This window comes from Neopelma chrysocephalum, unplaced genomic scaffold (assembly GCF_003984885.1).
Source record: "Neopelma chrysocephalum unplaced genomic scaffold, ASM398488v2 Primary Assembly neopelma1_119, whole genome shotgun sequence".
NCBI lineage: Eukaryota > Metazoa > Chordata > Aves > Passeriformes > Pipridae > Neopelma > Neopelma chrysocephalum.
Genome location: NW_020897781.1, coordinates 4,475,130 through 4,544,428, shown reverse-complemented (window position 1 = coordinate 4,544,428; position 69,299 = coordinate 4,475,130). Strand labels below are relative to the sequence as shown.

The window sequence follows — 69,299 nt, the reverse complement described above, 5'->3', positions numbered from 1 at the left end:
CACAGAAATGCCTGTGAAATCTGACTTACAAGACTTAACATTCTGTGTCACTTAACACTCAAATGCTGTCCCTGGTTTTGCAGTACAGCATCCACTGTCAGCATGGAATAAAAGGGGTTTATTTCCATTGAAAAATTACAAAATATCTATGTTGAATCAACGACTTTCCCTTTATGCTGTAGGATCTTCTCAGATGCAGAGTTTTGACATCAGGAATTTTTGAAACCAAGTTTCAGGTGGATAAAGTAAATTTTCAGTAAGTATCCTTATTTTTTCTTTCTATTTTGGGGGTTTTTTATTTTGTTAGTACAATGCAGACAAATACCAGGGTAAATTGGAGGAGAGCCTACAGAGTCATTGAGACTTCTGTATTTCTCAAGTCGATATTTAGTAGAAAGCGAGTATGTTTTGATTTTTTGATTTAGTAGTCTGGCTTGAAAAGGAAAGGCAAATTGGTGTGCAATTTTCTGCTTTTATTTTAAATTGCAAAGAACAAAAGGGTTTAAATTCATTACCTCTGTGTGCATATGTTGGTGGACTGTTTACCTGTTCAGGTTCTCATCATCCTTGGTTCCTTTTAGCTTCTATGACACAGAAGTCCTAAAATTTCTTACCTTTTCTACTTGCGTTCAGGGAGAGAAAACAAAAATAAAGACACAAACAAACAAAAAATCCCAACACAAAGTGTGTCCTGACTGGATTTATGTTTTTTTTCCCCAGTATGTTTGATGTTGGAGGGCAACGAGATGAACGCCGGAAATGGATCCAGTGTTTTAATGGTAGGATCAGAATTTCTGTTTGCTTTATAAAACAGTTCTCTGCAAGGTTGTAACGCCCAGTCTGCATTTTCTCACTCTGGGAAAGCCACCATCTTTTCAGTGTAGCTTGATAAGGAGTTAACCTCAACAGTTGTATGGGTTGGAATTTTTTTTGACATGTACACTTCTGTAACTGCATAGAACATCTTCAGGGAGAGGGAGAGGAGTTAAAGTTTGATAACTTAAGCTTGTCTATTTTCTTTGGCTTCCCTCTCTTCATTTAATTAGGTTTTTGTGATGGTTGCTTTGTGCATTTTTTGCCAGCTATGTGAGTGTAAATTCCAACTATATTCTGTCTTCCATATGAAGGTTTACATATGTATGTACCTGTGCAAAATACAGAACTACAGGATCATTATTATATGCATAAAATCAGAATATCATATTTTGGCATATAATTGCAGCCACATGGCTATGTCATGGTGCTTCTTTCTAAATCAGCACTGACCCAGTACTGCAGAGTGAGACTGTAGGGAAGATCTGTCTGGTTAGACCTGGTCTCACATATGGTAAGATCTGGAGTCTCTCAACACCAGTGTCCCCATCAGTTTAGTTCAGGTGACAGTGTTTTGAACTCCCACACAGCTGAAATTAGGTAGTTTTGTGTCTGGCCTGAAGTGTGACAGGTACCTTCACTGCAGCTGGTTTTTACTCTGTATCTCTGTTTAGATGTGAAACCTTTCTCCCCATGTTTCCTTGAAGCTAGAGGTGGTGAATTTTTTTTCTCCTTTGTTGTTTGGACAAAATATTGATGAAATTATGCAAAAGTCCATCTTTTTGTAGAAAAGTTACATTGAGATCTTAAAGAACAAATAAAGTAGAATGCAACTTGGAATTCATGGTATATTGCTGCAGTTACTATCAGAGTATCACCTGAATACTGTGTGTATGTGTGGAGCTACTGTGCACTATTTTGTCCCGTGCTATTAATAACAGATTTGTTTGGGTTTTACCTCTTCTCCTTCCTTTTCCTGTTACCTCATGGTCTGACTCATCTCTTCTGCTGCTGATGCCTGAGGTAGATGAGCCTGGAAGTCAGTCATTGTGAAGAGTCTGGAGCAGCACAGCCACACAGAAACACAGAGATGGGATTCTGTGATCCTGGGAATACCTCCCAGGAAAGAGAGGGACCTCCAAGTATAGCACACTATAGGGGACTGGAGCAATTAACCATGAATTCAGCTGTCATTATTACTGTTCACACAGATCACCAGTGCTGTTTGTCCTGAAAGCTCTGAGTTGTTTCTGATTTTCTTTACGCATTTTAAATCTTCTCGAAATTCTCCTCTTGGATTTCTTCAGTTTGTCTCTCTTGCTTCAGTTCCTTCCTTTTTTACATTTTCTGTCATTCTTTCAGCTTCTGTTCTGGGGCCTGCCTTGCCTGCCTTTCATGGTCTTTTCACTTTCTTTTTTGATTTCTGGTACTTAGAAAGCTGCCAGCAGCAGTATCCCAGCCTGTCCTCCACATGGAGCTGGAAGTCTGGCAGCTTCTTATAGAACTTTGGGATTCCTGGATGTTTCTCCTGAAGTTTGGTATTAACCAAAGGATATTTCTTGGTTTAGATGTGACTGCTATCATATTTGTGGTGGCGAGCAGTAGCTACAACATGGTTATACGAGAGGACAATCAGACCAATCGGCTCCAAGAAGCACTAAACCTCTTCAAGAGTATCTGGAACAACAGGTCTGTGAATTGAAATTTTTGTTGCTCATATCACTTAAATTGCTGATCCTGTCCTACACTAGAGTCACAACTTGTGTCTGAGCCTGGCTGGGACAGGGTTCATTTTCTCTGTAACAGTTCATACAGTGCCATGGTTTAGATTTTACCCAAACAATGCTGATAACATACTGATCTCGTAGCTGTTGCTGAGCAGTGTTTGCAGAACATCAAGGCTTTCCCTGTTCCTCACTCTGCCCCTGCAGTGAATCCATTGGGGGTGTGCAATAGGTTGGCAGGGGACACAAGTGGGCAGACCCAAACTGACTGGAGGGATGGTCCCTACCACGTTAGTAAGAGGCAAAAGAGGGGATTTGGGGAGGTTAGCCAGCTTGCTGGGATTGGTCTGCCCACAGGAGGAGGGGAGTGATTGCCTTTGCATCACTTGTTTTGTTTTCTCCTCTCTTCCACTTAACCTTTCACTTGTTAAACAATCATTCCTTATGCCTGAAGTAATTAAAGCAGTGACAGAGCAGTGCCCTGAGCAGTGGATGTGCTCCCCTGGGTGATGGGTTTGGATCAGCAGCACAAACCAACATCAGGGGGTGCACCCCTGGAATTACACCCTCGGGATTCAGGTTTAAAAGTAACCTTTCAGAATTATCTCAGCGTGCCACATTCTTGTCTCCAGCCCTGGGTTCAGTTTCTGTCTGATCCAGGCTGTGCCTTCTCAAGTGTTCCCATTTTCCACAGGTGGCTACGGACCATTTCAGTAATCCTTTTCCTGAATAAACAAGATTTGCTAGCAGAGAAAGTTTTGGCAGGGAAATCTAAAATTGAAGACTACTTTCCAGAATTTGCTCGCTACACTACACCAGATGATGGTAAGATTTTTAAGTTTTATTTACAATTTATCATTTCTTTGTTAATCACATTTGTAATGTTTTTGGTAGCTTCAGCTAAGACTTGAAAACTCCTAAGTAGATGTGAACTTCTATTGTCTTTCAGCCAAACTTTAATGTTAAATTTTAGGTACTAATAACGAGAGAATCCTGCCTTCTACACATTTAATATATTAATAATTTCATCCTGACAGATCCTGTTACTTTGGTGTTGACCACAGTCTGACATTTTGGCACTGATGTGTCCTTTGGATTCCTCCTAATCCTACCTGTGGTCATTTCTCTTACCTGCCAAATGACTAGTGCTGTGGCCACTGTAATATTCCTTTGTTTTCCTGAAATCTTGCTGTTTTAAACAATGTTATGGTTTGTTTTATCTCACTGTCAGTTTTGCCAAGTATATTTCTATCAGACATGAGCAGAAAACAGAACAAGTTTAAGATTTTTCGGTGCTATTACCAGAAGACACCTGTTTTAATAAGATACTTATTTTATTGTTAATCAGCAACACCAGAGCCTGGTGAGGATCCCAGAGTTACAAGGGCCAAGTATTTTATTAGAGACGAGTTTCTTGTAAGTATTTCCTTTCTTTTGATATTTCTTACCTGATTCCTCAAACCTAAAGTCTTGTGCACCTGCTATTGCAAAATGCTGTCACTTCTTGTGTTGTTTATATTTAAGATCCACACTGCATAAAACAGTTATGTTGAAGAGTTTTACTGCTGTTTCTCAGCTGCTATTTGGATATTTGCTTGTTGACACAGCACATCATTAAATAGCAAAAGAATGGGTGAGAATTAAGAAACCTCAAATAGAATCAAAAATGAAGTCCTGCTCTTATTAATGGGGCCAGATTTTTCTTCCATGCATTATTTCCAAAGATAGAGACTAATCAAAAGATGCATCATCTGTCAAATATTAAAGTTCTTTTCATATTATCTTTCCCATTACTGGCTAGCTGAAGCTATAATAGACACAGATATGGGGGTTTTTTTAAATATTGTTACAATTACTTATAATGGTGAGCCTGGCAATCAAATTGTGGACTCATTTTAAAATGGAGCAAAATAAAATGTTTAAAGAGGTTTTCTGTAAGTGTAAAGCAGAGATAAAATTGCCTTGTATAGGGAGGCAAAATCCTACTTTCCTCATGGCTGAATGGACTAGGAGTTGTGTTGCCAAATTCACCAGAGTTGCGTTTAAATAATGGCACTTTTTTGAGCTCTCATTCCACTCTGGAATTCCCCAGTTTGCAGTGACCTTCTCACCGTGTAATTCTGCTCATTTTAAATTTCATGGTTTAGGTGAGAGGGTGAAAAGTTGTGGGTGTTTCACCACTTAGTCCCACCCTGTGAAGACACAACTCCCACAGAGGCGTCTTCGCCTCCGCTCAGCCGCGTTTTGAGAATGTGAAGGGGGGGGGGATTGCCCGTTCAGTTTTATTTTAACCCATTTATTTGAAGTCTCTCTCTTACTTTCCACAGAGAATCAGCACAGCAAGTGGAGATGGAAGGCACTACTGCTACCCTCACTTCACGTGTGCCGTGGACACAGAGAACATCCGGAGGGTTTTCAATGACTGTCGGGACATTATTCAGCGCATGCACCTTCGCCAATACGAGTTGTTGTGATGGAGAGCACTTTTTTCTGTGTTTTGGACTCCTTATTCCTTATTAAAACAAAAAAAAAGAAAAAAAACACCCTTGCCCACATAGGGTGGAAGAGAACTGTTTGAATCTCCCATTGATTTGCACCCCTCAACTTTTTCTCCTTGCTGGACAATAGCAGCACTTCTAAGCTTGCTTCTGTACCCCTCGGACAGTTTGAGATGGCCCCTAACACTTAAAAAAGGCCATTTCCATGAGGATTCCCTAACACTGTTATTAACAAAAAAAGGAAAAAAAAAAAAGAAATAAAAAACTAATTAATTAAAAGCCCTGAATGTGGAGCACCTGAAAGAATTGGGAATGAAAAAAAAATTAAAAGATAAAACAAAAATTGGGGGAGAGAAAAACCTTAGGTAATTTAGCACTGTTGTGGGCATAATCCTATAACCCGTGATCTCCACTTTGTATCACTCACTGCATCCGAGTAACGAAGGTGCCAAGTCACAGACCAAGTTTGAAGACAGACCCTTGAGTTTGGTTCTCTGACTGTAAATGTGGCTTTGGGCGGAAATACTGACAATTCTCCAACAGACCTAGACAGTGCAAAAACCAACTGCTACCTTTCAGAAGGGTATTTTTAAAACCAGTCTTGGTGGTCTAAAGACAACCATGGACGTTTATGAATCGAACTGCGTTATGGCCTGTGATTGCAGAGAGAGTTTAACCACACACTGTTTTCAGTTTGTCCACTGATGATCCCGTCTGCTCTAAAAATCATTATCTGGACTGTAGTCCTCACAGTCTTTCCCTTCTTTTTCTTCTTCCCTCCCCTCATTTTTTATTTTACTGCTGGATTATTATTCTTGTACAGACTGTAAAATGTATTATTTTGTACAACTTTATTGAAAATAACTTGTAGAAGATCTTTGTGCCTTGATTATGGCTGTACCTGTACAATGAGCTAAGATGTAAGTATGTTTGATTGCGCTGTACAGCTTTGTCAACCCTATCTGCAGCATTAGCTCAAGGTAGGGAAAATTTATCTGTAGTTTAGTTTTTCTGGTTTATAAAAGAAGGAAAAATACTGTTTAGTAAAAAAAAAAAAAGGAAAAAAAAGAAAAAAAAAAAGAAAAAAGTACAAATTGTGCAAACTTAACCACTTTAAAAGTGAGGTCTTCAACAAGTGACCAGATGTTGCAGCATCGTGCTTTTTAATTTTTAGCTTTAATTCATTTAAATCTCTATCCAAATGCAAAACATGGCTTGTTTCTACATAAACCAAATTTTGCTACAAATTATAAATGTTAGTCTTTGGTCATTCATAGTCCTTTTTTTTTTGCTAAAAGACAAAACCAGAACAATAACAAGACACGTAGGGCATCATGTAGGTCTGGTGACCATCTCTAGACTGGGCCAAATACCCACCAACCTCGGCTTGCGCTGCGTGGGCAACGACTCCCAGAATGACAAGGTGTGCACTGCCCTTGGATTTGGCCACTGAATCCCAGTTTCAAACGACATTTTTATTTCTCTTTTAATAAAGAGATACTTTAGAACCTTTTTTTTTTTGTTTTATATTAACTATATAAGTAGCTTAAAGTGAAGATGTGTGGATTTTTTCTTAAACTTGAATAATTTATGCAAATTATATGCTTAGAACAACATGTGGTACAGTAAAAAGAAAAAAGAGCAAAAATCACTGTAGCAATAAGAGAGCATGTAATTTTAGTAACTACTACACTGCTTTATATTTTATACCTAGGTGTTTTATGTCTCTGTGAGTGTGTTACTTTTTCATGTGTCTAAACCTACGTGTACAATTTGTACAGAGTCAGAAATTACAGCTGTAATAACACATCTAGAACAGTGTTAGCCTATATTACTCAAACACCCCTCTTCCCTTTTCATTTACACCCCTAAACTGATCTGGATCTTACTGCAGTGACTTTAAAAGGAAAAGAAAAGAAACAAAAAACAAACACCAAAATACTTGCCTCTTTGCCTTTCACACTAGCTTCCCTCCACCCAAGAGACCGTGTTAGCTTTCTTCTTTTGGGAAGAGATCCAGTTTAAATTAAAATGAGGGTGTGGTCAGTGATGTGCAGCTAGATTTGCTTCAAGTATCGGATGCCTTTTCAATACTGAGAACTGCAACCGTTCAGAATTGTGAGTTTTCATTTGCTTTTGTGGCTGAAGTCTTAAATTAAAATTAATCACCTTGTCCATCTTCGTTAGGGAGCAGGGACATGATGGAGTTACTGTCCCATCTCAACTCAAAATTACTTGTGATCTTCCAGAAGACACTGAATTGTCTAAAAATTAGAGCTGCGGTTGTTACTTGCCTTTTCAGAATGATCTTTCCTGTTCACAGGTTTAGACAGTTGCCACCTGAACTTTGTAGAACTGTAGGAGAACATGACTGAAAATAGGCCCTTCCAATTCAGAATGTATCCAGTGCCTGTAGGTTAAGGGCTGGCGTTTCCACTAGGGAAAAATGGGACACACGTAGTAGAAAGGAAACTCATTGTGAGCCTTAATTTTAGTTACAGGAGCCAAAATCTTTATTTCAGTGCCAACCTTTATGTTTTTAAGCCTAGGAGGAGTTGGTGTGAACACCAAATTCATAAATGGAGAAAACCTGTAGTGGTGTGAGGAATGTAATCTCTTGTCTGAGAGAAACAAAGCACCTCCATTAAAAATATAAAATAAGCTTCTTCCTCTGGTAATGAGGACACATAATAACAATGAGCTATATAAGACAGCAACAGTTTAAGAATCCTAAAGCTTTATATGAACAGAAATGTTTAGGGGATGCTTTTTTTTTTTTCTTAAGTGAGGAAAAAGGCAATTGTTTTGAATATGGTTGAGTTGCACAAGTACAGAGTGTGTGTGTGTCTTAATGTCTCAGTATTGCCTTTGTTAGTCTCTTTATTAGTCCATGCAGTTTGGTGGCCTGGTAAATGCAAGTCTTATTTTTAACAGCTTTCTTTTTCTTTTTTCTTTTTTTTTTTTTAATACAAAACCATAAAGCTTTAATGCTTGCTATTTAATAAGTAACTGTGTTTTCTTCTGTCTTTAATTTAGTGGCCATAATTTGCAGTTAATTGAACCATTCCAACCTAATGCTTACCCATATTTCCTAGTTTTGTTTTATTTATTTATTTGAACTTCTTGTTTTCATGATTGAGGACTGTCACTTCTGTCTCATTCATCTGTTTGGAAACTTCTGACCTTACAGCCAAAACTTAACTCATTCTACTCAGTATTCATCGTGATGCTGAAGTGTAAGATACCTGCAAATGTAAACACTACCACTTTTATTAATAAAAGCAAATACAGTGTTTTTAGGGCACATTTGCATCACTGTAGTTGAGGTTGTGTCAGTATTTCCATTGTAAACCTATGGAGGGTCTCTACCTTGGCACTAAATTGCCCTAAGCTGAATCTTTGCCATACAAGGCTTCTGCTCAAGCATGATTTGGTGGGTTGGTTTTTAAACAGTTTCCAACACAAACTCTTGTTTCTGTTTTAAGTTATACAACTGTTTTGTTGGATGGGGGTTGGTTTAAAAAGAAAACAACAAAAAAACCCAACAAACAAACCTGGTTCAAGATTGTTTTTGGCACTTCTGTAACTCAGAAATGGTTTTGATTTTAAAACAACCTTCGGCAAGCCAGTAACCTACAATATGGTCTGATCACTTTGGGTATTTTGTAAAAATAATAATAAATTGTAGAGATGTTGTGGTTTCAAAATCAGCTACTGTGCATTTGCAGTAACTTATTTCAACCCAAGAACTTTTAGTAATTTTTTCCATCAGAACACACATTCAATGTGATGCAGGAGAGTAGTGATAACTCCTGAAGGTTTTTTTCTTTTTTAGTATTGTGGAGAGGCAAAGCCACTACAGACTAAAAAAGGATTCAGCTGCCTCTGAAAGCATCAAAAACTGCTCTCTTAAAGGCTGAAAGTGGAGCTGTGTAAGTTGTTAGGAGCAGACTTTGATGCAAAAGCAGAGGAAGGCATCCTGGATCAGCTGTCAGACAGAAGCCCTGAGGGCTTATCTTCATTTATCTAAAAACTATTTTGAATTGTGGCATTGAGGATAGGATTGAACTGAGGGTATGTCCTTAACTCCAAAGGAAGGGAAGCTGACTCTGCTTCACTGTGCTGCAAGGAATTGAGATCTTCAGGATGATTTTCTTTTACCAGTAAATCTATGCACAGAAATATTAATGTTCATCACTTCAGAGTCTGAGCACCTTGTCATCCGTCGTGGCACGGTATTCCTGTCAATGGTGTAGGATGTTTTGTATTATTTATCCTATTTTCCAATGTCAAAAATTATGTACCAGTAAAAACAAAAGACAAATACAGGAGATTGATCCCAGATCTGGAGGCAGAGCCCGTGACTGAGTGCCAGTCCAGTGCCTTAGTGACAATACTGTTGGTTATTGGTGCTATACAAATGTCTAAAAGAGTGATAAAGTTGTTATAAGTTATAAAATTCCATAAATTACCCAGGAAGAGAGTAACTTCTCTTCTTTCCCCAACTGTATGTAATATGCTGTGTGTGTTCCTAACAATGCTGGCACTCATGAGACCTCTTCCATGGAAGTAGATGATAAAATTCCTACTAACTGTGATAAGGATCAGGGCCATAGATTACTATCAGTGAAAATCTCACACAGTAGCAGGTCCTCATCCCTAAAATACATGTTGAGTTTCTATAACAGGAAAAATATTTACAAGCAAACATCTGTTTGCAGTCCAAACCCAAGAGTGTACCCTTCTTCCTCAGCTTGGTATCTCTGAAAACTCATCCATTGGGAAAAAAATCTGGCTGTTCTCTGACAAACTTTGAAGCTTCTTTGTAAACAAAATAAGCTACAAAAGGGGATTTCTGAAGCTCTGCTGATGAAAACCTTACACTGAAATATCTCTCTCCTGACTGACAAGACAAATTCCAAGAGAGAACCAGTTTTAATCTTCGTCACAACCAGTTGGTTTCAATCCTGGGAGTGGCTGGTGTCAGTTATTGCTTCGGAGTATTTTACTGTAGTGCAGAGATTGCTAAAATTTCAGCCACGAGCCCTGGCTTTGTAATTAATCGTTTTCAACCCTGATTATCTTCTTATTAAAAGTTCAAACTGCTTTTTTTCCTGTCTGCTTTCAGTGTACTGAGCTGAGCAACATGGGTGCAGTTTAAAGCACAAGTATTACCTGGGAGGAGGTGGGGAGGCAAACTAATCCCTCACTGCATAAAACAAAAAGATATAAGGTGGGGTTTTTTTCTGACTTCTGTATCCTATAACCTTAGCCTGGTTGTGTGGAAAAAATAGGGAGTTCCCTAGGGTAACAATAGCAAATGCTCATTGATACCTCTGCAACATGGAGAACTGACCAAATATGTAATATATAATTTTTTAAAAATCCAACAAAACCAGAATTTACAGATTTTCCTATTTTTTTCACTTAGGAAGTCTGCCTCAAAAATCTTTATTGACAGGACAAAATAAAACCTTTATATATTGTCCCAAACAGAGAGAATGATAAGTTTTTGAGGGAGAAGATTATGACATTAGGGGATTTTATGTAACAACATGCTTTCTAAGGCTGGGCTACTGGTAGACAAATGTAAGCAAATTCAAAATTAAAATGTGAATGTATCTCTTCAATTTACCCAGTTGTTTTATTAAATGAGTTGGCTAATTTATTATTTTAATATACTACTGCTCAAGTTTGGAGAAAGACAAGCTTAGGACAGAGAGTAAATTTGGGAATTCTCTCAATTCTGTTGTTCTGTTATGCAAACTAATGTTTTTTAGGCTGTGAATTTTATGTGAATTATTAATAGTGAAGTGTAGTGTTTCTGTCTGTAGTTTCTTGGTATTTGATATGACTTTGGAATTGTATCATTCTTGCAACTAAAATGGCAGAGATCAGGCAGAGGAAGGAGCTGCTGTGTAAGGGGCAGGAATTGCCACATCGGGCTTTGGAGGGGGGCCCATTCCAGTTCTTTTTTGCTACGTTGTCAGTTTTCTGTTGGCAGGATCAGAAGAGCTTCCATAAGAAGACAAATTAGGGGTTGGGTGATAGAACCAACATGTCTGTGTGAGACCTCAAAGTATTAATGGAGGGTATTTCAAACTTGCTTTAGGGTAGAGCCCCCAGGGCAGTGTCTGTCCTGAGGGGGGAGTGTGATGGGTGACATGGATGGAGATCAGGATTTTTAGTCTCTGTTTCTTATGATTTGAAGACACAACATCCAAAATGAAGTAGCATATTTCACGCCAGTTTTGGTGCTAACCTTGAGTTCTGTTTCTCACAGGGCAGAACTCTGCTGGGCTACAGAGGATTGTCTGTGTAAGTCAGTCTGGAAGCCCAGAGCTGCCACAAGCAACAGCTCTTGGGAACCTGTTTGGGATTTAAAACTGGGGAGTTCCAGTTGTTCTGTCCTACAGCATGGCCCAAAACCTGCTGCCTTTGGATTCAGCTGATTTCTCCTGTCCTCACTCCCCTTCCTCTTACAACGATGTGGTTGAGAAGAGAATAGAGCAGTTATGAAAGAAAGTTATGAGACAACCTCAGCCGAAGTTTAAAGGAGATGGGGAAAGCCAAACAGTCCTAAATCCATCCCGTTGGACACTGAAAAATAGATTTAAGGGGGGAATCCTTCATTCCCCAGCTGAGTGATCCAGTTTGGGATCCTTATACAAATTTTGCAGGTCAGAGAATGTATCTCTCCAAAAGGCCAGGATATCTCCAATTAAGGAACTGCAAAAAAAGCACTTGGTGCATCCATTCTAGAGCTGGGACAGTTCACTGAAGGGTGAGTTTAATGATCAGTTTTCAAATCAGATGGAACTTGCTTTGAGGCAAGAAAATGTTTCCACTATAGGCTCATCTTGGAAAGTACTTGGGGTGTTGTGAGGCTCTGCTTTTAAGCAATTCTCAGTCTATAAATATAAGTCCAACTTTTAAATTGATGTTTGAAGGAGACCAGAATTGACATCACGTCAGCAACCTCAGACCCACCTTGTTTTGTCTCACAGTGCTGCTGTTACCTGGCGAAGTGTCACGTGTTCAATGTCTGGAACAACACTGTTCTATAACTGTGAATCTCCAGGTACAAACAAAAATGCTTCATCTTGAGGTTCTGCTTGAGAAGGAAGAACTCTTTAGCCAAAACTCATTAGCCTAATGATGCTGCTGTAATTTCCTACCCCATTTGAAAGTTATAACCTCACCTCTAGTTGAATGTATTGGCTGCTTTGTAAAGGGCTAATGATTACAAAATACAAATTTATGCTAAAAGAATTTGTAGAGGGCAAGGAGCAGAGAGAATGACAGAGAATGCCAGGGTGGATATTTTTTAAAAAAACATATGAATAAAAGGCAAACAGTTCTTGTTGGAAATCGGCTCTTCTGTTTGGGATTTTTCTTTTTTTCCAGGAAGGAACCAAATGAAGTTGGATGATCAGCTGTATTACATTCAGCCCTTTAGGTAGCAAATCTTGAAGTATAGTTGTTAAATAATCTGCTCAAAAATCAAGCAACAAATTTTGATAGTTGGGTAGAACTGAAACTTGAGCATTTGAGACTTGGTTTATTCTTCTGGATTTTGTTGGAGTTTTTTGGTTTGGTTTGTTTGTTTGTTGGGGGGTTTTTTTGGTCTTGTTTTGGGTTGGGTTTTGTTTGTTTGTTTGTTGGGGTTTTGTGGGTTTTTTTAAAAGGTAAAAGAAAAAGAAAAAAAGAGAAAAAATAAGGTAGTTTTCCCTATTTCTCTAGATCTGGCTCTTCACACACTCACTTCCCAGAATGCCTTTACTGCTTCCTCAAAGCATGCAGAGACACCAAGACTGCCCTTCATGGGGTATTTATTGGGCTCAAAATTTTATCTCTGTCTCAAAATTTATCTCAAGATTTGCTCTCTGCCTCACCACTGCCTAATCAAAATCTCATTAGATGGGAATTGGGACTCGAGAACATTTTACACACAAAATGTACTCAAATAATGCATTTAGGGAAAAATCTGTTCCATTGATTTGCGGAATAATAAAATCTTGCAGGGACATTCAGGTAAATCTAAGTGCTTTTATTTATGACCATTTCACTGAAACTTTGTAAAACACAAATCCATATGGGAGAACACAGTTAAACCCAAGAAGACAACCTTGTTTCCATTCAAAGTTGTAAAAGTTTAGTTTGCAAAATCAACTTCTGGTACATTTAATGTTTCATCACAGTGTAAGTGATACCTTGAAACTGTTGGGTTTGATCTGATTTTACCTCTTGTTTGTGGACCTGAAGTGGGGCAAGCTTGGATATTGCAATGCTGCAAAGGGCTATTCAGCAAATGTCTGGCTGTTACAGATCCCTAGTTTTCTCCTTGAGGAAAGCTGAAAGTAAATGCTTTGAGTATTGTTTGTTCTTTATATATTAAAAAAAATAATAAATCTTTTTCTGTTACTGCAATCAAAATAAAGAGAGATAAATACATAAACTTAAAACTTCCAGTTTTAAGATTCAGGCACTGAAATTACTGGTATCAATAATGTCTAATCCCAGTACATCTCTTACAGGCAGTTGGTGTTGTGGACTGTTCCCAACTAAGTGGGAAGTTTTGTAGCATATTTACCATCAAAGTCTTACAAGTCCAACTGTTGTCACAGCAAAAATTTTACCTGCTCTGAAAATGCTTTTTTGTGAGGTTTAGATGTACAATTTTAGGCCATAAGCTCTGGGCACAATGAAATATCTCCAGATATCCTACCCAGGAGATGCACAGCAAATTCCAGTCATGGGAAGGAAGCCTCTCCTACCTGTAGAAAAACATCTGTCATAGAAACTGTATTTAGTTGAACCTTCTGTAAAGAATTAAGATCTCCTCCTAAGCCTCAGGAAGTCTCAGCCGTGTGGTTTTCCCATCCATTTTCATTGGAATGTTAGTTAAGTTCTGGCCTTGCTTTTTCTCCAGTTTTAAGTTTTCTGAACCTTCTGTTAAGATACTATAACAATTACTCTGAAATCACCTTCAGAGAATGTCCTACACCTAATTACACATTTTATAGCATCATTACAAGCCAAAAAAAAAAAAAAGAGCTGATGAAGCCCAGGAGGTGTATAGATGTTTCTTATGAGACTCCCAGAAAATACTTTTTCTTTCTTGTTTTAGGATAAATTCAGATTTTTCTTAGGAGCTCTGACTGGTTAATCACACTGTCTGTTCCGAGTCCACTGTTATTTCCTCATGTCTACGGGATGGAAATTGCCCGCTAACTAAATGGAGATGAGCCAACAACTTTTTCTCAAGGATATTTCCATTGGCTTCCAGCCTCAGCCTGTCACCTCACTCCCAATTCGTTCCTCATAAAAAATGCCCAGTGATTGCACAGGTGTTGAAATGTCCCTCACTGTCTCCCTGACTGCAGTGTCTGGCACAGGTAGGGAATGTGTCTGTTGTGCCTCTGCTTCAATCCATGCTTTTTATTCTGGAAAAGTCTCTTTTCGTTTCTTTTGGCAGAGCAAAAAGAACATTATCCTGGGCTCACACCAGTGTTGAAGCAGTGTTTCGGGAAGGGCTGGTTCACCACTGTAGGGCAGCACATGACAGCACAACTTGCTCTGTGCTGCAGTTCGGGTGCTGCTGCACATTTTCTACACTGAAACTTGACGGGCAGTAAATCCTTTGATCGGCACAGACACCTGAACAAGGACCATGGCTTGTGAAGATCCTACAACAATTTATTTCTGAGCAAGGTTTTTTTTGGCTTTTCCTACTCATGGACTGCATGGAAGACAATGTAATTCCTTTTCATTAGTTTTCAGTTAGAAACTGAATGAGAATAAAGGACCATTTAAATGATTAATCAGCAATGCTCTTGGCTGCCCTCCAAATCCCAGAACACACCCTCACCCTCCCCTTTCTCACAGTTAAGCTCTTATACAACTGAAGAACAGGAGTGGATCTGAAGAGAGACAAAGGGACTCTGTTTCTGTCACATGGTCTCAGTAATGCCCATCTCCTGCCTGAGGCCACATTCTGTGATCAGTTTTCATTTTAGACTTAGCCCCTCTTCATCTGTCTGTAATTCCTAGTCCTAGTTTTTTAACTATTTTTTTTCTTTTCAGATCAAAGACTTCAGGATTTTTTCTTAGACTGAAAGTAACACCCGAACACTTCAAATGCAATGAGAAAAGGCAGAAATGTTACTTAATGTTATTCGCTGGCAAGTTTTGGATAATCAGAGCTACACCCATGCTGGGCCTCAAACTTTATCATTAAAATCCGGTCCTAAAGATCTTACCACTTTTGTTCCTCAAAGTTATCCTTCCTTTCCCCCCCCCCCCCCCACTTGTTAGTTTTCCCCTTCTACCATAAATTTCATTATTTCTATCAACTTGCTGTTGTTCATCATCCTTTTCACACTTCACAAAGTGCGAGGGAGGGAACTGCTGTTACCCAGCTGCAGCCAGAAGGACAGCACATCCCATGGACAACACATCCTATGGAGCTGCACATCCCATGGAGCTGCACATCCCATGGAACAGCATATCCCATGGAGAACACATCTCATGGAACAGCACATCCCATGGAGAACACATCCCATGGAGCAGCACATCCCATGGAGAACACATCCCATGGAGCTGCACATCCCATTTTCCCCTCTTTCCTTGCAATTCCCGTCCGTTTGTCGCTGCGCTGGGAGGTCTGGCAGGGCAGGGCAGGGCTCCTTTTCCCCCCTGACTTTGCTCCCCCAGACTATACCGTGTCCCGCCCGTCTCCCGCAGGCCATGCCCGGGACGAGCCCCCGTCCCGAGGGTGTCTGGGCTCCCCTCACCGCCCCTCCCGGGCTCCCCCCACCGCCCCTCCCGGCCGCGCCGTCCCCGCCCCGCCGCCATTCGGCGCCGCCCCGCCCGTTCCGGCTGCGGGAGGAGCCGGGAGGAGCCATGGAGGACGCGGATTACTTCGAGGGCAGCGCGGCCGAGTGGGGCAGCGAGGCGGACGGGGGCGCGGTGAGAGCCCGGGGGAGCCCCGGGAGCGGGGCCGAGGGGAGCCCCGGGCGGGTCCCAGAGCGGCCCCCGGGCCCGCCCGCTCTGCGGCCCCGAGCTGAGGCGAGGAGCGCCCAGTGCCGGTGCGGGCGGTGTGGCCTGGGGCTGGAGGAGGGCTACAGGGAGGGATCCAGCTGCAAAACCTAAAACTTGGTCACCTTATCCCTCTCTGCAACCACTTGAAAGGAGGCTGTAGCCGGGTGGGGGTCGGGCTCTGCTCCCAGGCAACCAGCGACAGGACGAGAGGACACAGGCTGAAGCTGCGCCAGGGGAGGGTTAGATTGGACATTAGGAAGAATTTCTTCACGGAAGGGGTGATTAGACATAGGAATGGGCAGGTGGACATTAGGAAGAATTTCTTCACGGCAGGGGTGATTAGACATTGGAGTGGGATGCCCAGGGAGGTTTGGAGTCTCCATCCCCGCAGGTGTCCAAGGACGTGGCACTCAGTGCTCGGGGCTGGGTGACAATGTGGGGATCGGGCACAGCTTGGACTCGATGGTCTCACAGGTCTTCTCCAACCTCAGTGATTCTGTGATTCTCCATTAAGAAGCTCTGTTTGTGAGGGGAGCAGTGGTGGTGAACCAAGGTGTTTCTGTGGGAAAAAGTGGCTTAAATAGTATGGGGGGAGACAGGACAGGAGAGGGGTTTGACTTGACTCTGTGAACAGCAAGATGATGAGGATGGGGAGGGAGAAGATGATGCTGAAGTCCAGCAAGAGTGCCTGAAGAAGTTTTCAACCCCTGACTATATAATGGAACCGTCGATATTTAACACGTTGAAGAGGTGAGTGTGACACAAAGTGTGTTATGGAGCACATTATGTGTGTTAGAGGTGTGGTGTTGTCACTTTGTATGGAAGTGCATGTGAAAATGTACAAATGGTGTATTGTTTTCCCTTTATTTAGAGTTCAATTGGTTTTTGTTTTTAATATGACTCAAATAGTTCTTTTGTAATCCTTTCACCAGATATTTCCAAGCAGGAGGGTCTCCAGAGAATGTAATCCAGCTCCTCTCTGAAAACTACACTGCAGTGGCACAAACTGTGAATTTGCTGGCAGAGTGGCTCATTCAAACAGGTACAATAAGTGATACAGTATAGTTTGGGTCTATAGTCTTTTTTTTTGCCAGAAATATCTGAATCAGTGGCAAATTTGATCATATACAGGAAATGGATTGTTATAAAGTTGTTATCTACTATGTGGCTAAACCCTTTATAATAATATGTTTATTCTGCTCAGAGAATAATGAAGTAATCTGTTGATGAACAGTTTGAAATGCCAACAGGCTGTGTTATAAAGAGTTTTTATAGTTGAAACAGCTGCATAAGATAGTTTCTTTTTGTTTTCACCCAAAGGGCAAGGGGACTATTACATAGATAGTGTTAGAAATGTTTGATATTTTGTAATAGAATTAAATAATTTAAATTGAAAAAACAATTACCTTGTTGCTAGTTACTATTCCTTCTCAGTGCATCAATGGTTACACTAAGGGTTCTCATATAAACCTGTATTCTCTGAGACAAGAATTACATATTAAGCCTCTTGCAAGACATATTCAGCATTATCTTGTGGTGTCTCTGTCCCATAGTTAGTGTAAACTTTTGTTTACAAATTACCAGAATTACTATTCTCTGAGTTCAGAAATTTAGAACTACTTACTACTGTATGTATATTGTTTTGTAGAATACTATCAAAACTACTGATAGCCAGTATATTAAAAGGATGAACTTTAGTCTGTAGTGGGGTGGGTTTGTTCCCCAGCCCTGCTGATCCCTTTTGTGGTTAAGGTACACTTGCATTGTGGTATCATACCCAGTACCAGTCCTTTGGGATGGCTGACATTGCTGTTTGTGTGTCTGATGAGGAGGGTGAGAGAAAGGGACTAGTGTGACCTGCCTATCATCCAAAACATTTAGGAATAAAGGTGGAGAATCTGTAGGTCTGTCTTTATCGGTATGGCTCAGTAGTAGAATTGATGTCTCTCCTCTGATCCTCTCTGTGTTGGTAAATTTGGGAGTAGTTTCTGTTCTCACTGGAAAATGTAAGATGTTGCTGCCACGTTCGATTGGATTGCATCTGCCAAGTTTTCTGTTCCTTCTGTACAGGTGTTGAGCCAATGCAAGTTCAGGAGACTGTAGAAAACCATTTAAAGAGCTTACTTATCAAGCATTTTGACCCTCGGAAAGCAGATTCCATCTTTACAGAGGAAGGAGAGGTGTGCATGGAATCCATGTTGCTGTCTCTACTCGAGTGGGTCCTCCCTAAATGCCTTCATCTGATGGAGTAGCAGATGGTGGGGAAAGGGAAATTGTATCTTCAAAACTCTTTGGTTAAGAAAAAACTGGTTTCAGAAAACCAGCTCTGCCTCACTGGAGTCCTCAGAGGTTTAGAGAACTTGGAAACTTGGAAGGCATCCTTTGTAATAAATTTTTGTAGAACAACTCACAGGACTCCTGAGAGGTAAAAGCCTTACTTTTAATGATCTTGACAAGTAGATATTGTTAAGTTTCTCTCTGTTCCTCTAATCTTTCCAGACTCCAGCCTGGCTTGAGCAAATGATAGCACATACAACGTGGAGAGATCTCTTTTACAAATTGGCAGAAGCCCATCCTGACTGTTTAATGCTTAATTTTACTGTGAAGGTACTACACTGAAGTCTAATAAATAAGAATATTCATAAAGGGCTAGTTGTTCTGGCTTCAAATATTAGCTGTGGTCTTGCTTGTGTCTTTTATGTATTCCTGCTAATAGAACTTACTGGTGGGAGGAATTGTGCTATAGGTTGCAAGCAATTACATGTGGTTTCCCAGTTTGAAGTTCTGCTTTTTGAGGGTTTTTTGGAGTATGGCTTTTATTTCCTTTTTTTTTCATATTTGTGGAAATTTTTTGCTTGGTTTGTTTGTTTTTTTTCCCTTTGATCTGTATTTGAAAATCCTGGGTTTCTGGTGCAGTGGAATGTTTCTGTCACTTCTGTATGTTTCTGGGACAAAAAATGTTATATCTTGCTGTGCTCTGAAATAGTTTATATTATTATAGTTTACTTTATTTTTGCTACATCTTTATTGGTTTCCTTTTCTGTAAACTATGATATGAATGTAATTCCAATAAGTGTATGCAAGGGGAATCTTGCATTTTGTGTGTTCTTCTAGACTTGTTAGGATATCTGAAATATAAATAACAAGTTTTCTGTGATGTTTTTGTAGCTTATATCTGATGCTGGATATCAAGGGGAAATAACCAGTGTTTCAACAGCATGTCAGCAACTAGAAGTATTTTCCAGAGTCCTGCGTACATCTCTGGCAACAATTTTGGATGGAGGAGAAGAAAACCTTGAAAAAAACCTCCCTGAGTTTGCTGTAAGTTGTTTTTTTGGTTTTTGTTTGTTTGTCTTTGCTGGGGGGGGTTTTTTAGGTTTTGGGTTTTTTCCTTTTTATGTGGAAAAAGAAGTGTTTTCCTTTCTGGTTAGGAGATACAGATCAGTGTGAGATCATACACAATCTTGACTTCCTACAAAATCTTGAGAAGGTGTATCTGAGTTAAAACCCAGAAATCTGTGCTTTTTGGTTGTTCTGTGACCAGGAATTCCTTGGGTTGTTTCTATGATGCTTCTTATGTTTATTAAATGTATTGTAAAAAGGTGAAGGTAGAAATGTCGTCTTTCACATTTAATGTGAAATGCTAAGATCAGTCTTGTCAGACCCTTGGCAAATTACAATAATTATTTTATCATCCACATCAATGTGAAAGCTGCCATCTGAATCAACCCAGCATATGTTCATATGTTGTGAAATAACCTGATGATTTTTGAGTGGCTTTGTACTTCTTGTAGTGTTGAACTACTGCAGAGAAAGTACCGAGTGTAAGTAGAAGAGATTTCCCTCTCAATTTTGGCATTTAAGAAATGAAGTTCTCAATTTAGCCATTTCTTCGTGCTTGGTATCAATGCTTTATTCTATCAGCACTTTCTTCTTGGCTGTTGGGTTTTTGGTTTTGTTGCTTAGTTTTTTGTGTGTTGTTTGTTTTTTTTTTTTCTTTGCAATTTTGCCGTTTGTTTTTGCCCTTCGCTCTCACGACAATGTAACCACAGCAGCACACTGGGAAGTTCCTTGTTGACTGGTAAGCTCTGTGCTGTGTGCTTTCACAGAAGATGGTGTGCCATGGGGAACACACTTACCTTTTTGCCCAGTCCATGATGTCCATCCTGGCTCAGGAGGAGCAGGGAGGGTCGGCTGTCAGGAGGATCGCTCAGGAGGTGCAGCGATACGCCCATGAGAAGTAAGTGGGAGGTACACTATTATTTAAAATATAAGTCAACAGAATCTGCAAACTGCTGTCTTTTGCTCATCTTAGTTACCTTTTACTGGCAAAAGGAGAATCCTTAGCTGCAACACAGCAGCTCTTGTAGCAGGCTTTCATCTGTAGAGCAGCAGAAAAGTTCAGTGCCCTGTACCAGGGCGACCTGAAATTGGAAAAGCAAAGAAGTGAAGTTTCTGTCTATTAAGAAATATGTATTTTTACTATTCTGTGAACATCTTAAAAACAAACATACAGGCCTATTTCTGTAATTACCCAGAACAAGGGGTTCAGCCCTAAGGCATTGCATTCCAAAAGCTGTGGTCTGTTGACGCAGTGAGGCTTAAACTAAAATGTCTGAATTAAGAGAATAAGTCGCTGAATTAAGAAAATAAGTCACTGTGGTGTTTGCTCTTCATGCAGAGGCCACGATGCCAGTCAGATCACTCTAGCACTGGGTACTGCAGCCTCCTATCCCCGAGCATGTCAGGCTCTTGGTGCAATGCTGTCCAAAGGAGCTCTGAATCCAGCAGATATCACTGTCCTGTTCAAAATGTTTACAAGCATGGACCCACCTCCAGTAGAACTGGTTAGTAGTTACCTGTTTATAACCTATGATACTTACTTCTGTTGCAGTAGCACTCAGAAACGTGATGTCTTCTTGTGCTAAGTGTTGTATGGACACAAAAATTACATTAGCACTCATCCCTCTATAATTGTAAGTAATGTCTAAATGTGAAACTGCCACTTGTATTCTGTTTTGCATTACCTTTTTGGTATTTTTTGTTGCTTTTTTTTTAATTATTCATAGTTGTCCATTTACATATAGTTAAATTAAAGGTATTTGCAAGAGGAGATAAAGATGGCAAGGAATTAAATCTTTTGATCAAAAACCTGCCCACTTCTGCAGTTTCTTATAAGCAGGCCTAAATGACACATTTCATATTTCTCACTGCCTCATTCTAACATGGATTCTGGTAACAAATATGATGGCATTTAGATCCTTTAGCAATATAGTCTGTAATTCTGTTTTCCTTTTTTTTATTTTTTTCCGTAAAACTTTGGGTCTCTTCAGAAAACTGTCTAACCTACTCTCAAGGGGATATTGTGTTATCTCTTTCTATGTGAGATATATCAGATGTGAAAACCGTATTTTTAATCACCTCTCCTAATTCTCAGGCTCTGACAGACAATTCATTTTCTTCACAGATTCGAGTACCTGCCTTTCTGGACCTCTTCATGCAGTCCTTGTTTAAGCCAGGTGCTAAGATCAACCAGGACCACAAACATAAATATATTCACATACTGGCTTATGCAGCCAGTGTGGTAGAGATGTGGAAAAAGGTAATGCTCAGCCCTGTGAATAACATTGTTTTTACCTACAGCAGCCTTACTGTGCTGCAGGAAATGTGTGGTCATTACTTATTTGAATATAAACTGTTTCTGGCTTCAACTGACATGACTAAAGAATGTAGAACCTGATGATCAAATACTACCATAAAAGTATATTCACAACTCTTGCATTCAAACTTTGCAATAATTTTTCAGAACAAGAGAGTCAGCATAAACAAGGACGAACTTAAGTCAACTTCAAAAGCCATCGAAACTGTTCACAATCTGTGTTGCAATGAGAACAAAGGAGCATCAGAGTTGGTTGCAGAGCTGAGCACCCTCTATCAGTGCATCAGGTGAGCAGAGAGGCTGGTCCCAAGCTTCAGTTGTTGGAAGAAAAGTATTATTTAGGAGAGGCAGTACTGCTAAAGGGAGATGTCTTTATGGGCTACTCTGTGAGGGCATCCTTGCTGTAGAATATGTGAAGATGTGGTCTGAAAGCAGCTTTCAGAATTGTCCATCTGACTCTTTGGAATCTCTCATGAGGACATAAATCCTGCCTTTTACACGGAACTCATCATCCTTGGGTCGCAGAACATGCTTTTCTGTGCCACTGGGAAAAGGTGACAGATTCCTTTGTCTTCCTAGTAAAGCTTTCCTTTCTTTTTCATGCTCCTGTGCTGAAGTGATCTCTCTTTCTGTAGGTTCCCAGTGGTGGCTATGGGTGTGCTGAAGTGGGTGGATTGGACAGTGTCAGAACCACGATACTTCCAGCTGCAGACTGATCACACTCCAGTTCACCTGGCACTATTGGATGAGGTAAGAATGTATCTAAAGCTTTGCTGGAGAGCAAGAACAATTTCGATGCTTGTAACAACCAGTCCATTGAATGCCTGTTGTTTGCAGTAAGTCACTAATTATACAGAGATTAATCTATTCAGAGTTAATTATTTGGTTTTTTCAGCTCAGCATTATTTACACTAGGAAAACTTGGACATCAAAGAAAGAAATGGTAGAATAGTTCTCTAAATGAATTTCCATTTGGCACTGAACATCAATGTAAACTTGTCTAATAAAGACTGCTGCATTGGTTTTTAAATTGCAGTTCTGAGCATCTGACTTTGCTGCCTTGTTTGCAGATCAGTACATGCCATCAGCTGCTTCATCCCCAAGTCCTACAACTTCTTGTCAAGCTCTTTGAAACAGAACATTCCCAGCTGGATGTGATGGAGCAGGTGACTCTCAAAGGATGCAGTATTTGTGTTCCTTCATATTAGTTACATTTATTCAAGTTAATGGCTTTTGCTGTCAGAGCAGTTTGAAGAGCTTAGTTTAGGACTGTGGTCATGGTTAAAATGTAACATATCAGATATTGAAGCAATAAAAATCACAGGCTTCTGAGAGAAAGTTCTGATCTGTTGGTTCTTCCCTCCCTGCACCACCAGCTGGAATTGAAGAAGACTCTCTTGGACAGGATGGTGCACTTGCTCAGCCGAGGGTACGTCCTGCCCGTTGTCAGCTACATCCGCAAATGCCTGGAGAAGCTGGACACGGATATCTCGCTCATCAGATACTTTGTGACAGAGGTCAGCGGCAAAAACTGCATTTACTGACATCTAGAGATAAAGTTTAATATTGGTTGTATGTGTTTGGATGTTAAATCAGCTTGCCTTGGATTCAGAAATGTTTCAAGTTCTGAGATCAGATTCTGAGCAATGTATGTGTATCAGTATTCGCAAGGATGTGACTTAGTCCTACTAACTCCTGACTTCTGGAATTAATAAGGTACTGGACAGAGTACCTCAAGAATACATAGCTAATTATTTGTATGGAGAACAAGAGGTCCTAAGTGCAAGTACTTGTATGCTTTCAAGACTAGTATGTGAATTAAATATTGTCCCTAGTACCCCTCTAAGTGGAAGAGTAATCTGATTTTGTCTGCTGTTTCAGGTGCTCGATGTGATTGCTCCTCCATATACCTCAGACTTTGTACAGCTTTTTCTTCCAATCTTGGAGAACGAAAGTATTGCAGGTACTATAAAAACAGAAGGTGAACATGATCCTGTCACTGAGTTCATAGGTAAGTCCATTTATTCCTTGCACACCTCCTTCCATTTGTGTATGTTACAACTGCAAATAATGTTTAGGAGGAGGATTGCTAAAAATTGCTGCCAGATATTTTGACAGACAACTTCCCTTTTAGGGGCCTATGTTTAGCAATTTTCCTGTAATCAAGAATCTGGGGGTAGTAGTGAGAAACTGGAGATAAATACTGCTTTTTAAGAACTAGCATTGCAGTAAGGAAAGGAGAGGAAGGGAAGTAGTCTGTCATAACACACTGTATTCTGTCATAATACCCTCCTATCCTAAAACAAAAACATTTTCCAGACCCTAAAATCCTAATTATTTACATAATGCAGAAATCCACATGCAAGCAGATAAATCACTGACTCAGTAATGTACTGAACACTGTCTCTTTTTTTTTTTTCTTTTTAAGCTCATTGCAAATCTAACTTTATTATGATGAACTAAGCAGTGGAAAGTATCAAGACTGCAGAGCACATGATCACTACTTTGCCATGCTCTCCATCAGTAAGGTTCTGTAACTGGGCAGTGCTGCAGCAAAAAGAAAACAACAACAAAGCCAACAAAACTAACAGACATAAAACAAGGAGGAAAGGGCTGAAGGGCATTTGATTGACTTGTGTGGTGACCTTGAAGTTCCTGTCAGAGGACTGTTTGTACTTCCTATCAGAGAACTGTTAATGTAATTTAGCAAATGGAACAATACTGAAGGATTTTCTGTTGTTCCACAAATGAGTATAAATCTGAATGTTCTGAAGGGGAGAGCAAGAGAGAAAAAGATTTGTTTAAAAGAACGTTATTTTTGTTAGTGAATTTGGCACTCATTCTTTGTGTAATGCCCAGAACCTGAAGAATGGGGAAGGTAGTTCCTGCTAAAAACACTTTGCAGATATTTCTCTGAATACATCTCGAATGCTCTAGGCTTTGATATTTCGAGTTGTAAAAAAAGGGATTTGTGTGATTACCTCTGTGCAGCCGAGAAGCCCCAATGCCTCTTTCTCCCCTTTGCTTTCTATTAGAATTCTAAATATCTGCTATGAGAAAACCCGTTTTGTGCAACACAAGTGGAGTTGTAACAATCAAGGATAGTTTTCTAGTGGGAGATGAATCTATGTGTGTGTTACCTTTCAGAATCTATTTTTTGGTAAATAGATGCATCAGATGTTACTGGTAAGTTTAATTACCATGTCAGAATTCCACTGCTGTCCAAGAAGAGGAATGTGTGCAGAAGTTTCATTACTGCTGCTTGTGGCTTTGTTTTTGTAATTATCTCTGCTCTGTCCTGGTTGATGCCAAACAGTGGGGGATGCACCCAAGAATATGAATTACCTTTAAATAAAGGTGTTTTTTCTTTTCCAGAGATATCTTTCAAAGTTTCATTATTCATTTATGGAATTCTGAGCTACCATGACAATTCCTGAGACAGCAGCCAGTGGTTTAGGTTCTGAACTCTGCTGCTGTACAGACTGTTGTCAATCAGGCCTTTCACAAGTAAAAATCCAGTAAAAGCAGCAACATCCTGGATAAGCTTTGGGCAGCTGGTCTAGACCTAAGACAACTTAAGTACAACAGGGGGGAGACAACCAAACACAGGAATTAATAAGCTCTTATAATAAATATCCAGTCAGTTATGAGAAAAAGTGTTTATTAAATGCAAGTAACAGTGCCAGTTAGTAACAGTTGATTTCAATACTGTGCATCAAGACAGACAACTCTTTCATGGGCAAATTAAGTTGTAAATAATTATCTCAAGGCAGCCCTGTACTTTTTGAAGCACTTGTGTGGTGCTGTCTGGGCTAATTTTGCAGAACTGCCTGATGGTGTGGAACTGTGAGAGAGTCTTAGACAAAAAAAGGTTGTGCAGGGAAGCTTCCAAACAAAGTAGTTCCTAAACAAATCTGTACAACATAGAATCAAGGAAGTATAGGATCTCCATATGTACAGTCCTCTTCAATAGCAAGGTTGTAGTCTGCTCCTCTCCCACCTTTGTAGGCACTTGTCACAATTCTCAGCCACCCTCTTTCGCCCTGTAAAGGATTGAATTTGCATTGTAAATTAGAAAACACAACTACAGAAAATGTAGATTACTGAGTCTGTTCTGTCTTCCAAATATGAATTATTTATAAGTGAATGTAGGCATTCACTCAAGAGGAAGTATAACACTGCTTTGGTAGATTTACATCCCACTCGTCCATTCTAGGTGTGTGACTTGATTCTTGCCTACAGCTAAAGTAATTTTACATTTGCCCACAACAGGAGCTGCACAGAAGGGTAGAATTTGGGATTGAGTTGACATCATGTAGCTTTGGATCAATATCCTTGTCTCCAGCTTATTTAAGTTTAATTTTTAAACCGTTAGTCTAGTTCAAAAATTTTAGGTTTTGTATCCACAGGCCAGCTCTGCAGCTTCTACTCCAGAAGTGAAAAGCCCCACGTTCCCTCCAGAGTGATCCTACAAATGTGTTTGTTCCCATGCTTCCTTACCCAGGGTTCACCCCACGAGTTCCGGACAATCCAATATTCTGTCCCATTTTCCACGCCCCAGCCGGCCACAGACACGATGTGATTCACTGTGGGAGAGGGGTTGTACTCTGTGTAGAGGCCTCCTGTGTAGGCATCCAGCTTCTCAGTAGCCATGATACCACAGCTGTATTAAAGCAGAGAAAGGAGTTTTTATAGCAGAGGATCAGGGCAGGGGCCTGGCTACAAAACAGTCTTGAATTCTGAGCTCAGTTGATGTACAAACAAGCTGAGTCTGCACAGCAGTGCAGAGCTGCTCACATATGTTAGTGGAAAACTACACTGCAGTCACTAGACTGAGCTTCAGGTATTTTTACCCCAATATTACTTGTAGATAAACATTTTCTTTTTTACCTAATTGGCCCATTAGTGTAGATTTCTGCCATCATTTTTTCTCGTCCACTGACAGACCCATAGTCAGCAACTTTCCAGAGAGTGTAGTTCTTGATCACGTGACATTCTCCAAAAGTGACACAAGTCCCACACTGGTTGAACTTCTTACACTCTGTAAAACAGAATTGAGATTATCACTGCAGGAGGGTGCTTTTCTTAAGTGAATTAATGATAGGACCCTAAGTTTTTTTTAACTTATGTGAGGCAGATATTAATAATACATTTTCTCTCTGGTGAACTAAATACCTTTCTGAAAACCACAATTTAAGTCCCTGCTATCTCTAGTTACTATTTTTTAGTCCGTACACACGAGTGCTTCTATGAGGACATGCTTCTCCATAGACAGAGAAATCATTCCAGTCATACATGACCAGACAAAGGTTAAATTTCTCTTTGTTTAGCTTGAGGTGACACTTGTAAATATTTCAGTACATTAGAGATTGTGTGTCACAGATTTAAGAGATTAAATTAAAACAATTTAGCTGTCCAAACTTGCCTGGGCATGTTTTAGTGCTACTCTGTCTGGAGTAAGGAGAGACACACATAGGCCTGTAAAGAAAACCTGTTCTGTCAGTCAAACAGCAGCAACCAGTATTCTGAAAACCCAATAAACTCTTTGTTTTTTAAATATACTAAGATCTGTTAAACCTGGAGAGGAGTCGTACAGCAAAGCAAAGGCACTGTACTTTGGTCCTTGGCTTGGTAGTTGTTGCAGGTCTCGTCGGGAATGCCGTGGTCGTGGGCGTACATCCAGACCCCAGAGTGGTCTCCCCCTTCACAGGACCCGGCATCAGCACAGTCGATGACATTCTGAACAGAGAGGTAGGCAGAGGGCCATGCTCCTTTCCTCTTTATGTTGATTCTGTCTGTAAAGAGAAGAAATTGGGGTTTGTGAGTGGAATATGTGGGTGGCTACACTTTGCAAATAGTGTTCGAACTGTCGCCTTTTCTTTGAACCTGTAGCTGTTTGCAGACAACAGCACTTGTGGTTGCAAAACCCTCCACTGTCAGCACTGAGGCACAGCATGACCTATTCAAACCAGAGGCTGACTTATTAGTGGGGGTTTCCATTAGAAGGGGTTTTTTTTTCCACTAAAAACTCATCAAAAATACGCAGATGAGTAAGATCTGTCTAAAGCCTTGAAGAGCCCTAGACCTCTTCTACTTCAAGCTTCTGAAAACTTCAGATCTGTTTCCTGGCTTTGACAGCAAAGAGTTTTCAAATACACATCATAAAACCAGCTCTCACCAGCATCTCTCACAGAGTAGAGATTTATGCATAAGCCCAAGCCAGCCATAAGCCCACACAAGTCACTGGCTCTGAGACAGTCTTAAAGCAAGGAAAAGCTTTCAGAATTAGCTCCTTGCTGTTACACCAACATCTCACTGTTATCCTGCCATCTCAGACAGGCATTGCTACCCTGCTGCCTTATTTTGTCAGAAATCAGCTTACTTGGCAGAAAAGCTTCCTGATGGGTATTTATAAACTGCTTCTCACCCTGCATTAACAGTCTTAACTATGCCACCCTGGTACTTGTAATCCTATTAGTACTAACAACATTCAAATATACTTGACAGAACTGGGATCTATTATGCCAGACTAGTCTTAATGAAGAAAAAAAAAAGGAATGAATGCTTTAAACTACTCACAACAATTAAGAAAAAAAATACCCTGATTTTTAAAACTACATGTTGGCATACATTACATATTAAGTTTTAACCAAAGTTATATAATTAACAAGTTGCTGTATTTTACCTATCCTAGTATTTCACTACATTCTGACAGCTATCACACATCTGAATTCTTGTACCTCTTAAGAATGTATTCCTCATGATTCCTGCTGTCTGCTCACACTTGCATTGTCTTCCCCTTTCTGCACAGTTTCCTCTATTTATCCTTCACAGTCCATCTTCTTACAGCCTCCCTATGCAAACAGTACTTGTGGAGCATGTAAATCATGTGTTCTCTCTAGAGAATTTACTTCATCTGTAGCAAACCACTACTTCCCTTTTCCTAAGCAGAAGGCTGATACGAAGATTGCTGCTGAAACCAGATTATCTGTGTGCTGTTATAGTTCGTTTGAATAACTGGGCTCCTGAAGCAAATACCCCTCAGGCCCTCCCCACAAGAGGCAACTTCTTTCGTTTCCTCATTCGCAGGCACGGCTGGAGCACTTCTTGTTCTGCAGCTGCAGCACAGGCTGAGGTACCACAAAAGGGAGGGAGACACAAGAACTGCTTGTGCATCTGCTGCTGCCATGGAGGAGAGGGGGTTTGCTGCCATGGAGGAGAAGGCAGAACCCCCAGTTCCTACCCGCAGGAGCTGTGAACACATTCCTTCTGCAAACAGGTTTCTAACCATGCCAGTGCTCCCCCTCGCACCGTTTGGAGAGGGTTGGACAGCCTCGCTCCACTTGCTTTCCCTACAGAAACCAAACCTCCTTGCCTTCGGCCTGGGCATTCCCACTGTTCCCGGTGTATTCACAGACATCTCGGCCCCCGTTTTTGCTGCAGTGACTTGGCACCTCGTCCTTACACCAGCTGCCAGTAACGTGAAGATAAGCTGCCCTGGCCTCCCGAAAACCACGGATTCCCGGGCGCAGGCAGCCCGGCGGGTGGGCAGGGGGTGCAGGGCGTACCTGCAAGGGCGCTGGTGCTGCCGTGGGCCCAGCAGGACCCGCAGTACTGCGGGATGTGCTGGTTCCGAGTGGTGCTCGCGTAGTTCACTCCATCCACGTTCCTCCAGTCCCAGCTCCGCGGCAGCGCCGACACATCCAGGTACTCGTGCGGGCGGGGGTACGTCCTGCGGCGGGGAGGGAAGAGGAACTACAGCGCCGGCATCCCCAGCCAGGTGAGGGGGTTGTTCTTTTTTAAAAAACGCGGATTCCGCCGAGTTTCGTAACCAGTGCCCGGCGGGCGGCGCGTGACCGGGCCCTGCCCCGCGGTCTCGTGACCGACTCTGTCCCCGTGTGTCCCCCCCCCTCCCCGCCAACCCCGGCGGGGACAGATCGGCCCCGGGGACCCCCCGCACCGCCGGGGACCCCCCGATCCGGGCGGTGCTGGGGTTCCATGTGCTGGGGTTCCATGTGCTGCGGCTGCGCCCGGCCAGCCCTTCCTCCGGGCTGCTCTCCGAGGAGGGGCTGGATGGGGGCGGCTCCAAAGGGGACGGGGGACAGTCCCAGCTCCAGAGGGTGGCCAGGGGGCAGCTCCAGGGGGTGGCCGGGGGGCAGCTCCAGCGGGGACGGGGGCTGCCCCAGCCCCGGGGGAAACGGGGGAACGAAGCTCACCTGAGCCCAGGAGCCTTGCGCGGGGCTGGTTTGTAGCAGTGCTGCCCCTCCTTGAAGTAGAGCCCGGCGCGGACGGGCGGGCACAGGCAGCCCCCCCAGAGCAGCAGCAGGACGGGCAGGAGCGGCTGGACCCGCGTGGCCATGCTGGACCAGCGGCAGCTTCCTGGGACTTGCGTTGGCACTGGGATGCAGGGGAGGAGGCAGAGGCCGGGGCGGGGCCGGGGCGGGGCCGGGCGCGCTCACCTGCGGTGGGCGAGGGCCGTGGACCCTTCCCCGGGATCCTCGGTCTGCGAGTATCGCCCCCTCCCAGGGAGAAGCTGCGCTCCAGGATGCCCAGGGCAGCCTCCCTCAGCCCCTCCCAAGGGCGGCTGATTGATCTGTTGGGATGAGGAACAAACCCGAGACCCCGCGTTCCCAGCCCCTCCCCGGGAAGTCTCCAGCTCACGCGCTCAAAAGTGAAGCAATTTGATCACGGGGGTTGTGACAAGAGGACTCGTATCTCGGACAGGCTTATAGGTTCCTTCTACCTTTGGCCTAACAAACACCTCAGCATTGTGCCAGACTGTGACCAGCAACTATGACACTGCAGAGAGCAGGCTGGGGCTTTTTGTTTGGTTGTGGTTTTTTTGTTAGTCATGAGTTCTGAGTTCTTCAAGCCCTTTAATGCTACAATTTGCAAAGGCTGCCATTTTTAGGCTGTTCTTTAGGGCTCAGGACACCTGAAGATTCTTTGTTATGTGTTACAAGATTTAGTCAATAGTAAAAGCACTTTTCTAATTTTCCTGCAAAAGGTTCCAATGTCTGTGTGAGTGGGCTGGCAGTCTCTTTTCCATACATTAGCTGGAGCTTTCATGTTTGATGAACAAGTTTAGTAAACCACAGACAGTTCTCGCCTCGTAGCTTTTCTTCCACAGTTCTCAGAACTTTTGTAAAAAGCCTGGAGCAGAGCAGGAATGGAGCCTGACTGCTGGGCAGCTAATTTATTTGGCAACTCACCAAACACTCCAAACTCAACAGAGACAGTGGTTGTGGCAGTAGTGCCCAGGTAAGGGCACTGCCCAGCAGGTGAATTCACGTGCTAAAGCCTCACATTTTTGCCAGGTCATAGATCTGCAGTGTGAGGAAGGTAATGAACTGCTCAGTCTTCCACTGTGGTTGTACCAAAAGCTATTTGTTTAATCACACGGGCTCATTACACTGATGATGACTTACAGTGGGCCTTATTTCCTTGGACCACCTGCCACAGCAAGGCAGGTTAAATAGTTTTACTTACTAACTGAAATGCAAATGTGAAGTGCTTTTTATTCCTGTTGAATGCCATGTTTTTTTGGTATCATTCCTAAGGTTGATGCAGCCAGCCCAGGTTAGTTGAGACTTGCATCAGCTCATCTGGTAGCCGGTCACAGATCTCTTTAAAATTATCTGGTGTCCTGTAGCCAGGCCTATCTCAAATTGAACAGGCTTTCTTCTCAACAATCTTTTTGGTTACTCTGGAAAGCCAGTTCCTCCCAAGCAAACCATATTTAAACCACAAAAGGTATCCCAGAATGCCTTCCTGCGCAGGCATATTTGTTGCTAGTGGGTAGCCTTAAAAAAAAAAAAGAAACAACAAAACAATAAAAAAAATCAGAAACAACAGCAAAAAAAGCCCAGCAACCACAAAAACCTGGCTTGTTTGTGGTCTCAGCTTAAGCCCATGGCCAGGGCTGTGGTATCTGGGGCCCGCTCTGAAGGCAGTGGAAGCAGTTGGCAGCCTGATAATGGACACTGTGGACCAGGCTGTACTAGCTGTGCCCAGTGCCAGGCTGCTCCTAATCTCCACAGTGCCAAAAGTCCCTGGAGTCAGCCCATCCACGTTCCCTCTGGCCCTGCGGACGCTCCCCTGCTAATCTGCAGCAGCACATGTGTGGTGGCTGGGCCTGGGAAGTGCACTGGGAGTTAACAGGCTTGGGGTTACCCAGGGCTGAGGAGTGACAGGCCTGCAACAAGATCTACAGAGAAACAGGCTCCTCACAGACCACGTTTGGGTAAAGCCAGGCTTGGAGGTTCACAGAAAAGCATTTGGGGAGAAGGGGTAAAAGAGCCCCAAACCCACATCGCTTCACAAACCATCCCAGGTACTTGGTGTCGTGTGCCATAATTTTTTAGACTCTATATGGAAGTGCTTCAGAGGAGGCACATGATTTCAGGGAGCTATTTCTAGCAGGAGAAAAACCCATATTAAGTGATTGCAAATTTCTTCCACTTCCCTTTTTTCCCTTTCCTTGTAGATGCGCTCAGCCAGTGTATTTATTGCAGAAATTATTTTGCCAAACTTTTTGGACAGTGAATTAGCTTCTTCAGCCTCTCCATAAGCTGTGTCTACTGTAGATGAATACATTGCATATTTTGAGTAGTATTTATTTAGTGTCAGCAGCTCTCTGACACATGGTGTCGATGCAGCTCCCATCCAGAATGCAGCAATTGAATACACAGCTCAGAGTTGCACGACTACTTTTAGCTAAAGATCATTGGAGAAAACAAATATGTGCATGAATAAAATGAGATTTGCTTTCAAAGTAAATGTCCAAATAACCTTTTGAGAATTTTCTTAGGAAATTTTAGAAGATACCCACTGCCATTGTGGGATATATTGAAAATGTGGCGATAGAACAGAATGGTTTGGTTATCTTGCTGAGTAAACTAAATGGCTTATAGAATATTTATCTTCTGGAATATGATGAAATAATTACGTTCTAAGGAAATGAAACTAATCTACATGAACTGAGTCCTGCTTTTGTGGCTTCCTACTGTGGATACTCATAGCTCGGCAGAGGATGACAAATGTTTGCTTGCCGCTCTTTTGCAATGGACTTTTGGTGCTAAACTCTGTCTTAGGAGCACTTGTCTGTTCCTTCATTGGCTGGTGGGAGAAGTGGAAGTCATCAAGGGTGGGGGGGAAGTCTGGAATAAGCTGATTTTGAAACAATATAGAAGCGCAGAGGTTCCTTATCTCTAGCAACCCACAGGGTGGTAAAGTAGTAACTTTCAATGAGTCAAGTTCTTCCACTGTCACCATTTTATATAAAATAATTTGAGGTGCTTTCCTAATTATAGTTCCTTTTGCCATCCTTAAAAGGAACACTTGCAAAGCAGTGACAGTCATTTGACATGTAATGAGACTGCTCCAAGTTCCAGCTGACAGTCCATTCTGGGGTTTCTGCTGCTCAGTGATACTGGTCCTGGTTATCAGCAGGCAACATGACTGGGTTGTGTTCTGCTCCCCCTCGCATTGTTTCCTTTTGAACATTACAGTTCACTTCAGTGGAACTGGGGGTTTACCTCTAGCATTTTCCTGGCAAGTTCTGAAGCTCATCTCAGATATAAGAAAATAAGAAATATTAGAAATACTGTAATTCTTAATGACAGAAAATGAAGAGAGAGAGCATCTATGCAAGTTAGTCACAAGTTAATTCAGATTTTGGCTGAAATTGGGGGATACTCATAACTGTTTAAGGAACATGCATCACTGAGAGTGCAGTCTTACATTTATGTGTTACAAAGTATTTTTTGGTCCTGATCCTGTCCCCTTCCTTCATGCAGTCAGACACTGGGAATGATGATTATTAGTGAACTCGATTTTGCCTGGCAATATGCTGAATGCTGTAGTTATAGGAAGCTACTGCTCACAAGTTGTTACTGTTTTTAATATGGGTGGTGTCCCGTATGACTCATATGATGCTAAAATTTAAATTATGTGGCAGAACAGCATGTGCTTAATAAATTAAGATCACTCATTTTTGGCTGTAATCTCTATATATGCACATATATTTGTATATATATTGTGTATAACATCAAATAATGAAACACAAATAGGATGTGCACATAAATGCATGCATCACACTGCTGCAGAGATCTGGAATTAATTGTGAGGGGGTGCATGTGACAATATTCTTTTCCAAGGCACTCAGAAAAGCACCTGTGCTTTTTGTCCCCAGGCAGTAAACAGGCATTTTGCCTCCTTGTGAAATGCTGAGCAGCCTGAGGAGTTGGCTACTCCCCTTCTGGCTGAGTGACACTCCCTCTGATATAAGAAGGCCCCTTGGGATGGGCTGTGCTGGGTGTAGCTGATAGTGCAGCAGAAAGAGGGCTTGTTCTGGGGACTGCAACTGGAGAACCTGTGAGAGGTTGTGGCCACCAGCAGGTCCGAGCTCCACAAAATGCGTGAAATTGTGCATCTTCAGATTGGGCAATGCGGGAACCAAATTGGAGCCAAGGTAAGGTCTCCTTTCAACATTGCTCCTCACTGTCAGTGGTAATGGGTCAAACATCATCAAACATCATCCCCAACCATGGGGACTTTTGGGAATTCAGTGGCGTGCTAGCAGGAGGATGAATATTTTGGTATGAAAGGCAAAAGATGGGCTTGCTTCTCAAAGCTTAATGTTCATCTGGAATAACTATGGCACAGTGATTACAGGTGCTCCAGAGCATTCCTTCTGGGACTCATATTCCCAGGGGAACTAATCTAGTCTGCAAAATACTGGGACAAGTGGTGGAGCCAGTAAGTCAAGGGCTGCAAAGTTGTGATGCCAGTACTTTAGCTCAGCCATGCATCAGTAACTGCCACATTGTATTTATTAATATCATAGAATGCTTTGGGTTGGAAGGGTCCTTACAGGTCATATGGGATCTCATTAATAAACAGGATGACCCGTGCTCTCAGTGACCAATTAGTTTTTTCTGAGAGTGACACAAAGTGGCCTCCTGTGACAGGCAGAAGTAATTTGGAGCATTTTTGTGTAGTTCAAACACTCCAATACTGTTACTTAGAGAGAAGTCACTATTGCTGACTTTCCATGCTAGGAGAAAAAAAAAAATCACCATTGCTTCTGCGCTGTGATGTTCATCTTTTTATTTATTTATGAGTAGGAAGTAGTAAAAAAAATTATCAGGGATTGCTCTGTTGTGTTCTTCCTCCATTTCTTGCTCCCACAAATCTCACCTTGATTTCTTTTAATGGAACATGAAGCTGTGGATGGCCAGGGAATGTCATGTTAGACCCAGCTAGTTTGAATGCAGCCAGTGTGAGAGGTAAAAGGTGGGGGTTTTTTGGCTTTCACCTGCAAAATGCTTATGTCTATTAAGACCTGTAGAAAAGAACACACCCCCCATGCACATGTTGGAAATGATGTATCTGGACACTCAAAATGAGACTGGATGCTGACCCAGCAGACCTTTAATGTTAAAGTAGCCTGGTCATTACAGTGGGTGGGTGTGTCTACATGAACACCGCTGTGGCTGCTCTCTAGATAAGAGCCCCAGCACAAGACATATGAGCGTCAAGATAGGACGTTTAGGACCAGCAGCTGTTTGTGGAAAGCCTTGCTCACGTACAAATTTGCCTGTGCAGCTTTGCCATGCCACACTCACACCTGTGCATGACAGGACTCAAAGCAACCCTCCACAATCCATCTCCTCCATGACTCTTTTTATTAAGCTCATACCAACTACTACCTCTGTTATTTACACTATTTTATGGGGGTTTTTTTACTATAAAGGGAACAAATTGAGGGCCTCCACCTATTAGTGCGTGGGTGATAGCTAAGCAGTATAAATAGCCTACTAAACTTTTCTCTTGAACTTATTTGGGGAGGAGGAGATGAGGATCCCTGCTCTGATCTAATAAATAAATGGCAAAATATCCCCTGCTTCAGGCACAGTTCCCATCAGGGATGAGAGCAGCATGAGAGCAGCAGGAGAGTGTGCTGAAAATAAATAAATCTTTGTTAAGTGTGTTGTACATCATTCCTTTTCCAGTTCTGGGAGGTGCTTGGTGATGAACATGGGATTGACATCGCTGGAAACTACCGTGGGGATTCACCCCTGCAGCTCGAGCGGATTAACGTGTACTTCAATGAGGCTTTCTGTGAGTGCTCAGCACTGTCAGGTGTTGGCAGAGCAATTTGTAATCAAAAACCCCTCAAAAAAACCTAAACCACTATAGGTGGATTGGACTTTTCAGAGTAGATCATAAGGCTGTCTCTTTGACCTCTAACAGTAATCATTTGCATTCACTTTGTTTTGTTCCAGCCCATAAATTTGTGCCCCGTTCCATCCTGGTGGACCTGGAGCCTGGTACGATGGACAGTGTACGGTCCAGCAAAATAGGCCCCCTCTTCCGACCTGACAACTTTATTCATGGTATGTACATCATGCTGCCAGCAAACTAACTGGAGTCAATTGGCCCAAAATGGGCTTTGATCTCCTTTTGTTGTAGCCTTTAAAAAGTCTCTTGTTAACTTTGTGGCTGTTCTTTCTGTAATTCTGTTTACAGGTAATTCAGGTGCTGGAAACAACTGGGCCAAAGGCCATTACACAGAAGGTGCTGAACTGATTGAGAACGTCATGGATGTGGTCAGGAACGAGTGTGAGAGCTGTGACTGCCTTCAGGGATTCCAGCTCATCCATTCTCTTGGTGGTGGTACAGGCTCAGGTATGGGCACACTTCTCATCAACAAAATCAGGGAGGAATACCCCGACAGGATTATGAACACCTTCAGTGTTGTGCCTTCACCCAAAGTATCCGACACGGTCGTGGAGCCGTACAACGCCATCCTCTCCATCCATCAGCTCATAGAGAACACAGATGAAACCTTTTGCATTGACAACGAAGCTCTATATGACATATGCTTCAGAACTTTAAAGCTCACCAATCCCACCTACGGTGACCTCAACCACTTGGTGTCCCTAACGATGAGCGGCGTCACCACCTCGCTCCGCTTCCCCGGCCAGCTGAACGCGGACCTGCGGAAGCTGGCTGTTAACATGGTGCCCTTCCCTCGCCTGCACTTCTTCATGCCAGGCTTTGCCCCACTGACAGCTCGGGGGAGCCAGATGTACAGAGCCCTCACCGTGCCAGAGCTCACGCAGCAGATGTTCGACGCGCGCAACATGATGGCAGCGTGCGACCCTCGCCGCGGGCGCTACCTGACCGTGGCCTGCATCTTCAGGGGCAGGATGTCCACCAGGGAGGTGGATGAGCAGTTGCTGTCTGTGCAGACCAAGAACAGCTCCTACTTCGTGGAGTGGATCCCCAATAATGTCAAGGTGGCCGTGTGTGACATCCCCCCCCGAGGCCTGAAGATGGCAGCGACCTTCATCGGCAACAACACGGCCATCCAGGAGCTCTTCATCCGCGTCTCCGAACAGTTCTCAGCCATGTTCAGAAGGAAAGCTTTTCTCCATTGGTACACTGGGGAAGGTATGGATGAAATGGAGTTTTCTGAAGCAGAAGGCAACACCAATGACCTCGTGTCTGAGTACCAGCAGTACCAGGATGCCACTGCAGATGTGGAGGAATTCGAAGAGGTGGAAGTGGAAGCGAGCCCAGAAAAGGAAGCAGCGTAAAAACAGTACCAAAACACTCTGAATAAGCCTGTTGACATTCACTAAAGATAAAGCAGTAGCCAAAAATTAGACATTTCTTCAGAATTTTTCTCTGCATCTGTCAAATAGCTCCAATTTTACAACACAGTGCTTTTGAAATTAATGGCATCTCTGCTTTACTCTCCTAAACAACTGTTGACACTGAATCGCTCCCAAAAAGGAGACAAGTTGTCTCATAACAGCCTTTCTTGTAAATTTATTCACTTTTAGTATATAATCACCAGATACTGAATGTACTATACAGCCACTGTGCCTGTGTACATATATACCAGGGTTATAAGCAACAGCAAAATACGCTGTCAACTCATCACATTTATTTATTCTCAGGTAAACACAGTACCTGTCTTGATTGTGAACTTGTAACTGTTTTAGGAACACGTGCATATCTGTAAGGTCTGGAAAGGCAGTGTCTGTTTTATTGTCACTCCACAGACTGATATAGATCTGCAGACAAGTTCAGCAACTTGAGTTGCAGGGGGAGGGCAGAAGAAACAAGATGGGGCAAAAGACTGAATATGTACATTCTTACTTTTTTTTTCTAAAGTACTTCTAATAGTTCTTTCACATTGCTGGCTTATATTATTGCAGAGCTTGTATTCATTATCATGGTGTGGTTTATTTCTGTTTTAAACTATAGGTTGAGTTACATTAGCACACAAAGTTGTGACACTGTGTAAAAGTTTTGGTGTGGTATTTTTTTAATCCTGTGTACTAACTACTGTAAATTTTTCCCTAACATTCAGAACAACAAGAAGGATAGAATGGTTTGTAGCTTGTTAGATATAAGTTTCAGGGCAATCACTAAATCAAAACCATATTTTGACTTCAGGAAAAAAAGTTTCTTGCCACAGCCTTCTACTTAACATTGTATTTATAATATTCTTTTAATAAAAAATATATACCATTCTGTAAGATACTTTTTATACTTGAAACATTTGATAGACAAAACCCCCATATTTTATTCTTGCAAGGACTAACTTCGAATTACAGGAAAAAATGGGAACTTTTTTTATTATACTCTTGGAAGTGAAAGTTTATTGTACTCTGAAGAGTAATGCTTCATGTTTGAGCTCAGTGCAAGGGAATGACCCTGAATCTCATTCTAAGCTGCAGTTCCTCCTCTGCAGTGGGACAATGTGAAGACACAAAGTAGGAACGTTACAACACTTCCCCCAAACCAGATGAAAGGATAACTTTGTCCCACAGCCAAGAGAAGGTGGAATGTCACCCTCCATCTCTACTGGGACTGGGATGTCCCTCCCTTAAAGCCAACAGTGTGCCTCTTCCATCAGATAGAGCCATCAGAGGTCCTTTTAATCACTGAAATTATATCCCTATATTCTCTGTTGACAGAGATTTTAAGGAAGAAAACGTTTTTTTCCAAACCAATAATTAAAATGTAGTAGGCAGAAAAGTTTTAAACAATTAAATTTCCCAGTCATTTACGTACCTGAAATATCAGCATGAAACCCAACAAGAGATTTGCCTTAAGAATAAACAGATGTTGCTACTGAATGTTAGACTGTGATAAAAACAGCCTTTTATTTAAACATAAGTGAAAAGTAAATGTCTCTGCAAAATGAAGAACTTTGTTTCAAGAGGAACGACACTTTGCACACATTCAGCCATTACATTTATTAGCATATTGATTTACATACAGAGGCAAGTTTTACAGTTGATGTGATGACATCAGGCTGCAGAGTCTTGAGCTTTCCTACAGCTTTGCAGTTTGCTGTTATTCAGCACAGATCAGTTCCTACGAGAGTATATATAAAGTTATTCAAGTTATTTGAATCACGAATATGTATAAGGTACACTTGAAACAAAAGGTAATAATATTTAATTTCAGATCAGGAACGGAAGCTGTTCTATTCAGAACAGAAGATACTTCAGCTGCTAGTGATTTATGCAATGCCATGAATAAAGGTACAAGCAGCATCTATCTTTCACCAACAGCAGATAACTCTTACAAGCCAGCTCATCAGGGGAAACAGCAGTTCAGAGAGGCTGTCTGCTGGCTTAGGAAATATGAAAGTTGAGCATCACTACAGACCAGTGCACATCACTATGGAAACCTGCGGGCATCACTACAGAGCCCCAGCTGCTCTGTGTGAGCCCATAAAAAGCCTGACCAAACCCCCAAAAGCAGGGCTTGCTGGGCAGAACACCTCACTCCACCGCACTAATGCGATTAAGCCGTTTTCCACTCCACACGTAATCAGGACACTGACAGTCCCAACCCCCTCAGTTCCGTGCCTGAAGGTCGGAGCTGATTCTCCCCAAACAGCGGGGACTAATGCACTCAGCAGTGACAGACCATCACTCTCCCGCACTACAAAGCTGCAACCACGCACCTGGCCCGCCCCACCCACTCACATTTCACTCCTTTTTGGGTTTCACCGTTTTCACCGTGGCCACCGCCGCCCTCTCCGCCTCTGCTTTGTACTGCGGCTTCATGGCGGCCCGCACGGCCTGGGCGCAGATCTGCGAGTACCGGATGTAACTGGGGAGGGGGGGACAGAGCGAGGTCAGACCCGAGCCCACCTTTCCCCCGGCCCCAAATCCGCATCCTCCCGGCTCCAAACCCGCTTTTCCCCGCGCAGCGGTACCGCTGTGACCCCGCCAGCCCTCCCTGCCCGGCGCTGACAGCTCTCCCCGGCAGCCCCCCACCCCCACAGCCGCGGCGTTGTCGCGGCGCTGTCGCGACAGCGGTACCTGAGCCCGGCCTGTCGCCAATACGCCACCATGGCTGCGGCTCCTCTGGGCAAGGTCAGCGCGCGCCGCCGGGACGGGCCCGCCGGCCAATCAGCGCGAGAGGACCGCCCACGCGCCCCTCCATCGGCCAATCAGAGGGCCCGTCCGCCGCGCTCGACTCCCGCCCTTTCCGCCCGGGGCGCCCCGCCCCTTCCCCTCGGGCCGGGCGGCCCCGCGGCCCTGAGGGAGGGGTGGGCAGGGCCATGGCGGTGTCGCCCTGAGGTGTCACAGTTCAGGCCGGTGAAGCTGCCTGGGAAAGGCGTGTGGTCATCCCGGTTTGGGAAGGTCCCGGCTTCGCCTCCAGGTGTGACCTCGCTGTCCAAAATAGCGGGAGTGAATATGTGGGGTTCCGTGGTTCAGGGATGGTAATTCGCCAGAAACACAGCACACGTCAATTAATTAAAGGACAGAAATTAAAACCCAAGTCTTCTGTGAGGCAAATGGCTAGTTATCCAGCGCTTATGTTAGTTACACATTAACTCGTTCCTCAGCAGTCCCATTAAAATCTAAGAATCCAAGCAAGTGGTGAAACGGATGTTTTGTGCAGCTTATATCAGTTGTCATTACCCTTCTGTGCCATTTCTAGATGAAGTGGTGAAAGAAAACGATTTACAGGCATGTGGAACCAATGTTGATTTTTTTTTTTTTTAAGCAGACTGGCTTCAATTCCGAGGTTTTTTTACCCCTTTGGACATGGTGCCTTGCCATGGGGTTCCTCTGGGTGTAAGACTGCAAACAGCTGAAATCGTATCCAGTCATTTGCTCTAAACAAATCCATAAAAGATGACATAGCAAACTAGAAGCTATTGTCAGCTGTTGACACAATGGAAAAATAGACAATTTTCCATATATAATAAGCAAAAAGTTATTATAAGACTCTAATGATGTTTGATAAGGATCAATTTGGTCCTAACCTAATGTTCATTTAAATAATTAAGGACTTAAGGAGATTATATATTGGGTTTTTAACAAATCCTTTCACTTTTGCATACCTCTTCTCTTGCTTCCGTCAGTCCAGAGACAAACCATTTTTAAAGCACAGAGTAACTTTCAACTTTATTAGAGATCTCATTTAGTCCAGAACCATTGCAATAAACAAACGACACATGGTAATGTCAGGACAGAGTTACCAGAACAAAAAGAACAACTCTTCACCAAATATCTTCCAGTCTTTCTGCAGGACAGCATATGACAGTAAGATCTGGACCAATAACCTGTGATTTTTGTTTTTTTTTAAACTGCTAAACATATCTGCTCCTAGTGAATTTGGGGTTAATTTCTTAAATTCATGTCTTGCAAGTGTTCGTACTTAATTTTAAAGAAACAACTAGTGTAAAGGAGGCAGAAAATAATTTTTATTTCATGCACTTATTTCCTTATTTATTTTTGTATGAGTCATAATTATCCTAATTTTGAGACAGACATGGCATATTGGAACAACTTGCAAAAATTAAATCAGTGAAAAAATACTTGCTATGACAAATATGTTTCTGCCCTTTTAGCACAGAAAGGTGCCAATGTTAAGATATTTAAAGGGAACATATTTTGGTTTCTAAACCCCAACTACAGCAGTGACAACAAAAAGATACAAGACAGCACCAAAGGGAAGCCGCTCTCTGCTACCTAAGCAGCACATTGGATGCAAGACAGGTAACTGCAGTACTTACATGTATTGATAAAGGGGATGTTACATACAAATGCTGCTTTAATAGCAACATCTGATGATTTGATAGGTAAAATAATTAGCAGTAAGATTATTTTAAGCCTCATGGGCACCCCAGGCCAAAGTAGCAGTGTTGGACATTTTTCTTCCAGCTCCGTGTCCCTCTATTCCTGCCCCACACCTTCTCTGAGTCCTCTCCCTACCTCCTGTCTCTCACCTGCTTTTTTCTCCACAATTATCTTCTCTCTCTGTACCTCCCTGTGAAATGCCTCCACCTGCAATTCTGTGAAATTAACTCAGATTTAAATCCATAATGGAGATATATGACTAATCCATAATGGAGATATGCAATTATTTGCACATGCAGCTCTATTTACTGTTTGTTGGTCCTGATAGATGAAAATTCGGCTTGAATTGAAAAAGTTTAACCTTTGGGAGAGGTACCAGCCATGCTGAGGCAGACTGGAAATCAGATAGGGACAGAAACTGTGCTCTACAAAAAATGCAGAATATATACTGTTGTTCATGCAGCTGTTACAAGGCACCATTATAGATCTGTACGACCTGTTTCCATGCCCAGTTCTGTTCAGATGCCAGGAGATGTTTGGAAAGCCCTAAAATTTCCTCAGATAGGAATTTTCAGAGAGAACTTAGGAGAGAGCACATAAAGGAGGAGAGTTCAGAAAGACAGAGAGAGGTTGCAGGGAGAGGGGATGTGTTAGGGGGGTTAGATGCAGAGATCAAGGGAAGCCGAAGCGTTGCGATTAGCAACATCCAGGAACGTGAGCGTGGATAGGTCTGCGGGAACTAAGGATGTGAGATTAGACATGTCCATAGAAACTGGGGAAGTGAGGGAAGAAGCATCCTGAAAGGTGAGATTGGAGACATCCAGAAAGGGTGTAGAGATGAGACTGGAAACATCCTGAGAGGTCGATGAGGACAATTCAGAGGAGCGCTGAAACAGGAAATAGTTAAAATCGGTGAGGTCTATTGACTCTGAAGAGGTTGAGGAGCTGTTCTCTGAGATGCCTGGTGAGGATGGAGGGATTGTACAAGAAAAGTTCAAGGAAGCTGAGGAGGTGTGACTGGAAACATCCGTGGAGGACGAAGACGTAAGAGTGGAGAGGTCTAGAGAGAGTGAAGTAGTAGGACTGGAGAAATCTGTGGAGGATATAGAGGTGACACTTGAGAGATCTAAGGAGATGGAAGAACTGTCACCAGATTGATCCAGAGAGCCTGATGAAGTGAGACTTGATAGGTCCAGTGAAATGGAAGAGGAGAAACTGGAGCGCTCCCAGGAATCTGAAGAGGTGAGACTGGAGAGCTCTAAGGAGATTGAAGAGGAGATACTGGAGAAATCTGAGGAGGCTGAAGATGGGAGACTTGAAAGGTCCAGAGACGATGAAGTGAGACTGGAGAACTCAACAGAGGATGAAGAGCTCAGACTGGATAAATCCAAAGAATCTGAAAAGGGGATTTTAAAGAGTTCCCAGGAGGCTGAAGTCTTGACACTGAAGGGGTCCAGGGAGGCCAAAAAAGTGAGACCAAGTAGGTCCGGGTATGTTGAAGAGATGATACTGAAAAGCCAAGGAACATGACTGCTGTTAAATCAGGAGTATTTTAAACTAAAGGTCTCTATTAACACACCAAAACAAAACAGAGAGACAGCATGACCCCAAATGATCTTATATTGAAAATTAAGATTTAAACTGTGTGCTTAGTTAGTGGTTTCTCTTTTGGTGCAGAAAAGCTCCAGTAATGAGAGCTCACAGACTTAGTGAGAGCATTGCTCCTTCCCAGCGAACCATGGGAACATGTCTGTCCTTCTTCAACCAGATTTTAGCATCTTTGACAGCCTGACAAAGAATACCCTCCTGTCAAATGCCATCTCCCTGTCCTGAAGGTCTGGAATAAAGTAATAGTTATGTAATAGAATGGAAATTAAAACACTTTAGCTTTTCTTTTCCAAATACCATGGGATAATCAAATCTGAGGCTGCTTACTGGCTGCAGAGAGAGATTTTAAACAAATACACAGTTATAAAGGGCAGCAAGTCAAACTGGGCCTCTGACTATAAAGATATGAGGGATTATTTCCTTTTGATTCATAACATCAACTAAAAAATATGGATATTCCTGATGATTATAACGAAACTGGCAAAGAAAACAATATTTTTCTGCACAGCATGTGCAGGATTGTTTTTGGAAGCCAGCAGTATGCTAAACTGATTCTATGTCCAAGACACACACATTTCTAAATCTACTTATTTTTCAGATAAAAAGTGGTCTTAGTTTGTTACTTTGATTTTATGAAAATAAATCTGGACATAAAACCGGTACAATAACAGTAATTTTTGATTTGTTTAATAAAAATATCCTAAAGAGAAACTGTGATGGAAGACAGACATACGATTAAAAAGGGAACAGCTTAAATTTCAGTTCATGAAGGTGCATCTAATTATAGTATGAGTAGGTCAAGAGGCTGATCCACAGCTGCTTTCTCTCGTCTCCAGACTGTGCTGCAAAGCGGAGCTGAAACCCGCTGGTGTCTCTGTGGGCACAGGAAAGCACAGGAAGTTTCTCAGTCATCACAGCCATATTTTATGGACCAACAAAGTGGTCCCTCAGAAAGCTGCAGGTGAACACAGCCCAGCTCTGCCCCTGTTATTACACAAGCAGTGTCCAGATGCGTGGGTAATGGATTTAACATAATCACCACGGCTGCACTCCCACCGAGGTCACCTCTTAACTGGAGCAGGTGTCTGCTGAACAGGGGCTGAAGTTGAACCCTGTCTTACTATGCAAACATTAAAATTACCAAACTTAAAAAAAAAAAAAAATGCACCTTAGGTACCAAAGATGAGACCCCAAAAAGTTCTTGAGTACATTTAATATTTACTGATAATGCTTCTGTAATTTTACAGCTTCTGCAAAAACGTTGCAATTCTTTCAAGAGTACAATGTTTATAGATCAAAAGGCAAACCAAATGAATTTTTCTAAACATGCATAGTTTATGATGAAATTACAGGTTTGCTTGCTGCCCTGTATTCTTAATAAAACATAAAAATAATTAAGCCTTTAAAAATCCCTTGCTATCTAAAACCACTATAATTTTGTGACTATCTTTAATCTCAGAAGTTTCTCAAGTGCATTTTATAGGGGAGAACAAATATTTAAACAAAAGGCAAATTACAATTCAACAAAAAGCCGGTGTCCAACAGACTATAAATTCCATAATCTCTTCACTGTGTTCCCTCTGTCTTCATTGAAAAAGACACAGTTATTGCACTTTTTCCTATGAAACAACACTGTGAAGAAACATGGAATTATGGTCACCATTGTATAAAATGTACAGGTCAGTAATAACGTTTCCTACCTTGGGTAGCTGTGGGTTTATCTCCTTTCTCTGCCTGGGTAAGCCATACTGGGCTGTGCTGGTAAAGCTCTGCTGTTCTTTCTGCTGATGACCCTAATCTGTTCCACAGCCACTGGAATTCGTGCCATGCTGATGACAATGCGGGTCATCTCCTGGTAAATCTCCTGGCTAAGCACAGCACTCTGCACAGAGCATCAGCAGAAAACACACCCTAAAATCAGCTCTAATTTAAGGTAAAGTTGCAGTTCTGTGCTGTTTCCTACTACAGGACAATATTTTGGAGGTTAGTTGATGAAGCAGATGAAGATATTATTTTTTAACTTTTGGACACCTGGATTCAAAGTAAAAGTAATTTTGCAGTGTCATCCAAGTTCTCAGCTGTCCATTCTACAAAATCTGGCATAAATAGTCTGTGGAGGGACCCAGGATCTGCAGAGCAGAATTCAGGTACACTCAAGTTTTAAGAATCTTGTCCATTACTTCCTCTTTTAATGTGTTTATTGACTTGTGTTGGCTATGCTACTTTTTAAATGTGGTTATGACAGAATAGCATGATAACGTAAGACATTTTGTCCACAGTAGATGCTACTATTGAATAAAAGTTTAAAAAACACTCAGGTGACATTAATGGTCCCCCAGAAAACTGTTGACAAGAACTCACTCAAATATTGCTACTTGCCATAGTAGAAAACAAACTTCTTAGCAAGGCGTCTACAAGTTGAACAGGCTCTAGGCACATCAAAGTTCACAGCAAGGGCAATTGTTTCATTTAATTTGGTGTTAAAAGGATGGGGTATATGATTAGGAAAATACCACATATGTTGGTCATTTCATTATATTCTAGCTGATATATTCAGCTGGACTATATGTATATTATCTAGCTGATACTATTTTTTTAGTTCATTGTTTTTAAACTTTTTGATTAAAGGACTGTCAGACTGTTCTGGAGAAAATGTGTAAAAGCCATTGTGTGCTGAACTTTTTGTAATATACATGTCTGAGAAGGAAGACTTTAACTTAACAATGGTACTGTTACAGAGCTATAATTTTTACTGTTAAAATAACATCAAATACTCTCTCTAGTAGATGCAATATGAAATTATTGTAATACACATTGCAGAGGCAATATAATTTCAGCCCACCCAATAGCTTCCTACATTTCTCCTCTTTCAGCATCTCACCGTACTTGCTGGTGGCTGCACAAAGACTGAATCACTTCTCAGGGTCATGTTTTTTTGGCTCAACAAGTTGACTTGGGTCAACAAAGGCTGTGAAGACCAAGGGAAGAAGTAGGACAGCACAGCCAGGCAAGAGGGATGGCAAACACAGCATTGTCTCCTTTTATGAAGGTAAGCAATTAGCTCAGCTCAGTTGTGATATGTAACCTTACCTTTCAAATAATTTAGTTCTACAGCAACAAATAAAGCAAAGCTGTCAAATTATTGAAGAAAGAAAATAACAGGTCCTGTGCAAGCAAAAGAAAACCCTTCACCTTCAGAAAGGGAAGGATTCTGAAGTGACTCAGTGCTTCCACACAAGGGCTCTTTATCAGCACTCTTCAATTCTTCCATAAACGTGAACCTCCACAGACTGCTGACCTTCCTTTTGAACCGACCATCTGTCAGGGTCAGTGGCTTGAAAAGGTTCCAGTTACTAGAAAATGGGTGCTTAGGTTTACTTAGCACTGACATTTATTGGAAAGGTGCTAGACTGCACAGCTTAACTGCAAGTAGAGACCACAACAGACACATCAGCAATGTTGTAGGAAATGGCGGTTCAAGTTTTTTCTGCTTTTTTCCAAAGCAAACAACTTTACATTTACAGTTAACTGTGGTGACTGAACAGGTGCTGACACCCATTGGTTGAGAGGGATTGATAAGAGACCACACCACTGATTTATTCATCCCACATTCATCCACCTCTGCCCTTTCTGCTCCTCGTGTCCCTTCCCCTTTCCCCCCCACCACTTCCTTCCTCCTGATCCTTCAGTTTTGTCCCTTCAGCTGTAGATCCTTTCTTACCCACCACCTCCTCCATTCCTTCCAACCCCCACAACCCACAGGTTCTCTGCACTGCCTTAGGTCACTCTCACTGGTGCACTCATCCATAGCACCCCCCATTCCTCACGGGGAATTTGATCACAGATCTCAGTCCAAGTAGATTGAAAATCTTTCCACAGGATGGAAAGATTTTCCATAGCAAACTGTGAAATGTGGTCACTAGTTAATGTGTCAGGTTTGCAGAAAAGCAGAGTTATTAAGAAGTAAAAAATGTGCAGCTGTGAATGTGCATTTCAGGATATGCATTTCAATAAAAGAAGCCACTCACTCCAGAGTATTTCTTCACCTTCACCCCACTTATTTTAGATTACTCACCTTGTAATTATAAAACCCAAACAGACCAGAAAGTTTCAGGAACTAGTCAGAATTCAAATAAAATTTTATTTAAAAAGCGCCACATACAGAAAGCCATACTCTGACAGAATGAGAATGCAGGCACATAAATAAAATAGAAGAAAATTATTATCTTTCAAGAAGTTGTTGAATGCCTGCAAAAAATTAAACATTTAAGTTCTTTTTCAGTGCAGGGCCAAACTGAGTTCATACTATGCAGCCCTTAGTGCAGAAAAATTTGGAAAAGAAAAAACTTTTAAAATATCAGGTGATGGTAATGGCTAACCAAACATGTAAAATGAATTTCAAGCAAAGCATTTTTATCAGAAATGATGGTACAGTTTTGCAGAAGTTTCACATATACTTTAAAAATTGAAATGCTATTTCAGTTGTAATAATCTCCTGTAAAAGCATGGCAAACCTCAATGACTTTAATTTAGTAAGGTAGTCTCAAATAACTTCATTTTAGAAAAATATTTAGAATAGTTAAATTTTTAAAAGTTATATATCTATATACCTGTTTTCTTCCCCCAACACAAACCTTACAGAAGAATGTGATTACAGAAGAATTCTCCTGTGATTACCACTGAAAATAACCTCTGGTTCTCTACACAGCAGACACTACGCAATAGGCAACCTGATATACCAGAAATGGCATGCAAAATAAAATATGCTGGGACAGGTGACATTACACTTCTTAAAGGCTAAGAGGGAGTCTTGAAATCACTTGTAAGATTAGAATCAAATTTCCAGGAAAAGCCTCTGGCACCAAAATACCACCATCAGCTAATTCAGGGCTGTGCCTTTGCATTTTTCTGTCACACTGAAGGAGCCTCACGGGACAGAGTCCCTGCTGAGGTCACCAGCACTACCAGCAGACTGGCACACGATGTAAGGAAGGATGGCAAGGTCTGACCTTTAAGTTCCTGCAGCAAATGACTGGTGACAGTACCAAGAACATACAATGAGTACCAAGAACTGTAGAAGATTTAATGAAACCCTTGAGAACACAAAGAGCCTTGTGCTGTGAGCAAATTAACCTGGAACTCAGAACACTGTTTAAATTAAAGGACAACACAATATTCAGCTGATGTAGCACGTTATCTTTGGAGTGTGATCAGATTAATATGTATATTGTTAAATATTACTTCCTTTTTTGTTTAGGTACTCTTTAGCTAAATTCACAAGGAGTTTTTTGTCTTTAATTGGTTCTTTGAAGGGAACACCTACTATTGTAGCAGCTTGCAAGATTTTAAGGCTCTATGCTTATTGTACCCCTTTAGTTAATAAGCTTTTAGAAATTGAGATACTTATAGAAGTTAAAGATAAAATTTTATTTTAGGTACTGCATGCCCAGCTCATTAATGTTGCATTTAGGAACAGAAGGTAGGTCTTGGTAGGTAAGAGACAATTTGATGTTTTACCTACACTGACTGAAAAATAATTTGAGTACCATATTAGTTCACCCCGTTAAACAAGTTAAAAAGCTTATCAAAAATATTTTGTACATTCTTTTGTATTTCAAGCATCAAGTAATAAGCTTTCTGTTAAACCGAGTTGTGTCACACAACTGTCAAAAATCAAGAAACAGAACAATGCTGGAACAACCATTCTGCTTAATTTTGGGCTTGGTCCCAAAAGAGGTAGTCCAGAAGTCACATACAAAATAAAAGTTCCACAGAAATTAGCCTAACATGCCAGTGTCCTCCACCATGTGCAGCCTCATCACTAAGTGAGGCTATTTCGTATCTGCAAACATTCTAAGTTAGTGTTCATGTAAATACAGGAACTAAACTTGAAAATTATTTCTTCATCTGTAACCGAAATTCGGTCCAGCTGACCCAATATATTAAATAGCCTTTGAACCTCAGCCTTAGTAAGAATTCAGCTTTTCTCCAAATTAAATTTGTAATGTGCCTGATACACAGGTATGCCTTTAAATAACAAAGGATACATGTATTTAGGCTTGGAGAGAAGCTGCAGGTTGTTAAGCCTCGTTAGTGATACAGGTATAAGTACTATCATTTCTCTACAAACGCTGCTGCTGCCATTGAATTCCTCATGGTTCCTCTTGCTGAAGCTGCAAACTCTTCAATTTCAGCATTCAGTCTTTTAATTACCCACTCCAATGCTTCCCGGCCCTGCAGGTAAAGGAAAGTTTAGCAGTGTATAAATCTTAATAAAGAAGTAAATTGGTTAGGTCCTGTCTTACTGAAAATGACAAAAGAAAAGGTACAGAAATACATGCCTCTGGTATTTTTTATTTCAATAACTGGAGTACTGCAGGAACATGTTCTGCCTTACAATTCATGAAAACAATCCGTTAGGTCAGCAGTGCTCACATTATGATCCACAAAAGACTTTTTATCCGGGTTGTTTTATTGTTCTTGAGGCTGAACTCAAGACACCTTTGGATTCCTAGAGGACAGACTCTCAATTAAAACAACATGTCATTACTCCCACAGAAGTACTTCAGATCTGTCTGGATGTACTTCCTTTTTCAACAGCAAAAACTAATAGATAGCATCAAGAGGGCAGCATAATGACAGTGCCAGACTGTCAAGTGAGTGCAGATGTTTTCTCTGGTGAGGATTCAGAGACCTTTGACAAAAATAATTTATTATCTTCATTCACAAGAGGAAAAAGAGGAAGAAGTTCACCACACTGAGCATTCAGTCAGCATTGACTCTGCAGTAAAGGCAGTAGAGCTATGCGGCCCTTTCCTGAGACTGCTGACAAAGCCAAAAAGTAAAATAGAGGCTTTTATTCCCTTTGACATTCAGCCAGTGTTAACACATTTTACACAAAAATCATACTTACCTTTTTAGCATTAGAAGAAATTGTGTTTGCCATTAGCCCTTCCAGGTAACTGCTGAGACTGACACCTTTGACAGATATTATTGCTTCTTGCGTCAGAATGGTTCTGAAACAGAGAGCAGAATGGTTCTGAAACTGAATTATTCTGAGTAGTTTAAAAAAGAATGCACTGCTGAAAGCAATTCACTCCTCCCCAACAAGTGCGTTTCCTCACCAGCCTGGTTGTGTAACACAGAACTGGTTTATGCTTCTACTCATAAAATAAAAGCCAAGAGTGCCCACCAAGTCCAAGTGCTCCTTTGTGGCACTCGGCCATTTCCATCTTTAGCAGCAAGACATTAAGAGTGGAAACACAAGATCTGGAATACTAGGAAAACAGTATTAAAAAACATTCCCTTCAACAACAGGGATTTAACATTTCTGACAGTCATGAGAGAAAAAAAACTCCTATGTCAGAATCCCTAGAATGATCCTTCAGAGTTATCACTGCTTCCAGCAGTACAGACTCAGTCAGCTCTAAATTTGCCTTAAAAAAACCCAACCAACCACCAGAACAGAAACCTCCAAAATTAATGACTAAAGGCAGATAAATGTGCATTCTAGTACAGAGTCTCTGCTCAGGCTGATGGAGACATCAGAAACAGGGGCTGGAAACTGCAGATGTACAGACTCAGTTACAGACAGGACACCCCCTGAACAGCTGAACTGGGCTCCTTTACAGCATGACCTGAAGTGTCCCAGTGGTGCTCTGCAGAAGCAGTGTCACTGGAGGAAATGACAGTCCATTTAATCCTTTTTTAAAATTACCATAACAGAGGCCATATAAACTTCATCTTCTGTTCAAGGGAAACCATGGAAATTTTCCAAGCAAAGTCTGTACTACTTCAGAGCAATTTTAGAGCACAGAGGTACTTACTTGTGTGGCTCGTGAGGGTGTGGTTTGTAAACAAGCCTCTCATCTACTGACACGAGGTTTGTAAATGAAATCTGTAGAGCAATAGACAGGATTACCCCTTGATACAAATATTAAAGGGATTAAGCAAATAAAACTCCAGTTTCAAAACTAATGCTTATATTGCATTTAAACATTACACTTTTCCTCCAAGTATAGGGTTGTAGAACAAGACAGAGAAATCTTCAAGTTCAGCATTTGCTGATCTATTTCTCTTAATTTTTTTGGATCGTTTACTAGCTACCACATTTATAAGGACATTTCCACAGTGGGATCAGACAGATGGAGTAGTACAGAGGGCAAAGTGTTACATGATTAGGAAAAAGTCACAGTGTATACACACCAAGTGGCTTTAATAAAGTTCTTTTTAATACCACCCCCACCCCCAAAAGTCCTCCTGTCCTGCTCATCAGTATGTTCAGATGCTTCAGTCCTGACAAATTCCAAAAGCCTAGAAGCTCCTTCCTGAAAAACAGAACTGGTCACCTATAACCACATTACTTAAACCTTTCACTTGTATTATTCTAATGCAATTTTCAAGTTATTTTTAAGATGACTTTCCTTTTCAAATGCACAAGGTGCTGTTATACCCTGTAATCCATTGCAGTTGCACAAACACAGCTACTTACATTACAGGATTTAAGCTCCATTGTTTTCTTCACAGGGTCAACAACTGAGTGCTCCTGAACATATGTCCTTGTTCTGCAGGTGCCAATGAGCTGGAGGACAGGCAAACATAGATGGGATTAATTATGCAATTTTTCCTGCCTTTAGATGTGTAAGTAGTGATAATTGCATTGAACAGACACCAAGACAACAGAATTAGGGTTTAACTTAAAAGAAAACTCTTGAGTTGAGGTAGATCAATCCTCCTAGTGGAAGCAATCTTAGATCCAGGCAATCTCTGGCTATTGGGAAGTCACTATGTGTACTGCTGTTGAGCCTTCCTGATACATTAATGCTTGTATTTTTAAACCATTAAAGTTATGAAATTATACGCATCTATTACAACACCTGGCTCATGAGCTTCCCTTCCCTGCAGGGATCCCTTTCTGGCTCTGTGACGCAATACACACCGATTTCACAATGGAGGGAATTCCCCACTCTGTGCTCAGGAGCCTGTGGCTGTGCAGCTTCCCACTGGGATCCACGTGTCTGTCCAGGACATCGACTCCAACCACGCTGGGGTTCATGGGATTTGGATATTTCCTCATGGCAGCTGTGGTCACAGTTTCCCAGGGGTGGCTGACGAAACAGAAGCGGGACACAAAGTTGCACACCTTCGGTTTTAACAGGGTTTCTATTATAACTGAATGACACATATCACTTGATTTATGTTTTTAAAGCAGTTCCATTTCCACTTCTCAACCCTACACATATCCTTCCTAGAGAAACACCTCTACTTCATGGACTAGACAGTGCCACATGCAAGTCAAACATACAACACACCTCATTTATCCGGTGTCCTATTATAATATAACTTGATAAGAACGTTTCCTTGTGACATAAAGACTGCACTTCATCCAGATTTCAGTAATACTGGATTGATTTATTAAGTTGTTACTCTCCTCTAACGAGTATTTCCCTCGGATTATTTTTAACACAGGTCTTTTGGAGCACTTGAGCCCCGACACCATGAAGGGCCTCAGCGTGCTTCGTTCGCTCAGCGCTGCCCCTTGAAGGCGAGGGCAGCACTACAGCCCTGAGCAGCGCCGACACAGCGAGTGGGTCCGTGCACACGTCCAGAGCACACAGGTACAGCCCCGCACAGGTACAGCCCCTGCCGAGGTCCCGCAGCCCCGCCGGCCGCGGCTCCCGGAGCCTTCCCCGCGGGCCGTGACCCCGGGCCCGCAAGGACGCGCAAGGAAGGTCACGGGAGGCCGCGGCCGCCGGAGCGGGGCGGGGGCGGGGAGCACCCGCGGGGCGGGCGGGCGAGCGGCCCCGGGGAGGCGCAGCCACCGCAGCCCCCGGCCCGGAGGAGCCCCGCCGTGCCCGGGTCCGGCCTGCCGCCGCCACCGCCCCCCCACTGCCCTGCCCTGCCCTGCCCCGCCCTGCCCTGCCCCGCTCACTCGAACACGTGCTCCGAGGTCCAGATCTTCATGTCGGCGGCAGGGCCGGGCCGCGGCCGCTCCCCCGCAGCCGCCGCTCGGCACCGCGGGCCGGCTCTGCCGCCCCGGTTCTGCCGCCGCCACCGCGCGCCTGCGCGGGACACGCTGGCCGCGCCCGCCAATCGCCGCGCCGCCGGGACGTCACGGGGCCGGCCCAGCCCGGTCCGGGCAAGGCGGGGCGCGGGCAGCGCAGCCCTCGGGCGGGGTGGGATCGGCTGTAGTGTCCGAAACACGAGTGTCCGTGTGGGTGTCTGTGTGCCGGGCTCGGTTCGGGCCGGCGCTCACACGCGGCTTACACGGCCCAGCCCGCCCGGGCCGTCCCGCCGGGTGCGGCGGGGCCTCAGCTGACCGATGACGTCAGCGCGACCGTAGGTGACCGATGACGTCACGCCGCAGTTCCCGCGGCCCGCCAGCAGGGGGCGCAGGGGGCCCGGTGACGTAACCGGCGGCGGTGTGACATCACCGCGGGCGGCGTGAGGGTGACACCGCCCGGGCGGGCCCGCGGGGTTTGTGAGGGGTTTTATAAGTGCTTTTGTAACGGGTTTTGTAAGGCCTTTCATAACCGGCGGCCGCGCCGTCCCAGCGTGGAAGGGTTTCCACGAACTGTCCCGGACCGTTTCAAACCCGAATGATTTACGATGTTGATAACGCTCTGTCAGCTGCAGCAGCAAACAAACCCACATGTCCGCTGGCGCGGCATCACGCGTTTTCTTCTAAAATTCTCGGCACTATTGAACGTCCCGTGAGTTTTGTGGGATTTTTACTTTTCTTCGAGCAGCCGGAGAGCATTTCACGGACGCAGCACAGGGGGAGCGACCTCTGTGCGCTCACGACTGCACAGAAACAGCCTCGATGGAAAACGGGGAGAGGGAAACTTCCCAGAGACAGACTACTGCACCCAGTGCCAGAAATCCCAGCCTCACGTTCTTGTTCACACTGAACATCAAATCCATCAGCTGTGTTACAGGGAAACTACTATTTAATGATACAATACCAGATTCAGTCAGTAGCAAATGGTTAAATGAGAGCCGCTAAGAGAATAAATTAGTGTTGGAGATACCAACTGATGTTACTTTTCCCGACTCTCTGACCTCACAGGAACCATCCTAAACATTAACATGCTGGTGATCTACCATAATGTACAGAGTTATTTCTGGAAAATCAGTTCTAAATCCATTGTTTTAATAGCCACCCAGCTGTTTTTGCAACTGGAGAATTTTGCAAAGGATGTTAAAAATGCAAAGCGTTTTGAGAAGTCTCAGTGTGACAAACAGTTGGGGAAGATGGTGACCCTTAAATAGACCCATCCCCGATCCATCAGTCTGCCTCTAGCCTCTCACCAGGGTATTTTTCTGTAAAAGAAATGTTATCTACTGGAAGCAAAGCAAAATGTCATCTCCAAGAAAGAAGCATGCCAACATATGGTGCACATTAGGAGCTAGATTTCAGCAGTTCTTGCTCACAGAAACTTCAGGTTATTTAAACAGGAGTTTTGTTAAGTTTATGTATTTGAGTGATATCAAGGGCAGAATGACCTGACTTGTAAGAGGAATAACAAAATCATAAATAATAAAGCCAGATTTAAGGAAAATTTGTAACTGCAGAGGAAAAAGTGGCACATCCTAAACATTACAATTCTTTACATTGGTGATGTTGCATCTTGAGAATATTTTGTACATTTTTATGACCAAGAATTTAATACTGTGACATTCAATATCTTTCCCCCTATATGTTGACATTATATGTCTAATAAATGAAATCAAAGAAAATATTCTTTCAGTTAATTCTGTCCAGTGCCAGGCACTACCAAGATGAACACTGAGGACCATGATGGACATCTACAAAAGAATATAAAACCCTGGGGAAACCCATGGTGAGATTCCTAAGTCCATATACGTCTTTCAGGAGCTGTTTGCTTACAACTTCTGAAGGCAACTAATGCACAAAATGGGCCTTGTGATCAGATGTTTCATATGGATTTTGGCAGAGCAATCTCCTGGGCGTGACTAAGAAATACTTGAAATGGCTCTAGGAATTGTGTCTGAATGGGCTCTGAGGTCCCAGAGAATTTATTTGCAGAACAAGGGCTTATGTTTTTATGTTTCCAGACCCGTGTTTGCCAGCAGAGAGACGTGACTTGTCCTCCTGAAGCGGCCTCATAAAATAGCCATAATTTTGACTGAAAAGCACAAATAACTCACAACCCAAAAGTTGCGTTATCTCCAGCATTAGGTCCAGATCATTCCTGCACTCAGTACTGGGTACCAAAAGTCCAGACTGTCAAACCCAATCAGGCCTACACAACTGTGGGTTTGGCTTTCTGTAAGAAAAATACAGATACTGTGTCTCAGGAGAGCAAACATCACCCTGGTTCAAAGCCCTGTTCCAGAGATCAACTAGAGCACTCTGCAGTACAAAAGTTCACTAAATTCTAACCTGAAAAGGGTTTGGTGACAATGGCAGTGATTCAAGCTGCACTTCTGAGTGAAATGAATGCAAGTCAGAAGTGCTGTTCATAATGGATCACCAGAACCAAATTGTGCAGAGGTGACAGACACAGAAGAGTAAGTGGGGAAAGCTCTGTACCTCCCTGCTGCACTCCCTTGCCATAGGCAGCAGATGGGCTCTGGTTGCTTCCCCTGCTTCAGGTATCACACCACATCACAGCTGAGGTCTTCACTGTTTCTTACACTTAACAAAATTGTATTTTGTCGTATATTTTTCCCCTGTCATATTCTGACATACAGCCACACTGCAGCAACACCGCACCAGTTCTTTGGTCTGAAATCCAAGTTTCATCTGCTGGAAATATTGGTATTCACAGGCAGTATTAATGAAAACCATCCAAAGCTCTTTTCTTGAGCTGGAAAAACAAGTTCCCACTCCCTTTGTCAGTCTGGCAGTGGAACTGGCAGAGAATTGACATTGTCAATGTTTTCTTTTCCAGACAAACCTATTCAATGACTTCCATTATACAACTCTTAGAGGCCCCATCTATAAACACTTCTTCATTAGCTGTAAATTCAGTATCTGAGGCTGTTTGTGCTGGCTTTATGTTCCTTAATGTACTTCTTATAAGAACTTTGTTGGATAGCAAAGCTCCTTTTCTCTGCTTCTAGAATCAGCTCTTTAATGCCTTGCAAGTTAAAGTACATCTCATTATGAAAAGGTCACACCAAATGGTACTTTTAGTAAGCAAATACTCTTCAGAAAGAAAGCACAGCAATACCCCAGTGTAGGATGGTACCAACTTCTCTAGCTTTGCTCATACTTTAATTGGAGTGTTGAAGTAATTTTAATCCTTCCAGATCTCTGATTAGCATCCAAAGGAGATACCAGTGAGGAAATGCCACCATTACACAACATATAACATTCCGGAAAAATGGTGTTAGGTGCAAATGAGTTTACATGAGGATACATTTACTATGTCAGAACAGAGTACCATCAGAACACTGTACCGTGGATTGCATTCATATGCTTTGGTGCATCCCTTTGAGTCTTCAAAGAAACGTAGGTGGGAGAAAAAGATTTCCTCTTCAATACTAAAGATGTGTTTTTATCAAAATAACCAGATTCTTTACCAGTTTTATGTCATCTGTGTGGCATTAACAGTTCCACTGCTGACGTTGGATCCTAACAGCTGCTTCCCACTGCTCCAGCAGGCTGGCTTCCCACTCCAGAGCCTTTCACCTTCCTTCTTCATAACTGATGTCATCACAAGTTCCTTGTCCCTGAGGCCTGTACTCATCATTTTACCACGGGCAGAGGGGAAGGATGGGAGTGCAGCAAACAGCATTTAAGACCCCTGAGCTCTACAGCCTCAGTCAAGGGAGCTGCACTGCCAACCCACAGCTGTGCAGCACATCCTCAGCTCTGCCCACGCTGTGTGAGCTGCTTGGAACAGGTGCCACCTGAGGGCAGTTACTGCTGATCTTCAGCTGCTGCTCCCGTTGCTCTGGGACAGCTCTTCCTATGGCCAGGATGAGCACTGTGGGGGAACAGGGCAGCTGAATTCCTGTTTTCTGCACAGTGAACCATAAATGAAATGAAATGGAAAAATCACAGAAAGGCCCTGCTAGTGCTGCAGAGCAAGAACAAGTGGTCAGGGCTGATTTAGCCAGTGCTCTGCACGCCCCAGAACAACAACTGGAGCCAGCTTGGCTTTAGCAAGACATTTATCTCTTCTCTAAGTTCAGTGCATTCATCCACTTCATCCACTAACAAACACTGACTTGCTATTTGTTAGTATCATGCAGTTTGGTTCAACCCAAAAACCCTCACAGATCAGTGTAAGACAACCAAATGCCTGTATTTGTTTCTGTACTTTATCAGTCTACCAGGGGAGTTTTCTATCCTTTAGTATTTAGTGCTCTTTCTCCCTCAATTTGAAGAAAAATCAGATTATAGAAATGGCCAACAAATCCCTTTCCCCAACCCCCCGTGTTCTGGTGAAAATGGCTGTCAAGTTGCATATGAAATGCAAATAAACATTTTTACAGATTATCATCTTCTATCCTGAGACTAATGCCTACCATCCCCAAAGAAGAGATGAAATAGCAGTAACATGTGAGCTTTCAGGAAAAAGATGCAGGTGTTTATATTTTTATTAAGAAATAAGGCTGGATCAATTCCTGCCTTCTGTGTGGAAAAAACCACGAGAGGGGGCTGGATCACATATGTTGTCTGTGTATTCCACTCCCTGTCCGTGGGGCTTCATATGCTCAAGAACAGTCTTTTATTCTTCAATTTCCACAAGTCCTCATCTGTGATGAAGTAGCTTTTCCTTCCTTTGCAGATACTTGTCACCACAGGCACAATTACACCACATAACTCTCAGGGATGTGAGTTAAATAAAGCAGATCCAATGTCTCAGGTAATGGCAAACTGAGGTTTCCAGACAGAAAAACCTGAGAACAATTCAAAGTGCAAGTGTCCTGTTGTAAACCTGTGCACTCAATATCAGGGAAGAGTGTTTGGTACTTTAATTATGGAAGCAGTGAGGAAAGCCTAGGATAGCATTCACAGAATGTAATTAGGAAGCTCTTAACAGGAGCTGATGCATATTCCAAAAGGATTTAAAGTAGTCTTTGCTGAAGAGAGAATGGCCTCTTCTTCATCTTGACCATGGAATTGTTTTTTCTTGGAGAAGCTCTGAAAGGCAGAGTTGCAGTCAGAAACTAGATATGAAAGAGGTGTATAGAAGATGATAAATCTTCCATCAGATTCTACCCTGGATCTCTCATAATACCCACAGAGGGAATGACACACCCCAACGAACCCTCCGTAAACTGAACTCCTAACCAAATGGCACAGGATCTAAAAACAAATGAATTTACAATTCTACTCACACTTGAAGTCATTCTTAACAAGTAAAAAATGAAAACCTTGGGATAAGATCTTCAGAAACCTGTGGCCACCTGATGTGAAAGGACAGCATGGGATATGAACTGCTAATTGGCCACACTGCTACAGCTCAGTCAGTTTTAGCTAATTAGAGCTAAGAACATCAAGGGGAGACTGAGATTTTGTTACCTAGAATTTAATATCTCTCCCTTCCCTGAATAACACCCTCCACCTTGAAAAAAACCCCAAATCCCATCAATATCCTGCCCCCCGAGTAAATTCAAACTCAGACATTATCTTTGCTTCAGAACACAGAGTTTAAGTCAGGGCATATTAAAAATGTGCATTTTTAATAGAATGATCTGTCACTAGCCCTGGGACAAACATTTGATTGTCAGATGCCTTTTATTTTATTCATCTGCCATAAATGTGCTAAGAGTCTTAGAGCTGCACACCTTCAGAGGGCTGTTGCCTCATATACCTTCCTTATGGAGCATGTGATACATGTACTGCAGTTGGGAACCACACTGTCTAACACTGCCTACACTAACCAGGCTCTGGTGCTGTTTATATAGTTTGAATGCAAATAATTATTTTTCTTATCAGCTTTCCCTCCCACCTGACAGCACACAAAATGCAAACCCAGTGCACACAGGATCCCACCCAGCTGCCCAACTCACCTCCTCGCCCTGAGCGCACCGGCTGCTTCCAGTGTTGGCCCTTCCACCTGCTCCCTGGGCTCTTTTAAGGTGCTCAAATTGCCACAGGGAAATGATTTACCACATTATACAGCTGCCCTTGGATTAATGCCTGGCAGCAGAGGTCTTAAACATGGCCCTTAAATGCCTTTTGGCTAGTGAATGATCTGGTTTCAATTTAAAAACTGATTCAGGATTTGTGCTGTTTGAATTGTTACAACCCAAATTTTTGACTTTGGGGTTTTTTTATTGTTTAGATTGTGCAGTTTCCTTGACTTCCATAGTTCAGGCAGGTTGATTTTGGTTGTATAAACAGTTCCATCTTGTCTGTGTCATTAGTGGGAGCAGCAGCTGCCACCAGGTGTTTGACTGGAGTGCAGGTACCTGGCGGTGCACAGCTCACGGATGCAATCTGACTTCTGTTGTCTGGGAAACAGTCTCTTAAACTCTGCAGAATATGACAGTTACCAGCCAGATAATGTTTTCTCTTGCAAGCATCACAAATGTGCATGTGATCAAGTAGGCAGATGATAATCACATGTTATCACCCACAACTCATGAGCAAGCACAGTAACAGCACAATTAAAGACAAAACCACAACTTTTAAAGTACTTTGAAAATGCTATGATTTTACATTGTTTGGAAATAATCATGTTTCTCCTCTTATCTCATCCTTGTATAATTCTAAAGACAACAGTTCTTATAAAAACACACTGTGCTCTCAAACATTTGTTGAATGCAACTTTCAGTGCAAAGCCTTGAAGAACCAGCGATGACAGGTCGTGGTCAGAATTCCGTGTTAAATCACAAACACAACTCATGGTCTTCAAACTTTGCTCCAGTGTCCAAAATTTGTATCAAGCTCTTTATTTCAGAAATCTTGTGCTTGATCAGCTATCTTTGGACATGGTTTAAAGAAATCACAACGTGGAAATAAAAGTTGAGAATTCCTCATACACAAACTACTGCATGAAAGTGGCCACTTAGTCACCAGTGCTGACTTACCCAGACAGTTGTCACCAAGACAATTATCAGATCAATTATAAACCAAACAGTCTTGAGACACCTCTGACTTACATCTGTCAGTGGCTGACCACAGAGCTATGGTGAAAGCAAGCCATTAAATCATTTTTGCTCCAAGTTTTGGGGGCTGCAGAACAGGTAGGTCCTGGCTTTAAGACTCTTTCTCCTGTCCTTAGTGCTGGGATTGTATTTGCCACCTCTTTGGGAGGGGGAGGATCCAGTCTCAGCAACTGAGAGCACAAGGCCTTGTCTCTGGGACCACAGTCCTCAGATCTTTAATAGTAACAGCAACTTAAGGCTCAGTCCCAACCTCCTCAGTGGGGCTTGACAGTGGGAATTCCCAACTCCAAGCTAAGAAGAAATGCTGGTGTTTGGGCAGGACTGACTTCAGAGAGTCAAAAACTGCACCTGAAAGAGATCCTTGTCCTTCTGGGGATGAGGCACTCCAAGAGTTTAATAGTTTTGATATTTTATCTGGACAGTGACACTTTCCTGTTTGTAGCTTCACCTAAAATTCATCTATTTTCCAAGTACCTCCTAAGGGTTTTTCAGGGGTTTATTTTATCCCACCTAAGGAATAAACTATAAAAGAAAAACAAATAAAAATATTAATCAAAGAGGAGAGTTTAAGATAGAAACAGAATGCAAGAATCTTCTATGCAAATGAAGTAACAGAATACTCTTCATGTACAGTTGGAACAAAAATACTTTCTTTCGTGGTGTTCTCTAATAAACATTTAAAACTAACAAACAGATTTCATAAAAATCTTCATTAATTTAAAATAATAGATTTCCATTTAGGAAAAGTCAAAATCAAAGGCAATGAGGTGGTGTGATCAAATCTGTCAGAGTCCAGCTTGATAACTGTCTGAATCTGCACTGTCCTGTAACCACTGTCTGACACTCACTACAGGTGTTTTTTTATAAACTTTATGGTGAAATCTTATAGCACTTAAAGAAGTGAGAAGAATATTGTGGGAATACTTATAAAATTGGAAGTCCTGCAAAAGAACTCCACTACATTCTCTAGAACTGTCCTGATCTGAAGCCAAACGCATTTATCAGGCCTGTACAAAGCTGCTACACACAGAGAAAGAAAACTGGAGTAAAATTATTGCAACAACTTAAAGAGGTTTTCAGAATTTGGTAAATATTACAAGAACATATGAGCTGTAAAAATTCATTTATGGAACTTGTGGAAAACACCAAGTTAACATCATCACAACCTTAAATCCTGCTGTGGAGGTTGGGCAGTTGCAGATTCAGACACTTGTCTTTCTCCACACTCTCACATCTCACTCTGAACCAGGGATGGAGAGTGTTCAGTGCACACAACAGTTCTTAGATATGGAATTCAAACTCTTCTAGGCCTTCACCCACCCCATTATTGTTAATTTGTGCAGCTTCATTAGTGATGATTAATTAGAGAGCCCTTTGGGAGAAAAAAGCTTTTCCATCATCATACTGCCTATACTTATGTGATGCTGAAACAAAGCTGTATGCATCTTAGTGTTTCAGCAATAATTAAAGGAATAAACAACATGTATAAATGAAAAAAAAATTTAAATTCCAAGCACTGAGAAAGCCTCACACTCATCACAGTATGATTAAGCCAACTTGGATTAATGCCATCCATCTCCTGAGGATGTGCATATGCTCTCTGTTACATACTTTTAGAGTCCAAAATGTTAACAGCCACAAACTTAAGTTAAAAATATTTCATAAAGGAATAAATATTTGCAAATGTAGTTTTAACAATGAGTAGTCTTCTCACAAAGCAACCATTTAAAATGTAATTTTCCATACCTAGGTCTTGCACATTGTACATTAAAGCACTTTCTTACCAGATGCCTCAATTTATTTTTTCTCTAAGTTGAGTCATTTAAGAACGACTTCCAAGTTTCTGCACTAGCAAATAATATTTGTATCAGTTCCACTGCACCGAATCAATAGGATATCCATCGGGTTCATGATTAATAAGATGGCAAAATTGGAGTTTGAGCTTCTTAGTGTCAATGTATGGTTTTCCTGCTCAGAAATGAGGAGGTTTTATACACACCTTCTACCAGTGACAAATTCTGAGCATTCAGCAACTCTCTGAAATACATAAAATACTGTAAAGCAGTAATTATTAAAACCCAGGATCTATAAAAAGGTAAGATGAAGAGCACAGAATCTACAGCAGCTCTTCTTTTTAATCAAGATACGCATTCTAAGTCCGGGGCTCCCAAATGTCCAGTGGTATGAGTAGCATAGGAACAGAAAAAACAAATAGTGTGTGACCAGCTGAGCACTCCCTGAGCAGATGGACTCACACAGCCACTGCTGCTGCCAGAGCATGAGCAAGGAGAGCAGCAGCAAGGAGAGCTCTAAGTGAAACTATGATATTAATAAAAAGCCTCCACAAAGCTTCACCAAACACAGAACTTGGAGACAGCCCAGTATCAGAAGCAACTAAAACTTATTTGATTTGGTTACCCCACAATTAATGTTTGTTCCTTTTATAAATGTGTGTTTCAGAGTGTCATATATATATATATGTATATCTATCTATATATATCTATATCTTAATCCCTGCTGATAAAATTAGGAGTACTTTCAAAACCATCTGAACACTCCTACAAGGAATCTGCACAGACTTAAACAAAAGTTAACTACAACTACCTGTAAGAAAGACCCTTCTTTAGAAAAGCGATGGTGAATATTCTTTTTAGGTCAATAATTATCCACCTCATTATCGAAATAATAGTGAGGATCAAAACCATGAAAAAAAAGTCTGCAGAATTAGGGCTTAGGCCAACCTCAGGTGTTGAATCTCTTCTGTGCTAACTTAGAAAAGATTTTCTTCCAAAAAGTAATTCCCACCTCATCTGCTTGTAGGCTTTTTTTAAATGCCTATATTAAGAGTATGGTTTGTCATCTGGTTTTTAATTAGTGTATTTTTTCTTGCCTCTTAGAGAATCTATTCAGCACAGGCATGCATTCCAAAAACTGAAATACTAAACCAAAAGAAAAAAAAAGATATTCTGTTTTCTGAAAATCATGGCTATAAATGAAGAGAAGAAGAACAACTGCTAACCTTGCTAAAACACTTGGAATTTTTGGAAGATGAACAAAATGGGATTATACCTGTCAGCTTTGTTAGTTAAAATGAGCACTTCAATTTAATCTGTCTTTTCAGAAGTAATATGAGAAAGCACTGAGAGCTGTGACAGTTCACAGAGACTTAAGGGAATACCAGCCCTGGAAGGATGGAATCTTTACATGTAACAATCTGGAGAACAAACTCCTTGGCAATCATGACACGTCTCAAACAACAAAGCTTATAGACTCTAAACTATTAAGGGAAATGTTAGGAAAAATGTTATCTCTAGTCAGAGATATTCAGATATTCACTGCTAGGAAATGTTTCTTTCACAAGCCATAATAACTAGTATTTTGTGTAGGAATAAAGAATAAGATATAACCTTCTTAGAATGGCTTGGGTTGGAAAGGACCTTCTTGGATGAACTTGATTTTAAAAAAGCCAAGATAAAGATTAAAAAATGTGAATTTACAGTCTAAAGGTGCAGTAACTAAATAGCAGAATCTATATAATTAGGCAGGAAGCTATTTACATCTGACACATTAAGTGATGAATGACCACTAACTCAAATAACACCTTATCATTGTGTCCCAGATTCTTTGATGGTTTTATTCAAGGAAACAAAAATTACTCATGCCCACAGTAGTCTAGTGGAATAAGGAAGTATGAAATAAGTAAGTAGTAGTATCTCAGACGTTACAAACATGAAAATGTTGAGGAGATTTTCTCAAAGCTCTAGGATCAGCTAAGGACTCAATTCCCAGGAAAAAAAATTAGTGGGAGTTGAGCTTCCAACTCACATGTTATCTTTTTCAAAATCTGACTTAGATGGCTTTTCTGAGACAAAAGAATGGTTCACCTTGATTTAAGAATTCACAGTTCCCAGTTCAGACAACTGAGCCACATTTTCTCACTACACTTTCTTATCTTTTGAATTTCATTCCCATGCAAGTACATAAGGATGGGTGTGTGAAGGGATCCTTGCACAGAACACAACTTGAAAATTTGCTTTCCTGAAGCAGTTTTACTAATGACTGTTGGGGAGGACAGACCCACTTTTCCCCCAAACCTTTGTTGATAACAGAGATTTGGAAAGGCTGGTAATTATTGCAAGGGCCCTGTAATTTTATTATACATTTTGTTCCATTGCTGTATTTTTAATTTGGAGCAGCCTTGAGGAGTTTATTAAATTGCTCAATACTTCAGAGACCTAGTTTTTATTAAAATGAACCCTGAAAGGATAAGTTTAGCAATGGATCTTTACAAACACAATCACTGAAATCTATACCATGAGGAGAGCTGTTGAGATGACTGTTTCCATAACAGCATCTACAGGATGGTCCTCAGAGACACAGGATACTGTTTCTATGGCAATGGAATGTCTGAGCCTCAAGGATGCACAGAAATCCAGTATAAAAAATAGGAATTTTAGATTTAAGAGGCTTCCTTTTCATACTTATCTGTGTTTAACCACTATACCTACATTGTAAACATTTTAGGTGGGTGACTCTCTTTAGCTTTTTTTTTTCTAAAAAAAAAAAAGGTGGTATCCAGTCATTCTGTCTGTCCTCCTCTTACAACTTCTTAAACTGTTGGTTAATTTTAATCAAGTTACACTGTGGGACTGGTGTGTGTCTCCTGGCTGGGGCTCAGAGTGGTGGCACTGGTGGGATGTTCATACAGTGAGTTCAGTTCTGTCCTCTACTGAGGCTGAGGGCAGGAGGGACTGGAGATACTGGAAAGAAAGGGTGAGGGTATAGAACATGCACTTATGGTGCTTTGTAAGCACTTCAAGTAGGCAAGTAAATGGCAACAAGTAAATCAGGAGTGTTAGAAGATGGCATAGGAACAATTTCAGTGTGGTAGGACTGTCCCTACAGCCACAGACAGACATGCAGATCAGTCACTTTTTGTCTTAAGAAAACATGAATTATGTCCCTGTTAAGTAATACCAGTTTTAGCAACACTGGTGCTCTCAATTCTTTGTGCCTTGTCATATTCCTGTATCCTGACTTGGCCAGATATTTGGCTGTAAAAATTCTCCCAGATTATCCTACTGGGGTCAAATTTACAAAGGATCTGTAATATGTTAGATATTGGGCTTGACACTGAGCAGATTCACAACAGAACTTCTGCACTTCTTTGCAGGGGACCATCAGAAATTAAACCCAATACAACTAAAAAGCAGAGTATTTTCAGTAATTTCAGAGCACCATGTCTGGAGCCTGAGTCTGGGTGCAGTGAGTGTCTGGATGCTGGAGACTCTTCTTAGCATGTACCCAGAATTTCAGGACAAGGAGATAACACATGTTAATAGCTGAAAAACTGCTGATACAATTTCGGTGTCTGCTTTTGAAAATCGGAGCCATTAGTGGTGTCAATAAATTACAAAAACTCATGGTAATCCAATTACTGCTATTTTAAAACACTAAGGCTCCTTTGTAGCTATGGAAACAAAAATGCAGACATTAATGAGCAAGGGGGAAAAAAACCCTGGTGTTTCCTTGACGACAGATAAAAGCAAAGCTCCATGAAACCCGAAGGGGAGAGGGACAGAAATACCTCTTACCATGACACACACAACTGAAATACAAGTCCAGTGCAATGACAGCCTTCCCTCTGCCAGGAAGCTACAAGTGCTCCTTCCCATTTCCCACCTTTATCCATGCACGAGGCATTCTGTGTGTCCCACTGATCATCTCTGTGAGGGTAACAACTGAAATGGCATTTTAAAGCCTGTGATAAGAACCTTCTGGGCCGTGCCTGGATCAGGTGAGTGTTGCACAGAACACGCTGAAAATGTTTCTCAGACATCAGGCAAGAGGTAAATGATTGGTGCCAAATCTGAGACTGGTCCGGTGCTTTGCAGTGTGAGTTTGACTCGTGCTGCACAGAAAGCTCAGCGTGGGCAGAGCAGACACCACCACTGCACACCCAGAGGTTGAAGGGCAGCATCATAAATTCTGGAGTGCATCATAAATTCTGTGTACGTGTATAGATTTACACATAGTACCTCTTCTCCCAGTGAAAACCTGTCTAAATGTTGGGTAAAATTATGGCACAGATACAAGGAGTGCGCAACTGCAACTTAATTAGTAGCACCTGAAATTTAGCTGGCAGCTCTCACAAAATCCCAAAATATTGTTTGTCAGAGGAACTCAACACTGTTCAAAGATAATAAAACAAGAGAGGAATTGTAGATAAATGAGAAGACACCAGTCAGATTATAGGGTTGCTTTCCAGTGGATAGCATATAGCATAATAGAATATTGGCATGTAAAACCATTAATAAAATTAATAAATAGAAGAATTAATTGGCAAATTTCCCATAGGCATTTTAGAAGAACTGAACTTTAAAAAATGGTCTCCCTTTAACTCTATCCAGCTTATGGTGCAAGTGAAGATCCCTTCATAGTGGGAAGGCAAGTGTATCAACTGGTTCAAAATCCTAAATTATTTTGTGTCTACAGCAATAAAGAGCTGGATACTAAGCTACAGGAAGGTAGGGTTTCCTTGACAACTTGTTGAGAAAAGACACAACTACATAAAAACTTACAGGGAAAATTAAAAATCAAAATAGCTGAGTTGACTGAATGGTGTGGACTGGGACAGTCTACCTGTGACTCTGTTGGTCTGGGTCACAGTGATGGGAATGCTCTGTTCCTATATTTATAGTTACTGATGCTTCCTTTTACTGGTTTTGACACTGATCTGAAAGTTGGTTCAAATGATCAATGGCTCTGTCAAATTCTATTCTCTTTTCTGTAAAACACATTTAAGTTAGTGTAGTTGGGGGTTTTCAGAACATTTCTGACTACTGTCAGTAGTTCTGGTTTTCTGTTTTTCTATGACAAGTCAGAAACAGATGGAAAAATTAATATGTCTATAGTTTGTGCACGTACAAACCAGCAAACCTTCCTGCCTTTTCGAGTTGAAGCAACTGTTGCTCTGACAGCTACATTGCTTCTAAGTGTGTCATAATTGTAATTACTCATATTTATGATGTGATATGCCTGAAAATTAATCATTAATCCAAGAGAAATTACCGCTCATTAATCCAGCAATCTATAAGACCTGGAAAGACCCTTCGTATTTCTCCTGCAAAACATCTGTTTTGTAGAAGAGGCACCATAACATCCTCCACTTTTTAGCCTTTTAACTGTCAGGAAAAGGATGATTTGAGCAGGGAGGAGTAATTGGAGATCTTCATTCCCACCCAATCATCTGATGCTTTAGAAGCAAAGCTGGACTCACACATCTGCCTTTTCTCTCTGATGTCCAAGTTTTTTCTTGGATTGTAGACTGTCCTTGTAAATGAATTCATAAAATAGTCCTTCACTATACCTGTTTATGGTGAATTAATACTAAAAATCTAAACCAAATAACCCCCAAATCAAACTCTATGAGGATTCAGCATTTAGAGCCTCACCTAAAACACATTAAATCTAAACTTGGAGAAAATGATCTGTGGGTTTTTAATGGAAGATGGTTTGAGGCTGGATTTTTTGTTTTCTTTTTTCCCTTTCTCCCCTGGGTGTGTGTCCAGCTCTGCTGCTGGGCTGTGAAAGGAACCCAAGCACTTCAAAGGAGACATTCCGTTCTCAGTGAAACACTGAGTTGTGTGTGCACCCAGCTGAACCTTTTCAGTGCTGTGACTGCCTTTGCATTTTCTCAGCAGCCCTTGGGTCTTTTCCCTATGGGATCCATTACTTTGTCTTCTGTTTTAGTTTTCCTTGAACTGGCTTTTCTTTGGCAAGTAGACTTGTGTTTGCTTCTAAAGGAGCCACATCTCTCCCTTTTGCTGTTCGAGCACATTTTTGTCTTTAAGTTTTTTTCTCTTGGACTTCTTTTTCCTGTCTGGCCTGACCAGTTTGTGAGGGTTACTCTCCTTTTTGGGTGGTGGTTTTTGCTGGCTCAACAAGATAGAAGTGCCAGATGAATCCTAGTAGGTGTTCTGCATTATTGATATGAGAGTAGTAGTTGGCTGTCCTGTTTACTGGAATGCTTTGAATTTTTTTATACTCATTTTTTTTCCAGACTTTTAATAGTTGCTTTAAGAGATTCTGTGAATTTACAAAGCTGTGATCTTTGTGAAAAAAAAGTCATGTTAATGGTGGAAATGTGCCTTTGGTCAAGTGAAAGTTGTGTAGGCAACCATGATTTCTGTACATTCAGAGTTCATGTCTATAAGGGAAATATTGCCATTTATGATAACCAATAGCAATATTTCATAATGGTTCTTCATGGGGAGCAGTCCTCAGTGGAGGATTAGGTGCATTTTGACATTCCAGGTGTTACTTCACCTGCAGCAAAATGGCCAAAACCAAGGCAGAAATGGTGACTGTTGCAGTGACTTGGAAATACGACATCTACAGTGCCAGGATACAGAGTTGTCCATGCCACATAAACCTTTCAGAGTTACTGCTTCAGGGTGTGTATTTTGTTACTAAACTTCACTGAATTGATTTAAGCAATTCCACTTTGCAATCCTCATCAGGCTGTACAATGGCACTCGATCTGCAGGAGTGGAGCCCTGCTGGGAGCCAGATTTCTTGTCTCTCCAAACATTCACTTTTCTGTATCAGCTGAGGCCACAGACATTTCTCCAGTAAAATTTTCCTGGAGCTGCTCTCAGCTGTTAGTGTGTACCTGAAAGAAGAATTCAAGCTTCTACTGTGGCCAGTAGCCAGACCCCCTTGGTACCAA

At 41.9% G+C, this 69,299-nt stretch overlaps 6 protein-coding genes and 2 long non-coding RNA genes across 10 annotated transcripts in view; 5 read left to right on the top strand and 3 right to left on the bottom strand.

The window, feature by feature from the left end:
* GNAS (GNAS complex locus) overlaps window positions 1–8,745 on the top strand; it is a 138,102-nt gene extending 129,357 nt beyond the window's left edge. For both annotated transcript variants that reach the window (XM_027697586.1, XM_027697587.1), the window contains 6 exons: window positions 183–256; window positions 721–779; window positions 2,382–2,502; window positions 3,232–3,362; window positions 3,886–3,953; window positions 4,865–8,745. In XM_027697586.1, the coding sequence (XP_027553387.1) occupies window positions 183–256; window positions 721–779; window positions 2,382–2,502; window positions 3,232–3,362; window positions 3,886–3,953; window positions 4,865–5,011 (600 nt within the window). In that variant the 3' untranslated portion in view covers window positions 5,012–8,745. The remainder of the gene's footprint in view (window positions 1–182; window positions 257–720; window positions 780–2,381; window positions 2,503–3,231; window positions 3,363–3,885; window positions 3,954–4,864) is intronic.
* A 2,296-nt stretch (window positions 8,746–11,041) lies between these two features.
* LOC113974458 lies at window positions 11,042–12,395 on the top strand. Its single transcript, XR_003536554.1, has 2 exons — window positions 11,042–11,875; window positions 11,922–12,395. It is a non-coding gene; the product is annotated as an uncharacterized LOC113974458 (long non-coding RNA).
* Window positions 12,396–15,892: 3,497 nt separating this feature from the next.
* Window positions 15,893–25,113, top strand: NELFCD (negative elongation factor complex member C/D). The gene is made up of 15 exons (XM_027697325.1): window positions 15,893–16,006; window positions 16,713–16,828; window positions 17,011–17,120; window positions 18,149–18,258; window positions 18,578–18,685; window positions 19,247–19,399; window positions 20,188–20,318; window positions 20,760–20,925; window positions 21,546–21,680; window positions 21,885–22,024; window positions 22,373–22,487; window positions 22,808–22,903; window positions 23,114–23,254; window positions 23,619–23,748; window positions 24,166–25,113. The coding sequence occupies exons 1-15, from the start codon at window positions 15,941–15,943 to the stop codon at window positions 24,198–24,200; spliced, it is 1,752 nt and encodes a 583-aa protein (XP_027553126.1). The 5' UTR covers window positions 15,893–15,940; the 3' UTR covers window positions 24,201–25,113.
* A 324-nt stretch (window positions 25,114–25,437) lies between these two features.
* Window positions 25,438–30,120, bottom strand: CTSZ (cathepsin Z). Its single transcript, XM_027697327.1, has 6 exons — window positions 29,954–30,120; window positions 29,306–29,469; window positions 27,353–27,532; window positions 26,628–26,778; window positions 26,238–26,400; window positions 25,438–25,780 (listed from the first exon to the last, which is right to left on the bottom strand). The coding sequence occupies exons 1-6, from the start codon at window positions 30,094–30,096 to the stop codon at window positions 25,667–25,669; spliced, it is 915 nt and encodes a 304-aa protein (XP_027553128.1). The 5' UTR covers window positions 30,097–30,120; the 3' UTR covers window positions 25,438–25,666.
* A 3,634-nt stretch (window positions 30,121–33,754) lies between these two features.
* TUBB1 (tubulin beta 1 class VI) lies at window positions 33,755–38,206 on the top strand. Its single transcript, XM_027697161.1, has 4 exons — window positions 33,755–34,209; window positions 35,753–35,861; window positions 36,026–36,136; window positions 36,270–38,206. Exons 1-4 carry the CDS (start codon window positions 34,153–34,155, stop codon window positions 37,340–37,342), a joined length of 1,350 nt encoding a protein of 449 aa, XP_027552962.1. The 5' UTR covers window positions 33,755–34,152; the 3' UTR covers window positions 37,343–38,206.
* A 791-nt stretch (window positions 38,207–38,997) lies between these two features.
* ATP5F1E (ATP synthase F1 subunit epsilon) lies at window positions 38,998–40,228 on the bottom strand. Of its 2 annotated transcripts, XM_027697163.1 has the most exons (3): window positions 40,097–40,226; window positions 39,758–39,884; window positions 38,998–39,137 (listed from the first exon to the last, which is right to left on the bottom strand). In XM_027697163.1, exons 1-2 carry the CDS (start codon window positions 40,126–40,128, stop codon window positions 39,761–39,763), a joined length of 156 nt encoding a protein of 51 aa, XP_027552964.1. In that variant the 5' UTR covers window positions 40,129–40,226; the 3' UTR covers window positions 38,998–39,137; window positions 39,758–39,760. The 2 variants fall into 2 exon arrangements, with proteins under 2 accessions (XP_027552964.1, XP_027552965.1); XM_027697164.1 differs by lacking the exon at window positions 38,998–39,137 and having other exon boundaries at window positions 39,757–39,884; window positions 40,097–40,228.
* A 5,309-nt stretch (window positions 40,229–45,537) lies between these two features.
* LOC113974230 lies at window positions 45,538–52,464 on the top strand. The gene is made up of 3 exons (XR_003536479.1): window positions 45,538–45,621; window positions 46,348–46,523; window positions 52,379–52,464. It is a non-coding gene; the product is annotated as an uncharacterized LOC113974230 (long non-coding RNA).
* PRELID3B (PRELI domain containing 3B) lies at window positions 47,583–53,512 on the bottom strand. The gene is made up of 6 exons (XM_027697162.1): window positions 53,406–53,512; window positions 52,413–52,581; window positions 51,966–52,055; window positions 51,301–51,371; window positions 50,388–50,490; window positions 47,583–49,708 (listed from the first exon to the last, which is right to left on the bottom strand). The coding sequence occupies exons 1-6, from the start codon at window positions 53,435–53,437 to the stop codon at window positions 49,589–49,591; spliced, it is 585 nt and encodes a 194-aa protein (XP_027552963.1). The 5' UTR covers window positions 53,438–53,512; the 3' UTR covers window positions 47,583–49,588.
* Window positions 53,513–69,299: the final 15,787 nt, after the last annotated feature.

Coding starts and splice junctions, on each gene's coding strand:
- NELFCD (XM_027697325.1), top strand. CDS start 15,941: ATGGAGGACGCGGATTACTTCGAGGGCAGCGCGGCCGAGTGGGGCAGC. Junction 18,686..19,246: donor TGCTTAATTTTACTGTGAAG/GTACTACACTGA, acceptor ATGTTTTTGTAG/CTTATATCTGATGCTGGATA. Junction 23,749..24,165: donor TCCTGTCACTGAGTTCATAG/GTAAGTCCATTT, acceptor TTTCTTTTTAAG/CTCATTGCAAATCTAACTTT.
- PRELID3B (XM_027697162.1), bottom strand. CDS start 53,437: ATGAAGATCTGGACCTCGGAGCACGTGTTCGA. Junction 52,056..52,412: donor TTCCCTCCATTGTGAAATCG/GTGTGTATTGCG, acceptor CCTGTCCTCCAG/CTCATTGGCACCTGCAGAAC. Junction 51,372..51,965: donor TGGAGCTTAAATCCTGTAAT/GTAAGTAGCTGT, acceptor ATTGCTCTACAG/ATTTCATTTACAAACCTCGT.
- TUBB1 (XM_027697161.1), top strand. CDS start 34,153: ATGCGTGAAATTGTGCATCTTCAGATTGGGCAATGCGGGAACCAAATT. Junction 34,210..35,752: donor GGAACCAAATTGGAGCCAAG/GTAAGGTCTCCT, acceptor TTCCTTTTCCAG/TTCTGGGAGGTGCTTGGTGA. Junction 35,862..36,025: donor GTACTTCAATGAGGCTTTCT/GTGAGTGCTCAG, acceptor GTTTTGTTCCAG/CCCATAAATTTGTGCCCCGT.
- CTSZ (XM_027697327.1), bottom strand. CDS start 30,096: ATGGCCACGCGGGTCCAGCCGCTCCTGCCCGTCCTGCTGCTGCTCTGG. Junction 27,533..29,305: donor CAGCACCAGCGCCCTTGCAG/GTACGCCCTGCA, acceptor TTCTCTTTACAG/ACAGAATCAACATAAAGAGG. Junction 26,779..27,352: donor CTACCAAGCCAAGGACCAAA/GTACAGTGCCTT, acceptor TCTGTTTTACAG/AGTGTAAGAAGTTCAACCAG.
- ATP5F1E (XM_027697164.1), bottom strand. CDS start 40,128: ATGGTGGCGTATTGGCGACAGGCCGGGCTCAG. Junction 39,885..40,096: donor TGGCGACAGGCCGGGCTCAG/GTACCGCTGTCG, acceptor CCCCCTCCCCAG/TTACATCCGGTACTCGCAGA.